The sequence below is a fragment of the Myotis daubentonii genome, chromosome Y (genome assembly GCF_963259705.1).
Source record: "Myotis daubentonii chromosome Y, mMyoDau2.1, whole genome shotgun sequence".
Classification (NCBI taxonomy): Eukaryota; Metazoa; Chordata; class Mammalia; order Chiroptera; family Vespertilionidae; genus Myotis; species Myotis daubentonii.
The window spans coordinates 5,072,440-5,143,366 of NC_081862.1; positions in this window are offsets into that span (position 1 = coordinate 5,072,440).

The window sequence follows — 70,927 nt, forward strand, 5'->3', positions numbered from 1 at the left end:
GCAGGTCCAGGGGTCACCAAAGGTGTGGATGTAGTCGTCCAAGAAGGAATGACACAGAGACAGCGTTCAGTTGATCAGCAGCCTAGCCAGGATCTCTAGACAGGATCTCCAGCCAAGTTCTGGTCTGGATCCCCAACCAAGTTCTGTTTCGGATCTCCAGCCAGGTTCTGTATCCATGTTATCTTGCTAGTTTCTCCAGGTTCTCCAGCCAGGTTCTGTAGCCATGGTTTCTCGCTAGGTTCTCCAGCCAAGTTCTGTCCAGGTTCTCCAGCCAGGTTCAGTCACCAGGTTCTAGTCAGGTTCTCCTGCCAATTTCTGTAGTCAGGTTCAGTCCAGGATCTTTTGCCATGTTCTCTCACTAGGTTCTGTCTCTAGGTTCTAAGGCCAGTTGCTGTCCAGGATCTTTGGCCATGTTCTGTCTCTAGGTTCTGTGTAGTTTCTGTGCCTCTTGGTTCTGTCTTCTAAGTTCTGTCTTGTTACATCTGTATTTATACCACTAGATTCCAATCCTAGCAATCTCTATGCCAAAGGTTAGGGCATTTCTTATCTCCATTCCAGGGAGTAAAGATTATGTAGCTTAAGCATGATTGTTCTTAGTTAAAGTGATTAATTACCTGCCTGGCACTTAGTTAAGAGGTTTTAGTCCCTCCCTAACTTCAGGGGAAAATCCCTACCTTGGGAAACAACCTTTCTCAGAGAGCTGACCTTGGTTAAAACACATAGTGGGAGGAAGGTGAGCAAACATATAAAGAACAGTATGCCATATATGGCAGGTCCCTTGAAAGAGCTTGCATGGATGCTCCTGGCAAATTCCCCCTTTTTAATTTTTTAAAGGCATGCATTAAAAAGAAAATCCCCAAGTGTTCTCTTGTATCCATTTTAAGAGTAGGACTGGCGCTTTCCGCTATTACCTGAGTCCTGATCTATCACCCCAAGGAGAGCTTGCCAATCCTGCATTTCCCGGAGTGGAAAGGCTACAGTGGGGTTAAGGATAAGGCTCCTTGTGCCTACCTCCTCCCATGCCTTACATTTACCTTTCCTTCCTCAAAAAAGCATGGACATACTTCTTGTATAAAATGTTCCATCTGAGTGGGACATGAACTCCTCTGCTTTCAAGCATATGTGTTAAAAGTTCAATAAGGAGTCTTTTTTCTTTGAACTCAGTATGGCACATCTTCTCAATCTAAGTTCTGTACTATGACCTCCCTACCCTACATATCCTCTATAGGGGGGTAAGCAGTACCCTGGAGGAGTCCTATCCGTCCCGAGTGTGGGGGTTCTTAATATGGAGGGGTCTTACCTAGGGGAATCCTGTTCCAGGGGATCCGAAAGGTGTGGACGGAGTCGGCGAAGACTATCCACCATCATCCTACAGTAGAGTCCTATCCGTTCCGAGAGTGGGGCTTACCTAGGGGTCTCGGTTCGGGAACCAGATGCTTGGGTCCAACCGCAGCAGGTCCAGGGGTTTCCAAAGGTGTGGAAGGAGTCGACGAAGACCATCCACAATCTTCCTACGGTGGAGTCCTATACATCCCGAGAGTGGAGCTTACCTAGGGGTCCCTGTTCGGGCACCAGATGCTGGGGTCCAATCCCAGCAGGTCCAGGGGTCACCAAAGGTGTGGATGTAGTCGTCCAAGAAGGAATGACACAGAGACAGCGTTCAGTTGATCAGCAGCCTAGCCAGGATCTCTAGACAGGATCTCCAGCCAAGTTCTGGTCTGGATCCCCAACCAAGTTCTGTTTCGGATCTCCAGCCAGGTTCTGTATCCATGTTATCTTGCTAGTTTCTCCAGGTTCTCCAGCCAGGTTCTGTAGCCATGGTTTCTCGCTAGGTTCTCCAGCCAAGTTCTGTCCAGGTTCTCCAGCCAGGTTCAGTCACCAGGTTCTAGTCAGGTTCTCCTGCCAATTTCTGTAGTCAGGTTCAGTCCAGGATCTTTTGCCATGTTCTCTCACTAGGTTCTGTCTCTAGGTTCTAAGGCCAGTTGCTGTCCAGGATCTTTGGCCATGTTCTGTCTCTAGGTTCTGTGTAGTTTCTGTGCCTCTTGGTTCTGTCTTCTAAGTTCTGTCTTGTTACATCTGTATTTATACCACTAGATTCCAATCCTAGCAATCTCTATGCCAAAGGTTAGGGCATTTCTTATCTCCATTCCAGGGAGTAAAGATTATGTAGCTTAAGCATGATTGTTCTTAGTTAAAGTGATTAATTACCCGCCTGGCACTTAGTTAAGAGGTTTTAGTCCCTCCCTAACTTCAGGGGAAAATCCATACCTGGGGAAACAACCTTTCTCAGAGAGCTGACCTTGGTTAAAACACATAGTGGGAGGAAGGTGAGCAAACATATAAAGAACAGTATGCCATATATGGCAGGTCCCTTGAAAGAGCTTGCATGGATGCTCCTGGCAAATTCCCCCTTTTTAATTTTTTAAAGGCATGCATTAAAAAGAAAATCCCCAAGTGTTCTCTTGTATCCATTTTAAGAGTAGGACTGGCGCTTTCCGCTATTACCTGAGTCCTGATCTATCACCCCAAGGAGAGCTTGCCAATCCTGCATTTCCCGGAGTGGAAAGGCTACAGTGGGGTTAAGGATAAGGCTCCTTGTGCCTACCTCCTCCCATGCCTTACATTTACCTTTCCTTCCTCAAAAAAGCATGGACATACTTCTTGTATAAAATGTTCCATCTGAGTGGAACATGAACTCCTCTGCTTTCAAGCATATGTGTTAACAGTTCAATAAGGAGTCTTTTTTCTTTGAACTCAGTATGGCACATCTTCTCAATCTAAGTTCTGTACTATGACCTCCCTACCCTACATATCCTCTATAGGGGGGTAAGCAGTACCCTGGAGGAGTCCTATCCGTCCCGAGTGTGGGGGTTCTTAATATGGAGGGGTCTTACCTAGGGGAATCCTGTTCCAGGGGATCCGAAAGGTGTGGACGGAGTCGGCGAAGACTATCCACCATCATCCTACAGTAGAGTCCTATCCGTTCCGAGAGTGGGGCTTACCTAGGGGTCTCGGTTCGGGAACCAGATGCTTGGGTCCAACCGCAGCAGGTCCAGGGGTTTCCAAAGGTGTGGAAGGAGTCGACGAAGACCATCCACAATCTTCCTACGGTGGAGTCCTATACATCCCGAGAGTGGAGCTTACCTAGGGGTCCCTGTTCGGGCACCAGATGCTGGGGTCCAATCCCAGCAGGTCCAGGGGTCACCAAAGGTGTGGATGTAGTCGTCCAAGAAGGAATGACACAGAGACAGCGTTCAGTTGATCAGCAGCCTAGCCAGGATCTCTAGACAGGATCTCCAGCCAAGTTCTGGTCTGGATCGCCAACCAAGTTCTGTTTCGGATCTCCAGCCAGGTTCTGTATCCATGTTATCTTGCTAGTTTCTCCAGGTTCTCCAGCCAGGTTCTGTAGCCATGGTTTCTCGCTAGGTTCTCCAGCCAAGTTCTGTCCAGGTTCTCCAGCCAGGTTCAGTCACCAGGTTCTAGTCAGGTTCTCCTGCCAATTTCTGTAGTCAGGTTCAGTCCAGGATCTTTTGCCATGTTCTCTCACTAGGTTCTGTCTCTAGGTTCTAAGGCCAGTTTCTGTCCAGGATCTTTGGCCATGTTCTGTCTCTAGGTTCTGTGTAGGTTCTGTGCCTCTTGGTTCTGTCTTCTAAGTTCTGTCTTGTTACATCTGTATTTATACCACTAGATTCCAATCTTAGCAATCTCTATGCCAAAGGTTAGGGCGTTTCTTATCTCCATTCCAGGGAGTAAAGATTATGTAGCTTAAGCATGATTGTTCTTAGTTAAAGTGATTAATTACCTGCCTGGCACTTAGTTAAGAGGTTTTAGTCCCTCCCTAACTTCAGGGGAAAATCCCTACCTTGGGAAACAACCTTTCTCAGAGAGCTGACCTTGGTTAAAACACATAGTGGGAGGAAGGTGAGCAAACATATAAAGAACAGTATGCCATATATGGCAGGTCCCTTGAAAGAGCTTGCATGGATGCTCCTGGCAAATTCCCCCTTTTTAATTTTTTAAAGGCATGCATTAAAAAGAAAATCCCCAAGTGTTCTCTTGTATCCATTTTAAGAGTAGGACTGGCGCTTTCCGCTATTACCTGAGTCCTGATCTATCACCCCAAGGAGAGCTTGCCAATCCTGCATTTCCCGGAGTGGAAAGGCTACAGTGGGGTTAAGGATAAGGCTCCTTGTGCCTACCTCCTCCCATGCCTTACATTTACCTTTCCTTCCTCAAAAAAGCATGGACATACTTCTTGTATAAAATGTTCCATCTGAGTGGAACATGAACTCCTCTGCTTTCAAGCATATGTGTTAACAGTTCAATAAGGAGTCTTTTTTCTTTGAACTCAGTATGGCACATCTTCTCAATCTAAGTTCTGTACTATGACCTCCCTACCCTACATATCCTCTATAGGGGGGTAAGCAGTACCCTGGAGGAGTCCTATCCGTCCCGAGTGTGGGGGTTCTTAATATGGAGGGGTCTTACCTAGGGGAATCCTGTTCCAGGGGATCCGAAAGGTGTGGACGGAGTCGGCGAAGACTATCCACCATCATCCTACAGTAGAGTCCTATCCGTTCCGAGAGTGGGGCTTACCTAGGGGTCTCGGTTCGGGAACCAGATGCTTGGGTCCAACCGCAGCAGGTCCAGGGGTTTCCAAAGGTGTGGAAGGAGTCGACGAAGACCATCCACAATCTTCCTACGGTGGAGTCCTATACATCCCGAGAGTGGAGCTTACCTAGGGGTCCCTGTTCGGGCACCAGATGCTGGGGTCCAATCCCAGCAGGTCCAGGGGTCACCAAAGGTGTGGATGTAGTCGTCCAAGAAGGAATGACACAGAGACAGCGTTCAGTTGATCAGCAGCCTAGCCAGGATCTCTAGACAGGATCTCCAGCCAAGTTCTGGTCTGGATCGCCAACCAAGTTCTGTTTCGGATCTCCAGCCAGGTTCTGTATCCATGTTATCTTGCTAGTTTCTCCAGGTTCTCCAGCCAGGTTCTGTAGCCATGGTTTCTCGCTAGGTTCTCCAGCCAAGTTCTGTCCAGGTTCTCCAGCCAGGTTCAGTCACCAGGTTCTAGTCAGGTTCTCCTGCCAATTTCTGTAGTCAGGTTCAGTCCAGGATCTTTTGCCATGTTCTCTCACTAGGTTCTGTCTCTAGGTTCTAAGGCCAGTTTCTGTCCAGGATCTTTGGCCATGTTCTGTCTCTAGGTTCTGTGTAGGTTCTGTGCCTCTTGGTTCTGTCTTCTAAGTTCTGTCTTGTTACATCTGTATTTATACCACTAGATTCCAATCTTAGCAATCTCTATGCCAAAGGTTAGGGCGTTTCTTATCTCCATTCCAGGGAGTAAAGATTATGTAGCTTAAGCATGATTGTTCTTAGTTAAAGTGATTAATTACCTGCCTGGCACTTAGTTAAGAGGTTTTAGTCCCTCCCTAACTTCAGGGGAAAATCCCTACCTTGGGAAACAACCTTTCTCAGAGAGCTGACCTTGGTTAAAACACATAGTGGGAGGAAGGTGAGCAAACATATAAAGAACAGTATGCCATATATGGCAGGTCCCTTGAAAGAGCTTGCATGGATGCTCCTGGCAAATTCCCCCTTTTTAATTTTTTAAAGGCATGCATTAAAAAGAAAATCCCCAAGTGTTCTCTTGTATCCATTTTAAGAGTAGGACTGGCGCTTTCCGCTATTACCTGAGTCCTGATCTATCACCCCAAGGAGAGCTTGCCAATCCTGCATTTCCCGGAGTGGAAAGGCTACAGTGGGGTTAAGGATAAGGCTCCTTGTGCCTACCTCCTCCCATGCCGTACATTTACCTTTCCTTCCTCAAAAAAGCATGGACATACTTCTTGTATAAAATGTTCCATCTGAGTGGAACATGAACTCCTCTGCTTTCAAGCATATGTGTTAAAAGTTCAATAAGGAGTCTTTTTTCTTTGAACTCAGTATGGCACATCTTCTCAATCTAAGTTCTGTACTATGACCTCCCTACCCTACATATCCTCTATAGGGGGGTAAGCAGTACCCTGGAGGAGTCCTATCTGTCCCGAGTGTGGGGGTTCTTAATATGGAGGGGTCTTACCTAGGGGAATCCTGTTCCAGGGGATCCGAAAGGTGTGGACGGAGTCGGCGAAGACTATCCACCATCATCCTACAGTAGAGTCCTATCCGTTCCGAGAGTGGGGCTTACCTAGGGGTCTCGGTTCGGGAACCAGATGCTTGGGTCCAACCGCAGCAGGTCCAGGGGTTTCCAAAGGTGTGGAAGGAGTCGACGAAGACCATCCACAATCTTCCTACGGTGGAGTCCTATACATCCCGAGAGTGGAGCTTACCTAGGGGTCCCTGTTCAGGCACCAGATGCTGGGGTCCAATCCCAGCAGGTCCAGGGGTCACCAAAGGTGTGGATGTAGTCGTCCAAGAAGGAATGACACAGAGACAGCGTTCAGTTGATCAGCAGCCTAGCCAGGATCTCTAGACAGGATCTCCAGCCAAGTTCTGGTCTGGATCCCCAACCAAGTTCTGTTTCGGATCTCCAGCCAGGTTCTGTATCCATGTTATCTTGCTAGTTTCTCCAGGTTCTCCAGCCAGGTTCTGTAGCCATGGTTTCTCGCTAGGTTCTCCAGCCAAGTTCTGTCCAGGTTCTCCAGCCAGGTTCAGTCACCAGGTTCTAGTCAGGTTCTCCTGCCAATTTCTGTAGTCAGGTTCAGTCCAGGATCTTTTGCCATGTTCTCTCACTAGGTTCTGTCTCTAGGTTCTAAGGCCAGTTTCTGTCCAGGATCTTTGGCCATGTTCTGTCTCTAGGTTCTGTGTAGGTTCTGTGCCTCTTGGTTCTGTCTTCTAAGTTCTGTCTTGTTACATCTGTATTTATACCACTAGATTCCAATCTTAGCAATCTCTATGCCAAAGGTTAGGGCGTTTCTTATCTCCATTCCAGGGAGTAAAGATTATGTAGCTTAAGCATGATTGTTCTTAGTTAAAGTGATTAATTACCTGCCTGGCACTTAGTTAAGAGGTTTTAGTCCCTCCCTAACTTCAGGGGAAAATCCCTACCTTGGGAAACAACCTTTCTCAGAGAGCTGACCTTGGTTAAAACACATAGTGGGAGGAAGGTGAGCAAACATATAAAGAACAGTATGCCATATATGGCAGGTCCCTTGAAAGAGCTTGCATGGATGCTCCTGGCAAATTCCCCCCTTTTAATTTTTTAAAGGCATGCATTAAAAAGAAAATCCCCAAGTGTTCTCTTGTATCCATTTTAAGAGTAGGACTGGCGCTTTCCGCTATTACCTGAGTCCTGATCTATCACCCCAAGGAGAGCTTGCCAATCCTGCATTTCCCGGAGTGGAAAGGCTACAGTGGGGTTAAGGATAAGGCTCCTTGTGCCTACCTCCTCCCATGCCTTACATTTACCTTTCCTTCCTCAAAAAAGCATGGACATAATTCTTGTATAAAATGTTCCATCTGAGTGGAACATGAACTCCTCTGCTTTCAAGCATATGTGTTAAAAGTTCAATAAGGAGTCTTTTTTCTTTGAACTCAGTATGGCACATCTTCTCAATCTAAGTTCTGTACTATGACCTCCCTACCCTACATATCCTCTATAGGGGGGTAAGCAGTACCCTGGAGGAGTCCTATCTGTCCCGAGTGTGGGGGTTCTTAATATGGAGGGGTCTTACCTAGGGGAATCCTGTTCCAGGGGATCCGAAAGGTGTGGACGGAGTCGGCGAAGACTATCCACCATCATCCTACAGTAGAGTCCTATCCGTTCCGAGAGTGGGGCTTACCTAGGGGTCTCGGTTCGGGAACCAGATGCTTGGGTCCAACCGCAGCAGGTCCAGGGGTTTCCAAAGGTGTGGAAGGAGTCGACGAAGACCATCCACAATCTTCCTACGGTGGAGTCCTATACATCCCGAGAGTGGAGCTTACCTAGGGGTCCCTGTTCGGGCACCAGATGCTGGGGTCCAATCCCAGCAGGTCCAGGGGTCACCAAAGGTGTGGATGTAGTCGTCCAAGAAGGAATGACACAGAGACAGCGTTCAGTTGATCAGCAGCCTAGCCAGGATCTCTAGACAGGATCTCCAGCCAAGTTCTGGTCTGGATCTCCAGCAATGTTCTGTTTCGGATCTCCAGCCAGGTTCTGTATACATTTTCTCTTGCTAGTTTCTCCAGGTTCTCCAGCAAGGTTCTATAGACATGTTCTCTCGCTAGGTTCTCCAGCCTGGTTCTGTCCAGGTTCTCCTGCCAGGTTCAGCCACCAGGTTCTAATCAGGTTCTCTTGCCAATTTCTGTAGTCAGGTTCAGTCCAGGATCTTTTGCCATGTTCTCTCACTAGGTTCTGTCTCTAGGTTCTAAGGCCAGTTTCTGTCCAGGATCTTTGGCCATGTTCTTTCTCTAGGTTCTTTGTAGGTTCTGTGCCTCTTGGTTCTGTCTTCTAAGTTCTGTCTTGTTACATCTGTATTTATACCAGTTGATTCCAATCCTAGCAATCTCTATGCCAAAGGTTATGGCGTTTCTTATCTCCATTCCAGGGAGTAAAGATTATGTAGCTTAAGCATGATTGTTCTTAGTTAAAGTGATTAATTACCTGCCTGGCACGTAGTTAAGAGGTTTTAGTCCCTCCCTAACTTCAGGGGAAAATCCCTACCTTGGGAAACAACCTTTCTCAGAGAGCTGACCTTGGTTAAAACACATAGTGGGAGGAAGGTGAGCAAACATATAAAGAACAGTATGCCATATATGGCAGGTCCCTTGAAAGAGCTTGCATGGATGCTCCTGGCAAATTCCCCCTTTTTAATTTTTTAAAGGCATGCATTAAAAAGAAAATCCCCAAGTGTTCTCTTGTATCCATTTTAAGAGTAGGACTGGCGCTTTCCGCTATTACCTGAGTCCTGATCTATCACCCCAAGGAGAGCTTGGCAATCCTGCATTTCCCGGAGTGGAAAGGCTACAGTGGGGTTAAGGATAAGGCTCCTTGTGCCTACCTCCTCCCATGCCTTACATTTACCTTTCCTTCCTCAAAAAAGCATGGACATACTTCTTGTATAAAATGTTCCATCTGAGTGGAACATGAACTCCTCTGCTTTCAAGCATATGTGTTAAAAGTTCAATAAGGAGTCTTTTTTCTTTGAACTCAGTATGGCACATCTTCTCAATCTAAGTTCTGTACTATGACCTCCCTACCCTACATATCCTCTATAGGGGGGTAAGCAGTACCCTGGAGGAGTCCTATCCGTCCCGAGTGTGGGGGTTCTTAATATGGAGGGGTCTTACCTAGGGGAATCCTGTTCCAGGGGATCCGAAAGGTGTGGACGGAGTCGGCGAAGACTATCCACCATCATCCTACAGTAGAGTCCTATCCGTTCTGAGAGTGGGGCTTACCTAGGGGTCTCGGTTCGGGAACCAGATGCTTGGGTCCAACCGCAGCAGGTCCAGGGGTTTCCAAAGGTGTGGAAGGAGTCGACGAAGACCATCCACAATCTTCCTACGGTGGAGTCCTATACATCCCGAGAGTGGAGCTTACCTAGGGGTCCCTGTTCGGGCACCAGATGCTGGGGTCCAATCCCAGCAGGTCCAGGGGTCACCAAAGGTGTGGATGTAGTCGTCCAAGAAGGAATGACACAGAGACAGCGTTCAGTTGATCAGCAGCCTAGCCAGGATCTCTAGACAGGATCTCCAGCCAAGTTCTGGTCTGGATCCCCAACCAAGTTCTGTTTCGGATCTCCAGCCAGGTTCTGTATCCATGTTATCTTGCTAGTTTCTCCAGGTTCTCCAGCCAGGTTCTGTAGCCATGGTTTCTCGCTAGGTTCTCCAGCCAAGTTCTGTCCAGGTTCTCCAGCCAGGTTCAGTCACCAGGTTCTAGTCAGGTTCTCCTGCCAATTTCTGTAGTCAGGTTCAGTCCAGGATCTTTTGCCATGTTCTCTCACTAGGTTCTGTCTCTAGGTTCTAAGGCCAGTTTCTGTCCAGGATCTTTGGCCATGTTCTGTCTCTAGGTTCTGTGTAGGTTCTGTGCCTCTTGGTTCTGTCTTCTAAGTTCTGTCTTGTTACATCTGTATTTATACCACTAGATTCCAATCTTAGCAATCTCTATGCCAAAGGTTAGGGCGTTTCTTATCTCCATTCCAGGGAGTAAAGATTATGTAGCTTAAGCATGATTGTTCTTAGTTAAAGTGATTAATTACCTGCCTGGCACTTAGTTAAGAGGTTTTAGTCCCTCCCTAACTTCAGGGGAAAATCCCTACCTTGGGAAACAACCTTTCTCAGAGAGCTGACCTTGGTTAAAACACATAGTGGGAGGAAGGTGAGCAAACATATAAAGAACAGTATGCCATATATGGCAGGTCCCTTGAAAGAGCTTGCATGGATGCTCCTGGCAAATTCCCCCCTTTTAATTTTTTAAAGGCATGCATTAAAAAGAAAATCCCCAAGTGTTCTCTTGTATCCATTTTAAGAGTAGGACTGGCGCTTTCCGCTATTACCTGAGTCCTGATCTATCACCCCAAGGAGAGCTTGCCAATCCTGCATTTCCTGGAGTGGAAAGGCTACAGTGGGGTTAAGGATAAGGCTCCTTGTGCCTACCTCCTCCCATGCCTTACATTTACCTTTCCTTCCTCAAAAAAGCATGGACATAATTCTTGTATAAAATGTTCCATCTGAGTGGAACATGAACTCCTCTGCTTTCAAGCATATGTGTTAAAAGTTCAATAAGGAGTCTTTTTTCTTTGAACTCAGTATGGCACATCTTCTCAATCTAAGTTCTGTACTATGACCTCCCTACCCTACATATCCTCTATAGGGGGGTAAGCAGTACCCTGGAGGAGTCCTATCCGTCCCGAGTGTGGGGGTTCTTAATATGGAGGGGTCTTACCTAGGGGAATCCTGTTCCAGGGGATCCGAAAGGTGTGGACGGAGTCGGCGAAGACTATCCACCATCATCCTACAGTAGAGTCCTATCCGTTCCGAGAGTGGGGCTTACCTAGGGGTCTCGGTTCGGGAACCAGATGCTTGGGTCCAACCGCAGCAGGTCCAGGGGTTTCCAAAGGTGTGGAAGGAGTCGACGAAGACCATCCACAATCTTCCTACGGTGGAGTCCTATACATCCCGAGAGTGGAGCTTACCTAGGGGTCCCTGTTCGGGCACCAGATGCTGGGGTCCAATCCCAGCAGGTCCAGGGGTCACCAAAGGTGTGGATGTAGTCGTCCAAGAAGGAATGACACAGAGACAGCGTTCAGTTGATCAGCAGCCTAGCCAGGATCTCTAGACAGGATCTCCAGCCAAGTTCTGGTCTGGATCTCCAGCAATGTTCTGTTTCGGATCTCCAGCCAGGTTCTGTATACATTTTCTCTTGCTAGTTTCTCCAGGTTCTCCAGCAAGGTTGTATAGACATGTTCTCTCGCTAGGTTCTCCAGCCTGGTTCTGTCCAGGTTCTCCTGCCAGGTTCAGCCACCAGGTTCTAGTCAGGTTCTCCTGCCAATTTCTGTAGTCAGGTTCAGTCCAGGATCTTTTGCCATGTTCTCTCACTAGGTTCTGTCTCTAGGTTCTAAGGCCAGTTTCTGTCCAGGATCTTTGGCCATGTTCTGTCTCTAGGTTCTGTGTAGGTTCTGTGCCTCTTGGTTCTGTCTTCTAAGTTCTGTCTTGTTACATCTGTATTTATACCACTAGATTCCAATCTTAGCAATCTCTATGCCAAAGGTTAGGGCGTTTCTTATCTCCATTCCAGGGAGTAAAGATTATGTAGCTTAAGCATGATTGTTCTTAGTTAAAGTGATTAATTACCTGCCTGGCACTTAGTTAAGAGGTTTTAGTCCCTCCCTAACTTCAGGGGAAAATCCCTACCTTGGGAAACAACCTTTCTCAGAGAGCTGACCTTGGTTAAAACACATAGTGGGAGGAAGGTGAGCAAACATATAAAGAACAGTATGCCATATATGGCAGGTCCCTTGAAAGAGCTTGCATGGATGCTCCTGGCAAATTCCCCCCTTTTAATTTTTTAAAGGCATGCATTAAAAAGAAAATCCCCAAGTGTTCTCTTGTATCCATTTTAAGAGTAGGACTGGCGCTTTCCGCTATTACCTGAGTCCTGATCTATCACCCCAAGGAGAGCTTGCCAATCCTGCATTTCCCGGAGTGGAAAGGCTACAGTGGGGTTAAGGATAAGGCTCCTTGTGCCTACCTCCTCCCATGCCTTACATTTACCTTTCCTTCCTCAAAAAAGCATGGACATAATTCTTGTATAAAATGTTCCATCTGAGTGGAACATGAACTCCTCTGCTTTCAAGCATATGTGTTAACAGTTCAATAAGGAGTCTTTTTTCTTTGAACTCAGTATGGCACATCTTCTCAATCTAAGTTCTGTACTATGACCTCCCTACCCTACATATCCTCTATAGGGGGGTAAGCAGTACCCTGGAGGAGTCCTATCCGTCCCGAGTGTGGGGGTTCTTAATATGGAGGGGTCTTACCTAGGGGAATCCTGTTCCAGGGGATCCGAAAGGTGTGGACGGAGTCGGCGAAGACTATCCACCATCATCCTACAGTAGAGTCCTATCCGTTCCGAGAGTGGGGCTTACCTAGGGGTCTCGGTTCGGGAACCAGATGCTTGGGTCCAACCGCAGCAGGTCCAGGGGTTTCCAAAGGTGTGGAAGGAGTCGACGAAGACCATCCACAATCTTCCTACGGTGGAGTCCTATACATCCCGAGAGTGGAGCTTACCTAGGGGTCCCTGTTCGGGCACCAGATGCTGGGGTCCAATCCCAGCAGGTCCAGGGGTCACCAAAGGTGTGGATGTAGTCGTCCAAGAAGGAATGACACAGAGACAGCGTTCAGTTGATCAGCAGCCTAGCCAGGATCTCTAGACAGGATCTCCAGCCAAGTTCTGGTCTGGATCTCCAGCAATGTTCTGTTTCGGATCTCCAGCCAGGTTCTGTATACATTTTCTCTTGCTAGTTTCTCCAGGTTCTCCAGCAAGGTTGTATAGACATGTTCTCTCGCTAGGTTCTCCAGCCTGGTTCTGTCCAGGTTCTCCTGCCAGGTTCAGCCACCAGGTTCTAGTCAGGTTCTCCTGCCAATTTCTGTAGTCAGGTTCAGTCCAGGATCTTTTGCCATGTTCTCTCACTAGGTTCTGTCTCTAGGTTCTAAGGCCAGTTTCTGTCCAGGATCTTTGGCCATGTTCTGTCTCTAGGTTCTGTGTAGGTTCTGTGCCTCTTGGTTCTGTCTTCTAAGTTCTGTCTTGTTACATCTGTATTTATACCACTAGATTCCAATCTTAGCAATCTCTATGCCAAAGGTTAGGGCGTTTCTTATCTCCATTCCAGGGAGTAAAGATTATGTAGCTTAAGCATGATTGTTCTTAGTTAAAGTGATTAATTACCTGCCTGGCACTTAGTTAAGAGGTTTTAGTCCCTCCCTAACTTCAGGGGAAAATCCCTACCTTGGGAAACAACCTTTCTCAGAGAGCTGACCTTGGTTAAAACACATAGTGGGAGGAAGGTGAGCAAACATATAAAGAACAGTATGCCATATATGGCAGGTCCCTTGAAAGAGCTTGCATGGATGCTCCTGGCAAATTCCCCCCTTTTAATTTTTTAAAGGCATGCATTAAAAAGAAAATCCCCAAGTGTTCTCTTGTATCCATTTTAAGAGTAGGACTGGCGCTTTCCGCTATTACCTGAGTCCTGATCTATCACCCCAAGGAGAGCTTGCCAATCCTGCATTTCCCGGAGTGGAAAGGCTACAGTGGGGTTAAGGATAAGGCTCCTTGTGCCTACCTCCTCCCATGCCTTACATTTACCTTTCCTTCCTCAAAAAAGCATGGACATAATTCTTGTATAAAATGTTCCATCTGAGTGGAACATGAACTCCTCTGCTTTCAAGCATATGTGTTAAAAGTTCAATAAGGAGTCTTTTTTCTTTGAACTCAGTATGGCACATCTTCTCAATCTAAGTTCTGTACTATGACCTCCCTACCCTACATATCCTCTATAGGGGGGTAAGCAGTACCCTGGAGGAGTCCTATCCGTCCCGAGTGTGGGGGTTCTTAATATGGAGGGGTCTTACCTAGGGGAATCCTGTTCCAGGGGATCCGAAAGGTGTGGACGGAGTCGGCGAAGACTATCCACCATCATCCTACAGTAGAGTCCTATCCGTTCCGAGAGTGGGGCTTACCTAGGGGTCTCGGTTCGGGAACCAGATGCTTGGGTCCAACCGCAGCAGGTCCAGGGGTTTCCAAAGGTGTGGAAGGAGTCGACGAAGACCATCCACAATCTTCCTACGGTGGAGTCCTATACATCCCGAGAGTGGAGCTTACCTAGGGGTCCCTGTTCGGGCACCAGATGCTGGGGTCCAATCCCAGCAGGTCCAGGGGTCACCAAAGGTGTGGATGTAGTCGTCCAAGAAGGAATGACACAGAGACAGCGTTCAGTTGATCAGCAGCCTAGCCAGGATCTCTAGACAGGATCTCCAGCCAAGTTCTGGTCTGGATCTCCAGCAATGATCTGTTTCGGATCTCCAGCCAGGTTCTGTATACATTTTCTCTTGCTAGTTTCTCCAGGTTCTCCAGCAAGGTTGTATAGACATGTTCTCTCGCTAGGTTCTCCAGCCTGGTTCTGTCCAGGTTCTCCTGCCAGGTTCAGCCACCAGGTTCTAGTCAGGTTCTCCTGCCAATTTCTGTAGTCAGGTTCAGTCCAGGATCTTTTGCCATGTTCTCTCACTAGGTTCTGTCTCTAGGTTCTAAGGCCAGTTGCTGTCCAGGATCTTTGGCCATGTTCTGTCTCTAGGTTCTGTGTAGGTTCTGTGCCTCTTGGTTCTGTCTTCTAAGTTCTGTCTTGTTACATCTGTATTTATACCACTAGATTCCAATCCTAGCAATCTCTATGCCAAAGGTTAGGGCGTTTCTTATCTCCATTCCAGGGAGTAAAGATTATGTAGCTTAAGCATGATTGTTCTTAGTTAAAGTGATTAATTACCTGCCTGGCACTTAGTTAAGAGGTTTTAGTCCCTCCCTAACTTCAGGGGAAAATCCCTACCTTGGGAAACAACCTTTCTCAGAGAGCTGACCTTGGTTAAAACACATAGTGGGAGGAAGGTGAGCAAACATATAAAGAACAGTATGCCATATATGGCAGGTCCCTTGAAAGAGCTTGCATGGATGCTCCTGGCAAATTCCCCCTTTTTAATTTTTTAAAGGCATGCATTAAAAAGAAAATCCCCAAGTGTTCTCTTGTATTCCTTTTAAGAGTAGGAGTGGCGCTTTCCGCTATTACCTGAGTCCTGATCTATCACCCCAAGGAGAGCTTGCCAATCCTGCATTTCCCGGAGTGGAAAGGCTACAGTGGGGTTAAGGATAAGGCTCCTTGTGCCTACCTCCTCCCATGCCTTACATTTACCTTTCCTTCCTCAAAAAAGCATGGACATACTTCTTGTATAAAATGTTCCATCTGAGTGGAACATGAACTCCTCTGCTTTCAAGCATATGTGTTAACAGTTCAATAAGGAGTCTTTTTTCTTTGAACTCAGTATGGCACATCTTCTCAATCTAAGTTCTGTACTATGACCTCCCTACCCTACATATCCTCTATAGGGGGGTAAGCAGTACCCTGGAGGAGTCCTATCCGTCCCGAGTGTGGGGGTTCTTAATATGGAGGGGTCTTACCTAGGGGAATCCTGTTCCAGGGGATCCGAAAGGTGTGGACGGAGTTGGCGAAGACTATCCACCATCATCCTACAGTAGAGTCCTATCCGTTCCGAGAGTGGGGCTTACCTAGGGGTCTCGGTTCGGGAACCAGATGCTTGGGTCCAACCGCAGCAGGTCCAGGGGTTTCCAAAGGTGTGGAAGGAGTCGACGAAGACCATCCACAATTTTCCTACGGTGGAGTCCTATACATCCCGAGAGTGGAGCTTACCTAGGGGTCCCTGTTCGGGCACCAGATGCTGGGGTCCAATCCCAGCAGGTCCAGGGGTCACCAAAGGTGTGGATGTAGTCGTCCAAGAAGGAATGACACAGAGACAGCGTTCAGTTGATCAGCAGCCTAGCCAGGATCTCTAGACAGGATCTCCAGCCAAGTTCTGGTCTGGATCCCCAACCAAGTTCTGTTTCGGATCTCCAGCCAGGTTCTGTATCCATGTTATCTTGCTAGTTTCTCCAGGTTCTCCAGCCAGGTTCTGTAGCCATGGTTTCTCGCTAGGTTCTCCAGCCAAGTTCTGTCCAGGTTCTCCAGCCAGGTTCAGTCACCAGGTTCTAGTCAGGTTCTCCTGCCAATTTCTGTAGTCAGGTTCAGTCCAGGATCTTTTGCCATGTTCTCTCACTAGGTTCTGTCTCTAGGTTCTAAGGCCAGTTGCTGTCCAGGATCTTTGGCCATGTTCTGTCTCTAGGTTCTGTGTAGGTTCTGTGCCTCTTGGTTCTGTCTTCTAAGTTCTGTCTTGTTACATCTGTATTTATACCACTAGATTCCAATCCTAGCAATCTCTATGCCAAAGGTTAGGGCGTTTCTTATCTCCATTCCAGGGAGTAAAGATTATGTAGCTTAAGCATGATTGTTCTTAGTTAAAGTGATTAATTACCTGCCTGGCACTTAGTTAAGAGGTTTTAGTCCCTCCCTAACTTCAGGGGAAAATCCCTACCTTGGGAAACAACCTTTCTCAGAGAGCTGACCTTGGTTAAAACACATAGTGGGAGGAAGGTGAGCAAACATATAAAGAACAGTATGCCATATATGGCAGGTCCCTTGAAAGAGCTGGCATGGATGCTCCTGGCAAATTCCCCCTTTTTAATTTTTTAAAGGCATGCATTAAAAAGAAAATCCCCAAGTGTTCTCTTGTATCCATTTTAAGAGTAGGAGTGGCGCTTTCCGCTATTACCTGAGTCCTGATCTATCACCCCAAGGAGAGCTTGCCAATCCTGCATTTCCCGGAGTGGAAAGGCTACAGTGGGGTTAAGGATAAGGCTCCTTGTGCCTACCTCCTCCCATGCCTTACATTTACCTTTCCTTCCTCAAAAAAGCATGGACATACTTCTTGTATAAAATGTTCCATCTGAGTGGAACATGAACTCCTCTGCTTTCAAGCATATGTGTTAACAGTTCAATAAGGAGTCTTTTTTCTTTGAACTCAGTATGGCACATCTTCTCAATCTAAGTTCTGTACTATGACCTCCCTACCCTACATATCCTCTATAGGGGGGTAAGCAGTACCCTGGAGGAGTCCTATCCGTCCCGAGTGTGGGGGTTCTTAATATGGAGGGGTCTTACCTAGGGGAATCCTGTTCCAGGGGATCCGAAAGGTGTGGACGGAGTTGGCGAAGACTATCCACCATCATCCTACAGTAGAGTCCTATCCGTTCCGAGAGTGGGGCTTACCTAGGGGTCTCGGTTCGGGAACCAGATGCTTGGGTCCAACCGCAGCAGGTCCAGGGGTTTCCAAAGGTGTGGAAGGAGTCGACGAAGACCATCCACAATCTTCCTACGGTGGAGTCCTATACATCCCGAGAGTGGAGCTTACCTAGGGGTCCCTGTTCGGGCACCAGATGCTGGGGTCCAATCCCAGCAGGTCCAGGGGTCACCAAAGGTGTGGATGTAGTCGTCCAAGAAGGAATGACACAGAGACAGCGTTCAGTTGATCAGCAGCCTAGCCAGGATCTCTAGACAGGATCTCCAGCCAAGTTCTGGTCTGGATCTCCAGCAATGTTCTGTTTCGGATCTCCAGCCAGGTTCTGTATACATTTTCTCTTGCTAGTTTCTCCAGGTTCTCCAGCAAGGTTGTATAGACATGTTCTCTCGCTAGGTTCTCCAGCGTGGTTCTGTCCAGGTTCTCCTGCCAGGTTCAGCCACCAGGTTCTAGTCAGGTTCTCCTGCCAATTTTTGTAGTCAGGTTCGGTCCAGGATCTTTTGCCATGTTGTCTCACTAGGTTCTGTCTCTAGGTTCTAAGGCCAGTTTCTGTCCAGGATCTTATGCCATGTTCTTTCTCTAGGTTCTTTGTAGGTTCTGTGCCTCTTGGTTCTGTCTTCTAAGTTCTGTCTTGTTACATCTGTATTTATACCAGTTGATTCCAATCCTAGCAATCTCTATGCCAAAGGTTATGGCGTTTCTTATCTCCATTCCAGGGAGTAAAAATTATGTAGCTTAAGCATGATTGTTTGTAGTTAAAGTGATTAATTACCCGCCTGGCACTTAGTTAAGAGGTTTTAGTCCCTCCCTAACTTCAGGGGAAAATCCCTACCTTGGGAAACAACCTTTCTCAGAGAGCTGACCTTGGTTAAAACACATAGTGGGAGGAAGGTGAGCAAACATATAAAGAACAGTATGCCATATATGGCAGGTCCCTTGAAAGAGCTTGCATGGATGCTCCTGGCAAATTCCCCCTTTTTAATTTTTTAAAGGCATGCATTAAAAAGAAAATCCCCAAGTGTTCTCTTGTATCCATTTTAAGAGTAGGAGTGGCGCTTTCCGCTATTACCTGAGTCCTGATCTATCACCCCAAGGAGAGCTTGCCAATCCTGCATTTCCCGGAGTGGAAAGGCTACAGTGGGGTTAAGGATAAGGCTCCTTGTGCCTACCTCCTCCCATGCCTTACATTTACCTTTCCTTCCTCAAAAAAGCATGGACATACTTCTTGTATAAAATGTTCCATCTGAGTGGAACATGAACTCCTCTGCTTTCAAGCATATGTGTTAACAGTTCAATAAGGAGTCTTTTTTCTTTGAACTCAGTATGGCACATCTTCTCAATCTAAGTTCTGTACTATGACCTCCCTACCCTACATATCCTCTATAGGGGGGTAAGCAGTACCCTGGAGGAGTCCTATCCATCCCGAGTGTGGGGGTTCTTAATATGGAGGGGTCTTACCTAGGGGAATCCTGTTCCAGGGGATCCGAAAGGTGTGGACGGAGTCTGCGAAGACTATCCACCATCATCCTACAGTAGAGTCCTATCCGTTCCGAGAGTGGGGCTTACCTAGGGGTCTCGGTTCTGGAACCAGATGCTTGGTTCCAACCGCAACAGGTCCAGGGGTCTCCAAAGGTGTGGAAGGAGTCGACGAAGACCATCCACAATCTTCCTACGGTGGAGTCCTATACATCCCGAGAGTGGAGCTTACCTAGGGGTCCCTGTTCGGGCACCAGATGCTGGGGTCCAATCCCAGCAGGTCCAGGGGTCACCAAAGGTGTGGATGTAGTCGTCCAAGAAGGAATGACACAGAGACAGCGTTCAGTTGATCAGCAGCCTAGCCTGGATCTCTAGACAGGATCTCCAGCCAAGTTCTGGTCTGGATCTCCAGCAATGTTCTGTTTCGGATCTCCAGCCAGGTTCTGTATACATTTTCTCTTGCTAGTTTCTCCAGGTTCTCCAGCAAGGTTCTATAGACATGTTCTCTCTCTAGGTTCTCCAGCCTGGTTCTGTCGAGGTTCTCCTGCCAGGTTCAGCCACCAGGTTCTAGTCAGGTTCTCTTGCCAATTTCTGTAGTCAGGTTCAGTCCAGGATCTTTTGCCATGTTCTCTCACTAGGTTCTGTCTCTAGGTTCTAAGGCCAGTTTCTGTCCAGGATCTTTGGCCATGTTCTTTCTCTAGGTTCTTTGTAGGTTCTGTGCCTCTTGGTTCTGTCTTCTAAGTTCTGTCTTGTTACATCTGTATTTATACCAGTTGATTCCAATCCTAGCAATCTCTATGCCAAAGGTTATGGCGTTTCTTATCTCCATTCCAGGGAGTAAAGATTATGTAGCTTTAGCATGATTGTTTGTAGTTAAAGTGATTAATTACCCGCCTGGCACTTAGTTAAGAGGTTTTAGTCCCTCCCTAACTTCAGGGGAAAATCCCTACCTTGGGAAACAACCTTTCTCAGAGAGCTGACCTTGGTTAAAACACATAGTGGGAGCAAGGTGAGCAAACATATAAAGAACAGTATGCCATATATGGCAGGTCCCTTGAAAGAGCTTGCATGGATGCTCCTGGCAAATTCCCCCTTTTTAATTTTTTAAAGGCATGCATTAAAAAGAAAATCCCCAAGTGTTCTCTTGTATCCATTTTAAGAGTAGGAGTGGCGCTTTCCGCTATTACCTGAGTCCTGATCTATCACCCCAAGGAGAGCTTGCCAATCCTGCATTTCCCGGAGTGGAAAGGCTACAGTGGGGTTAAGGATAAGGCTCCTTGTGCCTACCTCCTCCCATGCCTTACATTTACCTTTCCTTCCTCAAAAAAGCATGGACATACTTCTTGTATAAAATGTTCCATCTGAGTGGAACATGAACTCCTCTGCTTTCAAGCATATGTGTTAACAGTTCAATAAGGAGTCTTTTTTCTTTGAACTCAGTATGGCACATCTTCTCAATCTAAGTTCTGTACTATGACCTCCCTACCCTACATATCCTCTATAGGGGGGTAAGCAGTACCCTGGAGGAGTCCTATCCGTCCCGAGTGTGGGGGTTCTTAATATGGAGGGGTCTTACCTAGGGGAATCCTGTTCCAGGGGATCTGAAAGGTGTGGACGGAGTCGGCGAAGACTATCCACTATCATCCTACAGTAGAGTCCTATCCGTTCCGAGAGTGGGGCTTACCTAGGGGTCTCGGTTCGGGAACCAGATGCTTGGGTCCAACCGCAGCAGGTCCAGGGGTTTACAAAGGTGTGGAAGGAGTCGACGAAGACCATCCACAATCTTCCTACGGTGGAGTCCTATACATCCCGAGAGTGGAGCTTACCTAGGGGTCCCTGTTCGGGCACCAGATGCTGGGGTCCAATCCCAGCAGGTCCAGGGGTCACCAAAGGTGTGGATGTAGTCGTCCAAGAAGGAATGACACAGAGACAGCGTTCAGTTGATCAGCAGCCTAGCCAGGATCTCTAGACAGGATCTCCAGCCAAGTTCTGGTCTGGATCTCCAGCAATGTTCTGTTTCGGATCTCCAGCCAGGTTCTGTATACATTTTCTCTTGCTAGTTTCTCCAGGTTCTCCAGCAAGGTTCTATAGACATGTTCTCTCTCTAGGTTCTCCAGCCAAGTTCTGTCCAGGTTCTCCTGCCAGGTTCAGCCACCAGGTTCTAGTCAGGTTCTCTTGCCAATTTCTGTAGTCAGGTTCAGTCCAGGATCTTTTGCCATGTTCTCTCACTAGGTTCTGTCTCTAGGTTCTAAGGCCAGTTTCTGTCCAGGATCTTTTGCCATGTTCTTTCTCTAGGTTCTTTGTAGGTTCTGTGCCTCTTGGTTCTGTCTTCTAAGTTCTGTCTTGTTACATCTGTATTTATACCAGTTGATTCCAATCCTAGCAATCTCTATGCCAAAGGTTAGGGCGTTTCTTATCTCCATTCCAGGGAGTAAAGATTATGTAGCTTAAGCATGATTGTTCTTAGTTAAAGTGATTAATTACCTGCCTGGCACTTAGTTAAGAGGTTTTAGTCCCTCCCTAACTTCAGGGGAAAATCCCTACCTTGGGAAACAACCTTTCTCAGAGAGCTGACCTTGGTTAAAACACATAGTGGGAGGAAGGTGAGCAAACATATAAAGAACAGTATGCCATATATGGCAGGTCCCTTGAAAGAGCTTGCATGGATGCTCCTGGCAAATTCCCCCTTTTTAATTTTTTAAAGGCATGCATTAAAAAGAAAATTCCCAAGTGTTCTCTTGTATCCATTTTAAGAGTAGGAGTGGCGCTTTCCGCTATTACCTGAGTCCTGATCTATCACCCCAAGGAGAGCTTGCCAATCCTGCATTTCCCGGAGTGGAAAGGCTACAGTGGGGTTAAGGATAAGGCTCCTTGTGCCTACCTCCTCCCATGCCTTACATTTACCTTTCCTTCCTCAAAAAAGCATGGACATACTTCTTGTATAAAATGTTCCATCTGAGTGGAACATGAACTCCTCTGCTTTCAAGCATATGTGTTAACAGTTCAGTAAGGAGTCTTTTTTCTTTGAACTCAGTATGGCACATCTTCTCAATCTAAGTTCTGTACTATGACCTCCCTACCCTACATATCCTCTATAGGGGGGTAAGCAGTACCCTGGAGGAGTCCTATCCGTCCCGAGTGTGGGGGTTCTTAATATGGAGGGGTCTTACCTAGGGGAATCCTGTTCCAGGGGATCCGAAAGGTGTGGACGGAGTCAGCGAAGACTATCCACCATCATCCTACAGTAGAGTCCTATCCGTTCCGAGAGTGGGGCTTACCTAGGGGTCTCGGTTCGGGAACCAGATGCTTGGGTCCAACCGCAGCAGGTCCAGGGGTTTCCAAAGGTGTGGAAGGAGTCGACGAAGACCATCCACAATCTTCCTACGGTGGAGTCCTATACATCCCGAGAGTGGAGCTTACCTAGGTGTCCCTGTTCGGGCACCAGATGCTGGGGTCCAATCCCAGCAGGTCCAGGGGTCACCAAAGGTGTGGATGTAGTCGTCCAAGAAGGAATGACACAGAGACAGCGTTCAGTTGATCAGCAGCCTAGCCAGGATCTCTAGACAGGATCTCCAGCCAAGTTCTGGTCTGGATCTCCAGCAATGTTCTGTTTCGGATCTCCAGCCAGGTTCTGTATACATTTTCTCTTGCTAGTTTCTCCAGGTTCTCCAGCAAGGTTCTATAGACATGTTCTCTCGCTAGGTTCTCCAGCCTGGTTCTGTCCAGTTTCTCCTGCCAGGTTCAGCCACCAGGTTCTAGTCAGGTTCTCTTGCCAATTTCTGTAGTCAGGTTCAGTCCAGGATCTTTTGCCATGTTCTCTCACTAGGTTCTGTCTCTAGGTTCTAAGGCCAGTTTCTGTCCAGGATCTTTTGCCATGTTCTTTCTCTAGGTTCTTTGTAGGTTCTGTGCCTCTTGGTTCTGTCTTCTAAGTTCTGTCTTGTTACATCTTATTTATACCAGTTGATTCCAATCCTAGCAATCTCTATGCCAAAGGTTAGGGCGTTTCTTATCTCCATTCCAGGGAGTAAAGATTATGTAGCTTAAGCATGATTGTTCTTAGTTAAAGTGATTAATTACCTGCCTGGCACTTAGTTAAGAGGTTTTAGTCCCTCCCTAACTTCAGGGGAAAATCCCTACCTTGGGAAACAACCTTTCTCAGAGAGCTGACCTTGGTTAAAACACATAGTGGGAGGAAGGTGAGCAAACATATAAAGAACAGTATGCCATATATGGCAGGTCCCTTGAAAGAGCTTGCATGGATGCTCCTGGCAAATTCCCCCTTTTTAATTTTTTAAAGGCATGCATTAAAAAGAAAATCCCCAAGTGTTCTCTTGTATCCATTTTAAGAGTAGGAGTGGCGCTTTCCGCTATTACCTGAGTCCTGATCTATCACCCCAAGGAGAGCTTGCCAATCCTGCATTTCCCGGAGTGGAAAGGCTACAGTGGGGTTAAGGATAAGGCTCCTTGTGCCTACCTCCTCCCATGCCTTACATTTACCTTTCCTTCCTCAAAAAAGCATGGACATACTTCTTGTATAAAATGTTCCATCTGAGTGGAACATGAACTCCTCTGCTTTCAAGCATATGTGTTAACAGTTCAATAAGGAGTCTTTTTTCTTTGAACTCAGTATGGCACATCTTCTCAATCTAAGTTCTGTACTATGAATTCCCTACCCTACATATCCTCTATAGGGGGGTAAGCAGTACCCTGGAGGAGTCCTATCCGTCCCGAGTGTGGGGGTTCTTAATATGGAGGGGTCTTACCTAGGGGAATCCTGTTCCAGGGGATCCGAAAGGTGTGGACGGAGTCAGCGAAGACTATCCACCATCATCCTACAGTAGAGTCCTATCCGTTCCGAGAGTGGGGCTTACCTAGGGGTCTCGGTTCGGGAACCAGATGCTTGGGTCCAACCGCAGCAGGTCCAGGGGTTTCCAAAGGTGTGGAAGGAGTCGACGAAGACCATCCACAATCTTCCTACGGTGGAGTCCTATACATCCCGAGAGTGGAGCTTACCTAGGGGTCCCTGTTCGGGCACCAGATGCTGGGGTCCAATCCCAGCAGGTCCAGGGGTCACCAAAGGTGTGGATGTAGTCGTCCAAGAAGGAATGACACAGAGACAGCGTTCAGTTGATCAGCAGCCTAGCCAGGATCTCTAGACAGGATCTCCAGCCAAGTTCTGGTCTGGATCTCCAGCAATGTTCTGTTTCGGATCTCCAGCCAGGTTCTGTATACATTTTCTCTTGCTAGTTTAACCAGGTTCTCCAGCAAGGTTGTATAGACATGTTCTCTCGCTAGGTTCTCCAGCCTGGTTCTGTCCAGGTTCTCCTGCCAGGTTCAGCCACCAGGTTCTAGTCAGGTTCTCCTGCCAATTTCTGTAGTCAGGTTCAGTCCAGGATCTTTTGCCATGTTGTCTCACTAGGTTCTGTCTCTAGGTTCTAAGGCCAGTTTCTGTCCAGGATCTTATGCCATGTTCTTTCTCTAGGTTCTTTGTAGGTTCTGTGCCTCTTGGTTCTGTCTTCTAAGTTCTGTCTTGTTACATCTGTATTTATACCAGTTGATTCCAATCCTAGCAATCTCTATGCCAAAGGTTATGGCGTTTCTTATCTCCATTCCAGGGAGTAAAAATTATGTAGCTTAAGCATGATTGTTTGTAGTTAAAGTGATTAATTACCCGCCTGGCACTTAGTTAAGAGGTTTTAGTCCCTCCCTAACTTCAGGGGAAAATCCCTACCTTGGGAAACAACCTTTCTCAGAGAGCTGACCTTGGTTAAAACACATAGTGGGAGGAAGGTGAGCAAACATATAAAGAACAGTATGCCATATATGGCAGGTCCCTTGAAAGAGCTTGCATGGATGCTCCTGGCAAATTCCCCCTTTTTAATTTTTTAAAGGCATGCATTAAAAAGAAAATCCCCAAGTGTTCTCTTGTATCCATTTTAAGAGTAGGACTGGCGCTTTCCGCTATTACCTGAGTCCTGATCTATCACCCCAAGGAGAGCTTGCCAATCCTGCATTTCCCGGAGTGGAAAGGCTACAGTGGGGTTAAGGATAAGGCTCCTTGTGCCTACCTCCTCCCATGCCTTACATTTACCTTTCCTTCCTCAAAAAAGCATGGACATACTTCTTGTATAAAATGTTCCATCTGAGTGGAACATGAACTCCTCTGCTTTCAAGCATATGTGTTAACAGTTCAATAAGGAGTCTTTTTTCTTTGAACTCAGTATGGCACATCTTCTCAATCTAAGTTCTGTACTATGACCTCCCTACCCTACATATCCTCTATAGGGGGGTAAGCAGTACCCTGGAGGAGTCCTATCCATCCCGAGTGTGGGGGTTCTTAATATGGAGGGGTCTTACCTAGGGGAATCCTGTTCCAGGGGATCCGAAAGGTGTGGACGGAGTCTGCGAAGACTATCCACCATCATCCTACAGTAGAGTCCTATCCGTTCCGAGAGTGGGGCTTACCTAGGGGTCTCGGTTCGGGAACCAGATGCTTGGGTCCAACCGCAACAGGTCCAGGGGTTTCCAAAGGTGTGGAAGGAGTCGACGAAGACCATCCACAATCTTCCTACGGTGGAGTCCTATACATCCCGAGAGTGGAGCTTACCTAGGGGTCCCTGTTCGGGCACCAGATGCTGGGGTCCAATCCCAGCAGGTCCAGGGGTCACCAAAGGTGTGGATGTAGTCGTCCAAGAAGGAATGACACAGAGACAGCGTTCAGTTGATCAGCAGCCTAGCCAGGATCTCTAGACAGGATCTCCAGCCAAGTTCTGGTCTGGATCTCCAGCAATGTTCGGTTTCGGATCTCCAGCCAGGTTCTGTATACATTTTCTCTTGCTAGTTTCTCCAGTTTCTCCAGCAAGGTTGTATAGACATGTTCTCTCGCTAGGTTCTCCAGCCTGGTTCTGTCCAGGTTCTCCTGCCAGGTTCAGCCACCAGGTTCTAGTCAGGTTCTCCTGCCAATTTCTGTAGTCAGGTTCAGTCCAGGATCTTTTGCCATGTTCTCTCACTAGGTTCTGTCTCTAGGTTCTAAGGCCAGTTTCTGTCCAGGATCTTTGGCCATGTTCTTTCTCTAGGTTCTTTGTAGGTTCTGTGCCTCTTGGTTCTGTCTTCTAAGTTCTGTCTTGTTACATCTGTATTTATACCAGTTGATTCCAATCCTAGCAATCTCTATGCCAAAGGTTATGGCGTTTCTTATCTCCATTCCAGGGAGTAAAGATTATGTAGCTTAAGCATGATTGTTTGTAGTTAAAGTGATTAATTACCCGCCTGGCACTTAGTTAAGAGGTTTTAGTCCCTCCCTAACTTCAGGGGAAAATCCCTACCTTGGGAAACAACCTTTCTCAGAGAGCTGACCTTGGTTAAAACACATAGTGGGAGGAAGGTGAGCAAACATATAAAGAACAGTATGCCATATATGGCAGGTCCCTTGAAAGAGCTTGCATGGATGCTCCTGGCAAATTCCCCCTTTTTAATTTTTTAAAGGCATGCATTAAAAAGAAAATCCCCAAGTGTTCTCTTGTATCCATTTTAAGAGTAGGACTGGCGCTTTCCGCTATTACCTGAGTCCTGATCTATCACCCCAAGGAGAGCTTGCCAATCCTGCATTTCCCGGAGTGGAAAGGCTACAGTGGGGTTAAGGATAAGGCTCCTTGTGCCTACCTCCTCCCATGCCTTACATTTACCTTTCCTTCCTCAAAAAAGCATGGACATACTTCTTGTATAAAATGTTCCATCTGAGTGGAACATGAACTCCTCTGCTTTCAAGCATATGTGTTAACAGTTCAATAAGGAGTCTTTTTTCTTTGAACTCAGTATGGCACATCTTCTCAATCTAAGTTCTGTACTATGACCTCCCTACCCTACATATCCTCTATAGGGGGGTAAGCAGTACCCTGGAGGAGTCCTATCCGTCCCGAGTGTGGGGGTTCTTAATATGGAGGGGTCTTACCTAGGGGAATCCTGTTCCAGGGGATCCGAAAGGTGTGGACGGAGTCGGCGAAGACTATCCACCATCATCCTACAGTAGAGTCCTATCCGTTCCGAGAGTGGGGCTTACCTAGGGGTCTCGGTTCGGGAACCAGATGCTTGGGTCCAACCGCAGCAGGTCCAGGGGTTTCCAAAGGTGTGGAAGGAGTCGACGAAGACCATCCACAATCTTCCTACGGTGGAGTCCTATACATCCCGAGAGTGGAGCTTCCCTAGGGGTCCCTGTTCGGGCACCAGATGCTGGGGTCCAATCCCAGCAGGTCCAGGGGTCACCAAAGGTGTGGATGTAGTCGTCCAAGAAGGAATGACACAGAGACAGCGTTCAGTTGATCAGCAGCCTAGCCAGGATCTCTAGACAGGATCTCCAGCCAAGTTCTGGTCTGGATCCCCAACCAAGTTCTGTTTCGGATCTCCAGCCAGGTTCTGTATCCATGTTATCTTGCTAGTTTCTCCAGGTTCTCCAGCCAGGTTCTGTAGCCATGGTTTCTCGCTAGGTTCTCCAGCCAAGTTCTGTCCAGGTTCTCCAGCCAGGTTCAGTCACCAGGTTCTAGTCAGGTTCTCTTGCCAATTTCTGTAGTCAGGTTCAGTCCAGGATCTTTTGCCATGTTCTCTCACTAGGTTCTGTCTCCAGGTTCTAAGGCCAGTTGCTGTCCAGGATCTTTGGCCATGTTCTGTCTCTAGGTTCTGTGTAGGTTCTGTGCCTCTTGGTTCTGTCTTCTAAGTTCTGTCTTGTTACATCTGTATTTATACCAGTTGATTCCAATCCTAGCAATCTCTATGCCAACGGTTATGGCGTTTCTTATCTCCATTCCAGGGAGTAAAGATTATGTAGCTTTAGCATGATTGTTTGTAGTTAAAGTGATTAATTACCCGCCTGGCACTTAGTTAAGAGGTTTTAGTCCCTCCCTAACTTCAGGGGAAAATCCCTACCTTGGGAAACAACCTTTCTCAGAGAGCTGACCTTGGTTAAAACACATAGTGGGAGGAAGGTGAGCAAACATATAAAGAACAGTATGCCATATATGGCAGGTCCCTTGAAAGAGCTTGCATGGATGCTCCTGGCAAATTCCCCCTTTTTAATTTTTTAAAGGCATGCATTAAAAAGAAAATCCACAAGTGTTCTCTTGTATCCATTTTAAGAGTAGGACTGGCGCTTTCCGCTATTACCTGAGTCCTGATCTATCACCCCAAGGAGAGCTTGCCAATCCTGCATTTCCCGGAGTGGAAAGGCTACAGTGGGGTTAAGGATAAGGCTCCTTGTGCCTACCTCCTCCCATGCCTTACATTTACCTTTCCTTCCTCAAAAAAGCATGGACATACTTCTTGTATAAAATGTTCCATCTGAGTGGAACATGAACTCCTCTGCTTTCAAGCATATGTGTTAACAGTTCAATAAGGAGTCTTTTTTCTTTGAACTCAGTATGGCACATCTTCTCAATCTAAGTTCTGTACTATGACCTCCCTACCCTACATATCCTCTATAGGGGGGTAAGCAGTACCCTGGAGGAGTCCTATCCGTCCCGAGTGTGGGGGTTCTTAATATGGAGGGGCCTTACCTAGGGGAATCCTGTTCCAGGGGATCCGAAAGGTGTGGACAGAGTCGGCGAAGACTATCCACCATCATCCTACAGTAGAGTCCTATCCGTTCCGAGAGTGGGGCTTACCTAGGGGTCTCGGTTCGGGAACCAGATGCTTGGGTCCAACCGCAGCAGGTCCAGGGGTTTCCAAAGGTGTGGAAGGAGTCGACGAAGACCATCCACAATCTTCCTACGGTGGAGTCCTATACATCCCGAGAGTGGAGCTTACCTAGGGGTCCCTGTTCGGGCACCAGATGCTGGGGTCCAATCCCAGCAGGTCCAGGGGTCACCAAAGGTGTGGATGTAGTCGTCCAAGAAGAAATGACACAGAGACAGCGTTCAGTTGATCAGCAGCCTAGCCAGGATCTCTAGACAGGATCTCCAGCCAAGTTCTGGTCTGGATCTCCAGCAATGTTCTGTTTCGGATCTCCAGCCAGGTTCTGTATACATTTTCTCTTGCTAGTTTCTCCAGGATCTCCAGCAAGGTTGTATAGACATGTTCTCTCGCTAGGTTCTCCAGCCTGGTTCTGTCCAGGTTCTCCTGCCAGGTTCAGCCACCAGGTTCTAGTCAGGTTCTCCTGCCAATTTCTGTAGTCAGGTTCAGTCCAGGATCTTTTGCCATGTTCTCTCACTAGGTTCTGTCTCTAGGTTCTAAGGCCAGTTTCTGTCCAGGATCTTTGGCCATGTTCTTTCTCTAGGTTCTGTGTAGGTTCTGTGCCTCTTGGTTCTGTCTTCTAAGTTCTGTCTTGTTACATCTGTATTTATACCAGTTGATTCCAATCCTAGCAATCTCTATGCCAAAGGTTATGGCGTTTCTTATCTCCATTCCAGGGAGTAAAGATTATGTATCTTAAGCATGATTGTTTGTAGTTACAGTGATTAATTACCCGCCTGGCACTTAGTTAAGAGGTTTTAGTCCCTCCCTAACTTCAGGGGAAAATCCCTACCTTGGGAAACAACCTTTCTCAGAGAGCTGACCTTGGTTAAAACACATAGTGGGAGGAAGGTGAGCAAACATATAAAGAACAGTATGCCATATATGGCAGGTCCCTTGAAAGAGCTTGCATGGATGCTCCTGGCAAATTCCCCCTTTTTAATTTTTTAAAGGCATGCATTAAAAAGAAAATCCCTAAGTGTTCTCTTGTATCCATTTTAAGAGTAGGACTGGCGCTTTCCGCTATTACCTGAGTCCTGATCTATCACCCCAAGGAGAGCTTGCCAATCCTGCATTTCCCGGAGTGGAAAGGCTACAGTGGGGTTAAGGATAAGGCTCCTTGTGCCTACCTCCTCCCATGCCTTACATTTACCTTTCCTTCCTCAAAAAAGCATGGACATACTTCTTGTATAAAATGTTCCATCTGAGTGGAACATGAACTCCTCTGCTTTCAAGCATATGTGTTAACAGTTCAATAAGGAGTCTTTTTTCTTTGAACTCAGTATGGCACATCTTCTCAATCTAAGTTCTGTACTGTGACCTCCCTACCCTACATATCCTCTATAGGGGGGTAAGCAGTACCCTGGAGGAGTCCTATCCGTCCCGAGTGTGGGGGTTCTTAATATGGAGGGGTCTTACCTAGGGGAATCCTGTTCCAGGGGATCCGAAAGGTGTGGACGGAGTCGGCGAAGACTATCCACCATCATCCTACAGTAGAGTCCTATCCGTTCCGAGAGTGGGGCTTACCTAGGGGTCTCGGTTCGGGAACCAGATGCTTGGGTCCAACCGCAGCAGGTCCAGGGGTTTCCAAAGGTGTGGAAGGAGTCGACGAAGACCATCCACAATCTTCCTACGGTGGAGTCCTATACATCCCGAGAGTGGAGCTTCCCTAGGGGTCCCTGTTCGGGCACCAGATGCTGGGGTCCAATCCCAGCAGGTCCAGGGGTCACCAAAGGTGTGGATGTAGTCGTCCAAGAAGGAATGACACAGAGACAGCGTTCAGTTGATCAGCAGCCTAGCCAGGATCTCTAGACAGGATCTCCAGCCAAGTTCTGGTCTGGATCTCCAGCAATGTTCTGTTTCGGATCTCCAGCCAGGTTCTGTATACATTTTCTCTTGCTAGTTTCTCCAGGTTCTCCAGCAAGGTTGTATAGACATGTTCTCTCGCTAGGTTCTCCAGCCTGGTTCTGTCCAGGTTCTCCTGCCAGGTTCAGCCACCAGGTTCTAGTCAGGTTCTCCTGCCAATTTCTGTAGTCAGGTTCAGTCCAGGATCTTTTGCCATGTTCTCTCACTAGGTTCTGTCTCTAGGTTCTAAGGCCAGTTTCTGTCCAGGATCTTTGGCCATGTTCTGTCTCTAGGTTCTGTGTAGGTTCTGTGCCTCTTGGTTCTGTCTTCTAAGTTCTGTCTTGTTACATCTGTATTTATACCACTAGATTCCAATCTTAGCAATCTCTATGCCAAAGGTTAGGGCGTTTCTTATCTCCATTCCAGGGAGTAAAGATTATGTAGCTTAAGCATGATTGTTCTTAGTTAAAGTGATTAATTACCTGCCTGGCACTTAGTTAAGAGGTTTTAGTCCCTCCCTAACTTCAGGGGAAAATCCCTACCTTGGGAAACAACCTTTCTCAGAGAGCTGACCTTGGTTAAAACACATAGTGGGAGGAAGGTGAGCAAACATATAAAGAACAGTATGCCATATATGGCAGGTCCCTTGAAAGAGCTTGCATGGATGCTCCTGGCAAATTCCCCCCTTTTAATTTTTTAAAGGCATGCATTAAAAAGAAAATCCCCAAGTGTTCTCTTGTATCCATTTTAAGAGTAGGACTGGCGCTTTCCGCTATTACCTGAGTCCTGATCTATCACCCCAAGGAGAGCTTGCCAATCCTGCATTTCCCGGAGTGGAAAGGCTACAGTGGGGTTAAGGATAAGGCTCCTTGTGCCTACCTCCTCCCATGCCTTACATTTACCTTTCCTTCCTCAAAAAAGCATGGACATAATTCTTGTATAAAATGTTCCATCTGAGTGGAACATGAACTCCTCTGCTTTCAAGCATATGTGTTAAAAGTTCAATAAGGAGTCTTTTTTCTTTGAACTCAGTATGGCACATCTTCTCAATCTAAGTTCTGTACTATGACCTCCCTACCCTACATATCCTCTATAGGGGGGTAAGCAGTACCCTGGAGGAGTCCTATCCGTCCCGAGTGTGGGGGTTCTTAATATGGAGGGGTCTTACCTAGGGGAATCCTGTTCCAGGGGATCCGAAAGGTGTGGACGGAGTCGGCGAAGACTATCCACCATCATCCTACAGTAGAGTCCTATCCGTTCCGAGAGTGGGGCTTACCTAGGGGTCTCGGTTCGGGAACCAGATGCTTGGGTCCAACCGCAGCAGGTCCAGGGGTTTCCAAAGGTGTGGAAGGAGTCGACGAAGACCATCCACAATCTTCCTACGGTGGAGTCCTATACATCCCGAGAGTGGAGCTTACCTAGGGGTCCCTGTTCGGGCACCAGATGCTGGGGTCCAATCCCAGCAGGTCCAGGGGTCACCAAAGGTGTGGATGTAGTCGTCCAAGAAGGAATGACACAGAGACAGCGTTCAGTTGATCAGCAGCCTAGCCAGGATCTCTAGACAGGATCTCCAGCCAAGTTCTGGTCTGGATCTCCAGCAATGATCTGTTTCGGATCTCCAGCCAGGTTCTGTATACATTTTCTCTTGCTAGTTTCTCCAGGTTCTCCAGCAAGGTTGTATAGACATGTTCTCTCGCTAGGTTCTCCAGCCTGGTTCTGTCCAGGTTCTCCTGCCAGGTTCAGCCACCAGGTTCTAGTCAGGTTCTCCTGCCAATTTCTGTAGTCAGGTTCAGTCCAGGATCTTTTGCCATGTTCTCTCACTAGGTTCTGTCTCTAGGTTCTAAGGCCAGTTGCTGTCCAGGATCTTTGGCCATGTTCTGTCTCTAGGTTCTGTGTAGGTTCTGTGCCTCTTGGTTCTGTCTTCTAAGTTCTGTCTTGTTACATCTGTATTTATACCACTAGATTCCAATCCTAGCAATCTCTATGCCAAAGGTTAGGGCGTTTCTTATCTCCATTCCAGGGAGTAAAGATTATGTAGCTTAAGCATGATTGTTCTTAGTTAAAGTGATTAATTACCTGCCTGGCACTTAGTTAAGAGGTTTTAGTCCCTCCCTAACTTCAGGGGAAAATCCCTACCTTGGGAAACAACCTTTCTCAGAGAGCTGACCTTGGTTAAAACACATAGTGGGAGGAAGGTGAGCAAACATATAAAGAACAGTATGCCATATATGGCAGGTCCCTTGAAAGAGCTTGCATGGATGCTCCTGGCAAATTCCCCCTTTTTAATTTTTTAAAGGCATGCATTAAAAAGAAAATCCCCAAGTGTTCTCTTGTATTCCTTTTAAGAGTAGGAGTGGCGCTTTCCGCTATTACCTGAGTCCTGATCTATCACCCCAAGGAGAGCTTGCCAATCCTGCATTTCCCGGAGTGGAAAGGCTACAGTGGGGTTAAGGATAAGGCTCCTTGTGCCTACCTCCTCCCATGCCTTACATTTACCTTTCCTTCCTCAAAAAAGCATGGACATACTTCTTGTATAAAATGTTCCATCTGAGTGGAACATGAACTCCTCTGCTTTCAAGCATATGTGTTAACAGTTCAATAAGGAGTCTTTTTTCTTTGAACTCAGTATGGCACATCTTCTCAATCTAAGTTCTGTACTATGACCTCCCTACCCTACATATCCTCTATAGGGGGGTAAGCAGTACCCTGGAGGAGTCCTATCCGTCCCGAGTGTGGGGGTTCTTAATATGGAGGGGTCTTACCTAGGGGAATCCTGTTCCAGGGGATCCGAAAGGTGTGGACGGAGTCGGCGAAGACTATCCACCATCATCCTACAGTAGAGTCCTATCCGTTCCGAGAGTGGGGCTTACCTAGGGGTCTCGGTTCGGGAACCAGATGCTTGGGTCCAACCGCAGCAGGTCCAGGGGTTTCCAAAGGTGTGGAAGGAGTCGACGAAGACCATCCACAATCTTCCTACGGTGGAGTCCTATACATCCCGAGAGTGGAGCTTACCTAGGGGTCCCTGTTCGGGCACCAGATGCTGGGGTCCAATCCCAGCAGGTCCAGGGGTCACCAAAGGTGTGGATGTAGTCGTCCAAGAAGGAATGACACAGAGACAGCGTTCAGTTGATCAGCAGCCTAGCCAGGATCTCTAGACAGGATCTCCAGCCAAGTTCTGGTCTGGATCGCCAACCAAGTTCTGTTTCGGATCTCCAGCCAGGTTCTGTATCCATGTTATCTTGCTAGTTTCTCCAGGTTCTCCAGCCAGGTTCTGTAGCCATGGTTTCTCGCTAGGTTCTCCAGCCAAGTTCTGTCCAGGTTCTCCAGCCAGGTTCAGTCACCAGGTTCTAGTCAGGTTCTCCTGCCAATTTCTGTAGTCAGGTTCAGTCCAGGATCTTTTGCCATGTTCTCTCACTAGGTTCTGTCTCTAGGTTCTAAGGCCAGTTTCTGTCCAGGATCTTTGGCCATGTTCTGTCTCTAGGTTCTGTGTAGGTTCTGTGCCTCTTGGTTCTGTCTTCTAAGTTCTGTCTTGTTACATCTGTATTTATACCACTAGATTCCAATCTTAGCAATCTCTATGCCAAAGGTTAGGGCGTTTCTTATCTCCATTCCAGGGAGTAAAGATTATGTAGCTTAAGCATGATTGTTCTTAGTTAAAGTGATTAATTACCTGCCTGGCACTTAGTTAAGAGGTTTTAGTCCCTCCCTAACTTCAGGGGAAAATCCCTACCTTGGGAAACAACCTTTCTCAGAGAGCTGACCTTGGTTAAAACACATAGTGGGAGGAAGGTGAGCAAACATATAAAGAACAGTATGCCATATATGGCAGGTCCCTTGAAAGAGCTTGCATGGATGCTCCTGGCAAATTCCCCCTTTTTAATTTTTTAAAGGCATGCATTAAAAAGAAAATCCCCAAGTGTTCTCTTGTATCCATTTTAAGAGTAGGACTGGCGCTTTCCGCTATTACCTGAGTCCTGATCTATCACCCCAAGGAGAGCTTGCCAATCCTGCATTTCCCGGAGTGGAAAGGCTACAGTGGGGTTAAGGATAAGGCTCCTTGTGCCTACCTCCTCCCATGCCTTACATTTACCTTTCCTTCCTCAAAAAAGCATGGACATACTTCTTGTATAAAATGTTCCATCTGAGTGGAACATGAACTCCTCTGCTTTCAAGCATATGTGTTAACAGTTCAATAAGGAGTCTTTTTTCTTTGAACTCAGTATGGCACATCTTCTCAATCTAAGTTCTGTACTATGACCTCCCTACCCTACATATCCTCTATAGGGGGGTAAGCAGTACCCTGGAGGAGTCCTATCCGTCCCGAGTGTGGGGGTTCTTAATATGGAGGGGTCTTACCTAGGGGAATCCTGTTCCAGGGGATCCGAAAGGTGTGGACGGAGTCGGCGAAGACTATCCACCATCATCCTACAGTAGAGTCCTATCCGTTCCGAGAGTGGGGCTTACCTAGGGGTCTCGGTTCGGGAACCAGATGCTTGGGTCCAACCGCAGCAGGTCCAGGGGTTTCCAAAGGTGTGGAAGGAGTCGACGAAGACCATCCACAATCTTCCTACGGTGGAGTCCTATACATCCCGAGAGTGGAGCTTACCTAGGGGTCCCTGTTCGGGCACCAGATGCTGGGGTCCAATCCCAGCAGGTCCAGGGGTCACCAAAGGTGTGGATGTAGTCGTCCAAGAAGGAATGACACAGAGACAGCGTTCAGTTGATCAGCAGCCTAGCCAGGATCTCTAGACAGGATCTCCAGCCAAGTTCTGGTCTGGATCGCCAACCAAGTTCTGTTTCGGATCTCCAGCCAGGTTCTGTATCCATGTTATCTTGCTAGTTTCTCCAGGTTCTCCAGCCAGGTTCTGTAGCCATGGTTTCTCGCTAGGTTCTCCAGCCAAGTTCTGTCCAGGTTCTCCAGCCAGGTTCAGTCACCAGGTTCTAGTCAGGTTCTCCTGCCAATTTCTGTAGTCAGGTTCAGTCCAGGATCTTTTGCCATGTTCTCTCACTAGGTTCTGTCTCTAGGTTCTAAGGCCAGTTTCTGTCCAGGATCTTTGGCCATGTTCTGTCTCTAGGTTCTGTGTAGGTTCTGTGCCTCTTGGTTCTGTCTTCTAAGTTCTGTCTTGTTACATCTGTATTTATACCACTAGATTCCAATCTTAGCAATCTCTATGCCAAAGGTTAGGGCGTTTCTTATCTCCATTCCAGGGAGTAAAGATTATGTAGCTTAAGCATGATTGTTCTTAGTTAAAGTGATTAATTACCTGCCTGGCACTTAGTTAAGAGGTTTTAGTCCCTCCCTAACTTCAGGGGAAAATCCCTACCTTGGGAAACAACCTTTCTCAGAGAGCTGACCTTGGTTAAAACACATAGTGGGAGGAAGGTGAGCAAACATATAAAGAACAGTATGCCATATATGGCAGGTCCCTTGAAAGAGCTTGCATGGATGCTCCTGGCAAATTCCCCCTTTTTAATTTTTTAAAGGCATGCATTAAAAAGAAAATCCCCAAGTGTTCTCTTGTATCCATTTTAAGAGTAGGACTGGCGCTTTCCGCTATTACCTGAGTCCTGATCTATCACCCCAAGGAGAGCTTGCCAATCCTGCATTTCCCGGAGTGGAAAGGCTACAGTGGGGTTAAGGATAAGGCTCCTTGTGCCTACCTCCTCCCATGCCGTACATTTACCTTTCCTTCCTCAAAAAAGCATGGACATACTTCTTGTATAAAATGTTCCATCTGAGTGGAACATGAACTCCTCTGCTTTCAAGCATATGTGTTAAAAGTTCAATAAGGAGTCTTTTTTCTTTGAACTCAGTATGGCACATCTTCTCAATCTAAGTTCTGTACTATGACCTCCCTACCCTACATATCCTCTATAGGGGGGTAAGCAGTACCCTGGAGGAGTCCTATCTGTCCCGAGTGTGGGGGTTCTTAATATGGAGGGGTCTTACCTAGGGGAATCCTGTTCCAGGGGATCCGAAAGGTGTGGACGGAGTCGGCGAAGACTATCCACCATCATCCTACAGTAGAGTCCTATCCGTTCCGAGAGTGGGGCTTACCTAGGGGTCTCGGTTCGGGAACCAGATGCTTGGGTCCAACCGCAGCAGGTCCAGGGGTTTCCAAAGGTGTGGAAGGAGTCGACGAAGACCATCCACAATCTTCCTACGGTGGAGTCCTATACATCCCGAGAGTGGAGCTTACCTAGGGGTCCCTGTTCAGGCACCAGATGCTGGGGTCCAATCCCAGCAGGTCCAGGGGTCACCAAAGGTGTGGATGTAGTCGTCCAAGAAGGAATGACACAGAGACAGCGTTCAGTTGATCAGCAGCCTAGCCAGGATCTCTAGACAGGATCTCCAGCCAAGTTCTGGTCTGGATCCCCAACCAAGTTCTGTTTCGGATCTCCAGCCAGGTTCTGTATCCATGTTATCTTGCTAGTTTCTCCAGGTTCTCCAGCCAGGTTCTGTAGCCATGGTTTCTCGCTAGGTTCTCCAGCCAAGTTCTGTCCAGGTTCTCCAGCCAGGTTCAGTCACCAGGTTCTAGTCAGGTTCTCCTGCCAATTTCTGTAGTCAGGTTCAGTCCAGGATCTTTTGCCATGTTCTCTCACTAGGTTCTGTCTCTAGGTTCTAAGGCCAGTTTCTGTCCAGGATCTTTGGCCATGTTCTGTCTCTAGGTTCTGTGTAGGTTCTGTGCCTCTTGGTTCTGTCTTCTAAGTTCTGTCTTGTTACATCTGTATTTATACCACTAGATTCCAATCTTAGCAATCTCTATGCCAAAGGTTAGGGCGTTTCTTATCTCCATTCCAGGGAGTAAAGATTATGTAGCTTAAGCATGATTGTTCTTAGTTAAAGTGATTAATTACCTGCCTGGCACTTAGTTAAGAGGTTTTAGTCCCTCCCTAACTTCAGGGGAAAATCCCTACCTTGGGAAACAACCTTTCTCAGAGAGCTGACCTTGGTTAAAACACATAGTGGGAGGAAGGTGAGCAAACATATAAAGAACAGTATGCCATATATGGCAGGTCCCTTGAAAGAGCTTGCATGGATGCTCCTGGCAAATTCCCCCCTTTTAATTTTTTAAAGGCATGCATTAAAAAGAAAATCCCCAAGTGTTCTCTTGTATCCATTTTAAGAGTAGGACTGGCGCTTTCCGCTATTACCTGAGTCCTGATCTATCACCCCAAGGAGAGCTTGCCAATCCTGCATTTCCTGGAGTGGAAAGGCTACAGTGGGGTTAAGGATAAGGCTCCTTGTGCCTACCTCCTCCCATGCCTTACATTTACCTTTCCTTCCTCAAAAAAGCATGGACATAATTCTTGTATAAAATGTTCCATCTGAGTGGAACATGAACTCCTCTGCTTTCAAGCATATGTGTTAAAAGTTCAATAAGGAGTCTTTTTTCTTTGAACTCAGTATGGCACATCTTCTCAATCTAAGTTCTGTACTATGACCTCCCTACCCTACATATCCTCTATAGGGGGGTAAGCAGTACCCTGGAGGAGTCCTATCCGTCCCGAGTGTGGGGGTTCTTAATATGGAGGGGTCTTACCTAGGGGAATCCTGTTCCAGGGGATCCGAAAGGTGTGGACGGAGTCGGCGAAGACTATCCACCATCATCCTACAGTAGAGTCCTATCCGTTCCGAGAGTGGGGCTTACCTAGGGGTCTCGGTTCGGGAACCAGATGCTTGGGTCCAACCGCAGCAGGTCCAGGGGTTTCCAAAGGTGTGGAAGGAGTCGACGAAGACCATCCACAATCTTCCTACGGTGGAGTCCTATACATCCCGAGAGTGGAGCTTACCTAGGGGTCCCTGTTCGGGCACCAGATGCTGGGGTCCAATCCCAGCAGGTCCAGGGGTCACCAAAGGTGTGGATGTAGTCGTCCAAGAAGGAATGACACAGAGACAGCGTTCAGTTGATCAGCAGCCTAGCCAGGATCTCTAGACAGGATCTCCAGCCAAGTTCTGGTCTGGATCTCCAGCAATGTTCTGTTTCGGATCTCCAGCCAGGTTCTGTATACATTTTCTCTTGCTAGTTTCTCCAGGTTCTCCAGCAAGGTTGTATAGACATGTTCTCTCGCTAGGTTCTCCAGCCTGGTTCTGTCCAGGTTCTCCTGCCAGGTTCAGCCACCAGGTTCTAGTCAGGTTCTCCTGCCAATTTCTGTAGTCAGGTTCAGTCCAGGATCTTTTGCCATGTTCTCTCACTAGGTTCTGTCTCTAGGTTCTAAGGCCAGTTTCTGTCCAGGATCTTTGGCCATGTTCTGTCTCTAGGTTCTGTGTAGGTTCTGTGCCTCTTGGTTCTGTCTTCTAAGTTCTGTCTTGTTACATCTGTATTTATACCACTAGATTCCAATCTTAGCAATCTCTATGCCAAAGGTTAGGGCGTTTCTTATCTCCATTCCAGGGAGTAAAGATTATGTAGCTTAAGCATGATTGTTCTTAGTTAAAGTGATTAATTACCTGCCTGGCACTTAGTTAAGAGGTTTTAGTCCCTCCCTAACTTCAGGGGAAAATCCCTACCTTGGGAAACAACCTTTCTCAGAGAGCTGACCTTGGTTAAAACACATAGTGGGAGGAAGGTGAGCAAACATATAAAGAACAGTATGCCATATATGGCAGGTCCCTTGAAAGAGCTTGCATGGATGCTCCTGGCAAATTCCCCCCTTTTAATTTTTTAAAGGCATGCATTAAAAAGAAAATCCCCAAGTGTTCTCTTGTATCCATTTTAAGAGTAGGACTGGCGCTTTCCGCTATTACCTGAGTCCTGATCTATCACCCCAAGGAGAGCTTGCCAATCCTGCATTTCCCGGAGTGGAAAGGCTACAGTGGGGTTAAGGATAAGGCTCCTTGTGCCTACCTCCTCCCATGCCTTACATTTACCTTTCCTTCCTCAAAAAAGCATGGACATAATTCTTGTATAAAATGTTCCATCTGAGTGGAACATGAACTCCTCTGCTTTCAAGCATATGTGTTAACAGTTCAATAAGGAGTCTTTTTTCTTTGAACTCAGTATGGCACATCTTCTCAATCTAAGTTCTGTACTATGACCTCCCTACCCTACATATCCTCTATAGGGGGGTAAGCAGTACCCTGGAGGAGTCCTATCCGTCCCGAGTGTGGGGGTTCTTAATATGGAGGGGTCTTACCTAGGGGAATCCTGTTCCAGGGGATCCGAAAGGTGTGGACGGAGTCGGCGAAGACTATCCACCATCATCCTACAGTAGAGTCCTATCCGTTCCGAGAGTGGGGCTTACCTAGGGGTCTCGGTTCGGGAACCAGATGCTTGGGTCCAACCGCAGCAGGTCCAGGGGTTTCCAAAGGTGTGGAAGGAGTCGACGAAGACCATCCACAATCTTCCTACGGTGGAGTCCTATACATCCCGAGAGTGGAGCTTACCTAGGGGTCCCTGTTCGGGCACCAGATGCTGGGGTCCAATCCCAGCAGGTCCAGGGGTCACCAAAGGTGTGGATGTAGTCGTCCAAGAAGGAATGACACAGAGACAGCGTTCAGTTGATCAGCAGCCTAGCCAGGATCTCTAGACAGGATCTCCAGCCAAGTTCTGGTCTGGATCTCCAGCAATGTTCTGTTTCGGATCTCCAGCCAGGTTCTGTATACATTTTCTCTTGCTAGTTTCTCCAGGTTCTCCAGCAAGGTTGTATAGACATGTTCTCTCGCTAGGTTCTCCAGCCTGGTTCTGTCCAGGTTCTCCTGCCAGGTTCAGCCACCAGGTTCTAGTCAGGTTCTCCTGCCAATTTCTGTAGTCAGGTTCAGTCCAGGATCTTTTGCCATGTTCTCTCACTAGGTTCTGTCTCTAGGTTCTAAGGCCAGTTTCTGTCCAGGATCTTTGGCCATGTTCTGTCTCTAGGTTCTGTGTAGGTTCTGTGCCTCTTGGTTCTGTCTTCTAAGTTCTGTCTTGTTACATCTGTATTTATACCACTAGATTCCAATCTTAGCAATCTCTATGCCAAAGGTTAGGGCGTTTCTTATCTCCATTCCAGGGAGTAAAGATTATGTAGCTTAAGCATGATTGTTCTTAGTTAAAGTGATTAATTACCTGCCTGGCACTTAGTTAAGAGGTTTTAGTCCCTCCCTAACTTCAGGGGAAAATCCCTACCTTGGGAAACAACCTTTCTCAGAGAGCTGACCTTGGTTAAAACACATAGTGGGAGGAAGGTGAGCAAACATATAAAGAACAGTATGCCATATATGGCAGGTCCCTTGAAAGAGCTTGCATGGATGCTCCTGGCAAATTCCCCCCTTTTAATTTTTTAAAGGCATGCATTAAAAAGAAAATCCCCAAGTGTTCTCTTGTATCCATTTTAAGAGTAGGACTGGCGCTTTCCGCTATTACCTGAGTCCTGATCTATCACCCCAAGGAGAGCTTGCCAATCCTGCATTTCCCGGAGTGGAAAGGCTACAGTGGGGTTAAGGATAAGGCTCCTTGTGCCTACCTCCTCCCATGCCTTACATTTACCTTTCCTTCCTCAAAAAAGCATGGACATAATTCTTGTATAAAATGTTCCATCTGAGTGGAACATGAACTCCTCTGCTTTCAAGCATATGTGTTAAAAGTTCAATAAGGAGTCTTTTTTCTTTGAACTCAGTATGGCACATCTTCTCAATCTAAGTTCTGTACTATGACCTCCCTACCCTACATATCCTCTATAGGGGGGTAAGCAGTACCCTGGAGGAGTCCTATCCGTCCCGAGTGTGGGGGTTCTTAATATGGAGGGGTCTTACCTAGGGGAATCCTGTTCCAGGGGATCCGAAAGGTGTGGACGGAGTCGGCGAAGACTATCCACCATCATCCTACAGTAGAGTCCTATCCGTTCCGAGAGTGGGGCTTACCTAGGGGTCTCGGTTCGGGAACCAGATGCTTGGGTCCAACCGCAGCAGGTCCAGGGGTTTCCAAAGGTGTGGAAGGAGTCGACGAAGACCATCCACAATCTTCCTACGGTGGAGTCCTATACATCCCGAGAGTGGAGCTTACCTAGGGGTCCCTGTTCGGGCACCAGATGCTGGGGTCCAATCCCAGCAGGTCCAGGGGTCACCAAAGGTGTGGATGTAGTCGTCCAAGAAGGAATGACACAGAGACAGCGTTCAGTTGATCAGCAGCCTAGCCAGGATCTCTAGACAGGATCTCCAGCCAAGTTCTGGTCTGGATCTCCAGCAATGATCTGTTTCGGATCTCCAGCCAGGTTCTGTATACATTTTCTCTTGCTAGTTTCTCCAGGTTCTCCAGCAAGGTTGTATAGACATGTTCTCTCGCTAGGTTCTCCAGCCTGGTTCTGTCCAGGTTCTCCTGCCAGGTTCAGCCACCAGGTTCTAGTCAGGTTCTCCTGCCAATTTCTGTAGTCAGGTTCAGTCCAGGATCTTTTGCCATGTTCTCTCACTAGGTTCTGTCTCTAGGTTCTAAGGCCAGTTGCTGTCCAGGATCTTTGGCCATGTTCTGTCTCTAGGTTCTGTGTAGGTTCTGTGCCTCTTGGTTCTGTCTTCTAAGTTCTGTCTTGTTACATCTGTATTTATACCACTAGATTCCAATCCTAGCAATCTCTATGCCAAAGGTTAGGGCGTTTCTTATCTCCATTCCAGGGAGTAAAGATTATGTAGCTTAAGCATGATTGTTCTTAGTTAAAGTGATTAATTACCTGCCTGGCACTTAGTTAAGAGGTTTTAGTCCCTCCCTAACTTCAGGGGAAAATCCCTACCTTGGGAAACAACCTTTCTCAGAGAGCTGACCTTGGTTAAAACACATAGTGGGAGGAAGGTGAGCAAACATATAAAGAACAGTATGCCATATATGGCAGGTCCCTTGAAAGAGCTTGCATGGATGCTCCTGGCAAATTCCCCCTTTTTAATTTTTTAAAGGCATGCATTAAAAAGAAAATCCCCAAGTGTTCTCTTGTATTCCTTTTAAGAGTAGGAGTGGCGCTTTCCGCTATTACCTGAGTCCTGATCTATCACCCCAAGGAGAGCTTGCCAATCCTGCATTTCCCGGAGTGGAAAGGCTACAGTGGGGTTAAGGATAAGGCTCCTTGTGCCTACCTCCTCCCATGCCTTACATTTACCTTTCCTTCCTCAAAAAAGCATGGACATACTTCTTGTATAAAATGTTCCATCTGAGTGGAACATGAACTCCTCTGCTTTCAAGCATATGTGTTAACAGTTCAATAAGGAGTCTTTTTTCTTTGAACTCAGTATGGCACATCTTCTCAATCTAAGTTCTGTACTATGACCTCCCTACCCTACATATCCTCTATAGGGGGGTAAGCAGTACCCTGGAGGAGTCCTATCCGTCCCGAGTGTGGGGGTTCTTAATATGGAGGGGTCTTACCTAGGGGAATCCTGTTCCAGGGGATCCGAAAGGTGTGGACGGAGTTGGCGAAGACTATCCACCATCATCCTACAGTAGAGTCCTATCCGTTCCGAGAGTGGGGCTTACCTAGGGGTCTCGGTTCGGGAACCAGATGCTTGGGTCCAACCGCAGCAGGTCCAGGGGTTTCCAAAGGTGTGGAAGGAGTCGACGAAGACCATCCACAATTTTCCTACGGTGGAGTCCTATACATCCCGAGAGTGGAGCTTACCTAGGGGTCCCTGTTCGGGCACCAGATGCTGGGGTCCAATCCCAGCAGGTCCAGGGGTCACCAAAGGTGTGGATGTAGTCGTCCAAGAAGGAATGACACAGAGACAGCGTTCAGTTGATCAGCAGCCTAGCCAGGATCTCTAGACAGGATCTCCAGCCAAGTTCTGGTCTGGATCCCCAACCAAGTTCTGTTTCGGATCTCCAGCCAGGTTCTGTATCCATGTTATCTTGCTAGTTTCTCCAGGTTCTCCAGCCAGGTTCTGTAGCCATGGTTTCTCGCTAGGTTCTCCAGCCAAGTTCTGTCCAGGTTCTCCAGCCAGGTTCAGTCACCAGGTTCTAGTCAGGTTCTCCTGCCAATTTCTGTAGTCAGGTTCAGTCCAGGATCTTTTGCCATGTTCTCTCACTAGGTTCTGTCTCTAGGTTCTAAGGCCAGTTGCTGTCCAGGATCTTTGGCCATGTTCTGTCTCTAGGTTCTGTGTAGGTTCTGTGCCTCTTGGTTCTGTCTTCTAAGTTCTGTCTTGTTACATCTGTATTTATACCACTAGATTCCAATCCTAGCAATCTCTATGCCAAAGGTTAGGGCGTTTCTTATCTCCATTCCAGGGAGTAAAGATTATGTAGCTTAAGCATGATTGTTCTTAGTTAAAGTGATTAATTACCTGCCTGGCACTTAGTTAAGAGGTTTTAGTCCCTCCCTAACTTCAGGGGAAAATCCCTACCTTGGGAAACAACCTTTCTCAGAGAGCTGACCTTGGTTAAAACACATAGTGGGAGGAAGGTGAGCAAACATATAAAGAACAGTATGCCATATATGGCAGGTCCCTTGAAAGAGCTGGCATGGATGCTCCTGGCAAATTCCCCCTTTTTAATTTTTTAAAGGCATGCATTAAAAAGAAAATCCCCAAGTGTTCTCTTGTATCCATTTTAAGAGTAGGAGTGGCGCTTTCCGCTATTACCTGAGTCCTGATCTATCACCCCAAGGAGAGCTTGCCAATCCTGCATTTCCCGGAGTGGAAAGGCTACAGTGGGGTTAAGGATAAGGCTCCTTGTGCCTACCTCCTCCCATGCCTTACATTTACCTTTCCTTCCTCAAAAAAGCATGGACATACTTCTTGTATAAAATGTTCCATCTGAGTGGAACATGAACTCCTCTGCTTTCAAGCATATGTGTTAACAGTTCAATAAGGAGTCTTTTTTCTTTGAACTCAGTATGGCACATCTTCTCAATCTAAGTTCTGTACTATGACCTCCCTACCCTACATATCCTCTATAGGGGGGTAAGCAGTACCCTGGAGGAGTCCTATCCGTCCCGAGTGTGGGGGTTCTTAATATGGAGGGGTCTTACCTAGGGGAATCCTGTTCCAGGGGATCCGAAAGGTGTGGACGGAGTTGGCGAAGACTATCCACCATCATCCTACAGTAGAGTCCTATCCGTTCCGAGAGTGGGGCTTACCTAGGGGTCTCGGTTCGGGAACCAGATGCTTGGGTCCAACCGCAGCAGGTCCAGGGGTTTCCAAAGGTGTGGAAGGAGTCGACGAAGACCATCCACAATCTTCCTACGGTGGAGTCCTATACATCCCGAGAGTGGAGCTTACCTAGGGGTCCCTGTTCGGGCACCAGATGCTGGGGTCCAATCCCAGCAGGTCCAGGGGTCACCAAAGGTGTGGATGTAGTCGTCCAAGAAGGAATGACACAGAGACAGCGTTCAGTTGATCAGCAGCCTAGCCAGGATCTCTAGACAGGATCTCCAGCCAAGTTCTGGTCTGGATCTCCAGCAATGTTCTGTTTCGGATCTCCAGCCAGGTTCTGTATACATTTTCTCTTGCTAGTTTCTCCAGGTTCTCCAGCAAGGTTGTATAGACATGTTCTCTCGCTAGGTTCTCCAGCGTGGTTCTGTCCAGGTTCTCCTGCCAGGTTCAGCCACCAGGTTCTAGTCAGGTTCTCCTGCCAATTTTTGTAGTCAGGTTCGGTCCAGGATCTTTTGCCATGTTGTCTCACTAGGTTCTGTCTCTAGGTTCTAAGGCCAGTTTCTGTCCAGGATCTTATGCCATGTTCTTTCTCTAGGTTCTTTGTAGGTTCTGTGCCTCTTGGTTCTGTCTTCTAAGTTCTGTCTTGTTACATCTGTATTTATACCAGTTGATTCCAATCCTAGCAATCTCTATGCCAAAGGTTATGGCGTTTCTTATCTCCATTCCAGGGAGTAAAAATTATGTAGCTTAAGCATGATTGTTTGTAGTTAAAGTGATTAATTACCCGCCTGGCACTTAGTTAAGAGGTTTTAGTCCCTCCCTAACTTCAGGGGAAAATCCCTACCTTGGGAAACAACCTTTCTCAGAGAGCTGACCTTGGTTAAAACACATAGTGGGAGGAAGGTGAGCAAACATATAAAGAACAGTATGCCATATATGGCAGGTCCCTTGAAAGAGCTTGCATGGATGCTCCTGGCAAATTCCCCCTTTTTAATTTTTTAAAGGCATGCATTAAAAAGAAAATCCCCAAGTGTTCTCTTGTATCCATTTTAAGAGTAGGAGTGGCGCTTTCCGCTATTACCTGAGTCCTGATCTATCACCCCAAGGAGAGCTTGCCAATCCTGCATTTCCCGGAGTGGAAAGGCTACAGTGGGGTTAAGGATAAGGCTCCTTGTGCCTACCTCCTCCCATGCCTTACATTTACCTTTCCTTCCTCAAAAAAGCATGGACATACTTCTTGTATAAAATGTTCCATCTGAGTGGAACATGAACTCCTCTGCTTTCAAGCATATGTGTTAACAGTTCAATAAGGAGTCTTTTTTCTTTGAACTCAGTATGGCACATCTTCTCAATCTAAGTTCTGTACTATGACCTCCCTACCCTACATATCCTCTATAGGGGGGTAAGCAGTACCCTGGAGGAGTCCTATCCATCCCGAGTGTGGGGGTTCTTAATATGGAGGGGTCTTACCTAGGGGAATCCTGTTCCAGGGGATCCGAAAGGTGTGGACGGAGTCTGCGAAGACTATCCACCATCATCCTACAGTAGAGTCCTATCCGTTCCGAGAGTGGGGCTTACCTAGGGGTCTCGGTTCTGGAACCAGATGCTTGGTTCCAACCGCAACAGGTCCAGGGGTCTCCAAAGGTGTGGAAGGAGTCGACGAAGACCATCCACAATCTTCCTACGGTGGAGTCCTATACATCCCGAGAGTGGAGCTTACCTAGGGGTCCCTGTTCGGGCACCAGATGCTGGGGTCCAATCCCAGCAGGTCCAGGGGTCACCAAAGGTGTGGATGTAGTCGTCCAAGAAGGAATGACACAGAGACAGCGTTCAGTTGATCAGCAGCCTAGCCTGGATCTCTAGACAGGATCTCCAGCCAAGTTCTGGTCTGGATCTCCAGCAATGTTCTGTTTCGGATCTCCAGCCAGGTTCTGTATACATTTTCTCTTGCTAGTTTCTCCAGGTTCTCCAGCAAGGTTCTATAGACATGTTCTCTCTCTAGGTTCTCCAGCCTGGTTCTGTCGAGGTTCTCCTGCCAGGTTCAGCCACCAGGTTCTAGTCAGGTTCTCTTGCCAATTTCTGTAGTCAGGTTCAGTCCAGGATCTTTTGCCATGTTCTCTCACTAGGTTCTGTCTCTAGGTTCTAAGGCCAGTTTCTGTCCAGGATCTTTGGCCATGTTCTTTCTCTAGGTTCTTTGTAGGTTCTGTGCCTCTTGGTTCTGTCTTCTAAGTTCTGTCTTGTTACATCTGTATTTATACCAGTTGATTCCAATCCTAGCAATCTCTATGCCAAAGGTTATGGCGTTTCTTATCTCCATTCCAGGGAGTAAAGATTATGTAGCTTTAGCATGATTGTTTGTAGTTAAAGTGATTAATTACCCGCCTGGCACTTAGTTAAGAGGTTTTAGTCCCTCCCTAACTTCAGGGGAAAATCCCTACCTTGGGAAACAACCTTTCTCAGAGAGCTGACCTTGGTTAAAACACATAGTGGGAGCAAGGTGAGCAAACATATAAAGAACAGTATGCCATATATGGCAGGTCCCTTGAAAGAGCTTGCATGGATGCTCCTGGCAAATTCCCCCTTTTTAATTTTTTAAAGGCATGCATTAAAAAGAAAATCCCCAAGTGTTCTCTTGTATCCATTTTAAGAGTAGGAGTGGCGCTTTCCGCTATTACCTGAGTCCTGATCTATCACCCCAAGGAGAGCTTGCCAATCCTGCATTTCCCGGAGTGGAAAGGCTACAGTGGGGTTAAGGATAAGGCTCCTTGTGCCTACCTCCTCCCATGCCTTACATTTACCTTTCCTTCCTCAAAAAAGCATGGACATACTTCTTGTATAAAATGTTCCATCTGAGTGGAACATGAACTCCTCTGCTTTCAAGCATATGTGTTAACAGTTCAATAAGGAGTCTTTTTTCTTTGAACTCAGTATGGCACATCTTCTCAATCTAAGTTCTGTACTATGACCTCCCTACCCTACATATCCTCTATAGGGGGGTAAGCAGTACCCTGGAGGAGTCCTATCCGTCCCGAGTGTGGGGGTTCTTAATATGGAGGGGTCTTACCTAGGGGAATCCTGTTCCAGGGGATCTGAAAGGTGTGGACGGAGTCGGCGAAGACTATCCACTATCATCCTACAGTAGAGTCCTATCCGTTCCGAGAGTGGGGCTTACCTAGGGGTCTCGGTTCGGGAACCAGATGCTTGGGTCCAACCGCAGCAGGTCCAGGGGTTTACAAAGGTGTGGAAGGAGTCGACGAAGACCATCCACAATCTTCCTACGGTGGAGTCCTATACATCCCGAGAGTGGAGCTTACCTAGGGGTCCCTGTTCGGGCACCAGATGCTGGGGTCCAATCCCAGCAGGTCCAGGGGTCACCAAAGGTGTGGATGTAGTCGTCCAAGAAGGAATGACACAGAGACAGCGTTCAGTTGATCAGCAGCCTAGCCAGGATCTCTAGACAGGATCTCCAGCCAAGTTCTGGTCTGGATCTCCAGCAATGTTCTGTTTCGGATCTCCAGCCAGGTTCTGTATACATTTTCTCTTGCTAGTTTCTCCAGGTTCTCCAGCAAGGTTCTATAGACATGTTCTCTCTCTAGGTTCTCCAGCCAAGTTCTGTCCAGGTTCTCCTGCCAGGTTCAGCCACCAGGTTCTAGTCAGGTTCTCTTGCCAATTTCTGTAGTCAGGTTCAGTCCAGGATCTTTTGCCATGTTCTCTCACTAGGTTCTGTCTCTAGGTTCTAAGGCCAGTTTCTGTCCAGGATCTTTTGCCATGTTCTTTCTCTAGGTTCTTTGTAGGTTCTGTGCCTCTTGGTTCTGTCTTCTAAGTTCTGTCTTGTTACATCTGTATTTATACCAGTTGATTCCAATCCTAGCAATCTCTATGCCAAAGGTTAGGGCGTTTCTTATCTCCATTCCAGGGAGTAAAGATTATGTAGCTTAAGCATGATTGTTCTTAGTTAAAGTGATTAATTACCTGCCTGGCACTTAGTTAAGAGGTTTTAGTCCCTCCCTAACTTCAGGGGAAAATCCCTACCTTGGGAAACAACCTTTCTCAGAGAGCTGACCTTGGTTAAAACACATAGTGGGAGGAAGGTGAGCAAACATATAAAGAACAGTATGCCATATATGGCAGGTCCCTTGAAAGAGCTTGCATGGATGCTCCTGGCAAATTCCCCCTTTTTAATTTTTTAAAGGCATGCATTAAAAAGAAAATTCCCAAGTGTTCTCTTGTATCCATTTTAAGAGTAGGAGTGGCGCTTTCCGCTATTACCTGAGTCCTGATCTATCACCCCAAGGAGAGCTTGCCAATCCTGCATTTCCCGGAGTGGAAAGGCTACAGTGGGGTTAAGGATAAGGCTCCTTGTGCCTACCTCCTCCCATGCCTTACATTTACCTTTCCTTCCTCAAAAAAGCATGGACATACTTCTTGTATAAAATGTTCCATCTGAGTGGAACATGAACTCCTCTGCTTTCAAGCATATGTGTTAACAGTTCAGTAAGGAGTCTTTTTTCTTTGAACTCAGTATGGCACATCTTCTCAATCTAAGTTCTGTACTATGACCTCCCTACCCTACATATCCTCTATAGGGGGGTAAGCAGTACCCTGGAGGAGTCCTATCCGTCCCGAGTGTGGGGGTTCTTAATATGGAGGGGTCTTACCTAGGGGAATCCTGTTCCAGGGGATCCGAAAGGTGTGGACGGAGTCAGCGAAGACTATCCACCATCATCCTACAGTAGAGTCCTATCCGTTCCGAGAGTGGGGCTTACCTAGGGGTCTCGGTTCGGGAACCAGATGCTTGGGTCCAACCGCAGCAGGTCCAGGGGTTTCCAAAGGTGTGGAAGGAGTCGACGAAGACCATCCACAATCTTCCTACGGTGGAGTCCTATACATCCCGAGAGTGGAGCTTACCTAGGTGTCCCTGTTCGGGCACCAGATGCTGGGGTCCAATCCCAGCAGGTCCAGGGGTCACCAAAGGTGTGGATGTAGTCGTCCAAGAAGGAATGACACAGAGACAGCGTTCAGTTGATCAGCAGCCTAGCCAGGATCTCTAGACAGGATCTCCAGCCAAGTTCTGGTCTGGATCTCCAGCAATGTTCTGTTTCGGATCTCCAGCCAGGTTCTGTATACATTTTCTCTTGCTAGTTTCTCCAGGTTCTCCAGCAAGGTTCTATAGACATGTTCTCTCGCTAGGTTCTCCAGCCTGGTTCTGTCCAGTTTCTCCTGCCAGGTTCAGCCACCAGGTTCTAGTCAGGTTCTCTTGCCAATTTCTGTAGTCAGGTTCAGTCCAGGATCTTTTGCCATGTTCTCTCACTAGGTTCTGTCTCTAGGTTCTAAGGCCAGTTTCTGTCCAGGATCTTTTGCCATGTTCTTTCTCTAGGTTCTTTGTAGGTTCTGTGCCTCTTGGTTCTGTCTTCTAAGTTCTGTCTTGTTACATCTTATTTATACCAGTTGATTCCAATCCTAGCAATCTCTATGCCAAAGGTTAGGGCGTTTCTTATCTCCATTCCAGGGAGTAAAGATTATGTAGCTTAAGCATGATTGTTCTTAGTTAAAGTGATTAATTACCTGCCTGGCACTTAGTTAAGAGGTTTTAGTCCCTCCCTAACTTCAGGGGAAAATCCCTACCTTGGGAAACAACCTTTCTCAGAGAGCTGACCTTGGTTAAAACACATAGTGGGAGGAAGGTGAGCAAACATATAAAGAACAGTATGCCATATATGGCAGGTCCCTTGAAAGAGCTTGCATGGATGCTCCTGGCAAATTCCCCCTTTTTAATTTTTTAAAGGCATGCATTAAAAAGAAAATCCCCAAGTGTTCTCTTGTATCCATTTTAAGAGTAGGAGTGGCGCTTTCCGCTATTACCTGAGTCCTGATCTATCACCCCAAGGAGAGCTTGCCAATCCTGCATTTCCCGGAGTGGAAAGGCTACAGTGGGGTTAAGGATAAGGCTCCTTGTGCCTACCTCCTCCCATGCCTTACATTTACCTTTCCTTCCTCAAAAAAGCATGGACATACTTCTTGTATAAAATGTTCCATCTGAGTGGAACATGAACTCCTCTGCTTTCAAGCATATGTGTTAACAGTTCAATAAGGAGTCTTTTTTCTTTGAACTCAGTATGGCACATCTTCTCAATCTAAGTTCTGTACTATGAATTCCCTACCCTACATATCCTCTATAGGGGGGTAAGCAGTACCCTGGAGGAGTCCTATCCGTCCCGAGTGTGGGGGTTCTTAATATGGAGGGGTCTTACCTAGGGGAATCCTGTTCCAGGGGATCCGAAAGGTGTGGACGGAGTCAGCGAAGACTATCCACCATCATCCTACAGTAGAGTCCTATCCGTTCCGAGAGTGGGGCTTACCTAGGGGTCTCGGTTCGGGAACCAGATGCTTGGGTCCAACCGCAGCAGGTCCAGGGGTTTCCAAAGGTGTGGAAGGAGTCGACGAAGACCATCCACAATCTTCCTACGGTGGAGTCCTATACATCCCGAGAGTGGAGCTTACCTAGGGGTCCCTGTTCGGGCACCAGATGCTGGGGTCCAATCCCAGCAGGTCCAGGGGTCACCAAAGGTGTGGATGTAGTCGTCCAAGAAGGAATGACACAGAGACAGCGTTCAGTTGATCAGCAGCCTAGCCAGGATCTCTAGACAGGATCTCCAGCCAAGTTCTGGTCTGGATCTCCAGCAATGTTCTGTTTCGGATCTCCAGCCAGGTTCTGTATACATTTTCTCTTGCTAGTTTAACCAGGTTCTCCAGCAAGGTTGTATAGACATGTTCTCTCGCTAGGTTCTCCAGCCTGGTTCTGTCCAGGTTCTCCTGCCAGGTTCAGCCACCAGGTTCTAGTCAGGTTCTCCTGCCAATTTCTGTAGTCAGGTTCAGTCCAGGATCTTTTGCCATGTTGTCTCACTAGGTTCTGTCTCTAGGTTCTAAGGCCAGTTTCTGTCCAGGATCTTATGCCATGTTCTTTCTCTAGGTTCTTTGTAGGTTCTGTGCCTCTTGGTTCTGTCTTCTAAGTTCTGTCTTGTTACATCTGTATTTATACCAGTTGATTCCAATCCTAGCAATCTCTATGCCAAAGGTTATGGCGTTTCTTATCTCCATTCCAGGGAGTAAAAATTATGTAGCTTAAGCATGATTGTTTGTAGTTAAAGTGATTAATTACCCGCCTGGCACTTAGTTAAGAGGTTTTAGTCCCTCCCTAACTTCAGGGGAAAATCCCTACCTTGGGAAACAACCTTTCTCAGAGAGCTGACCTTGGTTAAAACACATAGTGGGAGGAAGGTGAGCAAACATATAAAGAACAGTATGCCATATATGGCAGGTCCCTTGAAAGAGCTTGCATGGATGCTCCTGGCAAATTCCCCCTTTTTAATTTTTTAAAGGCATGCATTAAAAAGAAAATCCCCAAGTGTTCTCTTGTATCCATTTTAAGAGTAGGACTGGCGCTTTCCGCTATTACCTGAGTCCTGATCTATCACCCCAAGGAGAGCTTGCCAATCCTGCATTTCCCGGAGTGGAAAGGCTACAGTGGGGTTAAGGATAAGGCTCCTTGTGCCTACCTCCTCCCATGCCTTACATTTACCTTTCCTTCCTCAAAAAAGCATGGACATACTTCTTGTATAAAATGTTCCATCTGAGTGGAACATGAACTCCTCTGCTTTCAAGCATATGTGTTAACAGTTCAATAAGGAGTCTTTTTTCTTTGAACTCAGTATGGCACATCTTCTCAATCTAAGTTCTGTACTATGACCTCCCTACCCTACATATCCTCTATAGGGGGGTAAGCAGTACCCTGGAGGAGTCCTATCCATCCCGAGTGTGGGGGTTCTTAATATGGAGGGGTCTTACCTAGGGGAATCCTGTTCCAGGGGATCCGAAAGGTGTGGACGGAGTCTGCGAAGACTATCCACCATCATCCTACAGTAGAGTCCTATCCGTTCCGAGAGTGGGGCTTACCTAGGGGTCTCGGTTCGGGAACCAGATGCTTGGGTCCAACCGCAACAGGTCCAGGGGTTTCCAAAGGTGTGGAAGGAGTCGACGAAGACCATCCACAATCTTCCTACGGTGGAGTCCTATACATCCCGAGAGTGGAGCTTACCTAGGGGTCCCTGTTCGGGCACCAGATGCTGGGGTCCAATCCCAGCAGGTCCAGGGGTCACCAAAGGTGTGGATGTAGTCGTCCAAGAAGGAATGACACAGAGACAGCGTTCAGTTGATCAGCAGCCTAGCCAGGATCTCTAGACAGGATCTCCAGCCAAGTTCTGGTCTGGATCTCCAGCAATGTTCGGTTTCGGATCTCCAGCCAGGTTCTGTATACATTTTCTCTTGCTAGTTTCTCCAGTTTCTCCAGCAAGGTTGTATAGACATGTTCTCTCGCTAGGTTCTCCAGCCTGGTTCTGTCCAGGTTCTCCTGCCAGGTTCAGCCACCAGGTTCTAGTCAGGTTCTCCTGCCAATTTCTGTAGTCAGGTTCAGTCCAGGATCTTTTGCCATGTTCTCTCACTAGGTTCTGTCTCTAGGTTCTAAGGCCAGTTTCTGTCCAGGATCTTTGGCCATGTTCTTTCTCTAGGTTCTTTGTAGGTTCTGTGCCTCTTGGTTCTGTCTTCTAAGTTCTGTCTTGTTACATCTGTATTTATACCAGTTGATTCCAATCCTAGCAATCTCTATGCCAAAGGTTATGGCGTTTCTTATCTCCATTCCAGGGAGTAAAGATTATGTAGCTTAAGCATGATTGTTTGTAGTTAAAGTGATTAATTACCCGCCTGGCACTTAGTTAAGAGGTTTTAGTCCCTCCCTAACTTCAGGGGAAAATCCCTACCTTGGGAAACAACCTTTCTCAGAGAGCTGACCTTGGTTAAAACACATAGTGGGAGGAAGGTGAGCAAACATATAAAGAACAGTATGCCATATATGGCAGGTCCCTTGAAAGAGCTTGCATGGATGCTCCTGGCAAATTCCCCCTTTTTAATTTTTTAAAGGCATGCATTAAAAAGAAAATCCCCAAGTGTTCTCTTGTATCCATTTTAAGAGTAGGACTGGCGCTTTCCGCTATTACCTGAGTCCTGATCTATCACCCCAAGGAGAGCTTGCCAATCCTGCATTTCCCGGAGTGGAAAGGCTACAGTGGGGTTAAGGATAAGGCTCCTTGTGCCTACCTCCTCCCATGCCTTACATTTACCTTTCCTTCCTCAAAAAAGCATGGACATACTTCTTGTATAAAATGTTCCATCTGAGTGGAACATGAACTCCTCTGCTTTCAAGCATATGTGTTAACAGTTCAATAAGGAGTCTTTTTTCTTTGAACTCAGTATGGCACATCTTCTCAATCTAAGTTCTGTACTATGACCTCCCTACCCTACATATCCTCTATAGGGGGGTAAGCAGTACCCTGGAGGAGTCCTATCCGTCCCGAGTGTGGGGGTTCTTAATATGGAGGGGTCTTACCTAGGGGAATCCTGTTCCAGGGGATCCGAAAGGTGTGGACGGAGTCGGCGAAGACTATCCACCATCATCCTACAGTAGAGTCCTATCCGTTCCGAGAGTGGGGCTTACCTAGGGGTCTCGGTTCGGGAACCAGATGCTTGGGTCCAACCGCAGCAGGTCCAGGGGTTTCCAAAGGTGTGGAAGGAGTCGACGAAGACCATCCACAATCTTCCTACGGTGGAGTCCTATACATCCCGAGAGTGGAGCTTACCTAGGGGTCCCTGTTCGGGCACCAGATGCTGGGGTCCAATCCCAGCAGGTCCAGGGGTCACCAAAGGTGTGGATGTAGTCGTCCAAGAAGGAATGACACAGAGACAGCGTTCAGTTGATCAGCAGCCTAGCCAGGATCTCTAGACAGGATCTCCAGCCAAGTTCTGGTCTGGATCTCCAGCAATGTTCTGTTTCGGATCTCCAGCCAGGTTCTGTATCCATGTTATCTTGCTAGTTTCTCCAGGTTCTCCAGCAAGGTTGTATAGACCTGTTCTCTCGCTAGGTTCTCCAGCCTGGTTCTGTCCAGGTTCTCCTGCCAGGTTCAGCCACCAGGTTCTAGTCAGGTTCTCCTGCCAATTTCTGTAGTCAGGTTCAGTCCAGGATCTTTTGCCATGTTCTCTCACTAGGTTCTGTCTCTAGGTTCTAAGGCCAGTTTCTGTCCAGGATCTTTGGCCATGTTCTTTCTCTAGGTTCTTTGTAGGTTCTGTGCCTCTTGGTTCTGTCTTCTAAGTTCTGTCTTGTTACATCTGTATTTATACCAGTTGATTCCAATCCTAGCAATCTCTATGCCAAAGGTTATGGGGTTTCTTATCTCCATTCCAGGGAGTAAAGATTATGTAGCTTAAGCATGATTGTTTGTAGTTAAAGTGATTAATTACCCGCCTGGCACTTAGTTAAGAGGTTTTAGTCCCTCCCTAACTTCAGGGGAAAATCCCTACCTTGGGAAACAACCTTTCTCAGAGAGCTGACCTTGGTTAAAACACATAGTGGGAGGAAGGTGAGCAAACATATAAAGAACAGTATGCCATATATGGCAGGTCCCTTGAAAGAGCTTGCATGGATGCTCCTGGCAAATTCCCCCTTTTTAATTTTTTAAAGGCATGCATTAAAAAGAAAATCCCCAAGTGTTCTCTTGTATCCATTTTAAGAGTAGGACTGGCGCTTTCCGCTATTACCTGAGTCCTGATCTATCACCCCAAGGAGAGCTTGCCAATCCTGCATTTCCCGGAGTGGAAAGGCTACAGTGGGGTTAAGGATAAGGCTCCTTGTGCCTACCTCCTCCCATGCCTTACATTTACCTTTCCTTCCTCAAAAAAGCATGGACATACTTCTTGTATAAAATGTTCCATCTGAGTGGAACATGAACTCCTCTGCTTTCAAGCATATGTGTTAACAGTTCAATAAGGAGTCTTTTTTCTTTGAACTCAGTATGGCACATCTTCTCAATCTAAGTTCTGTACTATGACCTCCCTACCCTACATATCCTCTATAGGGGGGTAAGCAGTACCCTGGAGGAGTCCTATCCGTCCCGAGTATGGGGGTTCTTAATATGGAGGGGTCTTACCTAGGGGAATCCTGTTCCAGGGGATCCGAAAGGTGTGGACGGAGTCGGCGAAGACTATCCACCATCATCCTACAGTAGAGTCCTATCCGTTCCGAGAGTGGGGCTTACCTAGGGGTCTCGGTTCGGGAACCAGATGCTTGGGTCCAACCGCAGCAGGTCCAGGGGTTTCCAAAGGTGTGGAAGGAGTCGACGAAGACCATCCACAATCTTCCTACGGTGGAGTCCTATACATCCCGAGAGTGGAGCTTACCTAGGGGTCCCGGTTCGGGCACCAGATGCTGGGGTCCAATCCCAGCAGGTCCAGGGGTCACCAAAGGTGTGGATGTAGTCGTCCAAGAAGGAATGACACAGAGACAGCGTTCAGTTGATCAGCAGCCTAGCCAGGATCTCTAGACAGGATCTCCAGCCAAGTTCTGGTCTGGATCCCCAACCAAGTTCTGTTTCGGATCTCCAGCCAGGTTCTGTATCCATGTTATCTTGCTAGTTTCTCCAGGTTCTCCAGCCAGGTTCTGTAGCCATGGTTTCTCGCTAGGTTCTCCAGCCTGGTTCTGTCCAGGTTCTACTGCCAGGTTCAGCCACCAGGTTCTAGTCAGGTTCTCCTGCCAATTTCTGTAGTCAGGTTCAGTCCAGGATCTTTTGCCATGTTCTCTCACTAGGTTCTGTCTCTAGGTTCTAAGGCCAGTTGCTGTCCAGGATCTTTGGCCATGTTCTGTCTCTAGGTTCTTTGTAGGTTCTGTGCCTCTTGGTTCTGTCTTCTAAGTTCTGTCTTGTTACATCTGTATTTATACCAGTTGATTCCAATCCTAGCAATCTCTATGCCAAAGGTTAGGGCGTTTCTTATCTCCATTCCAGGGAGTAAAGATTATGTAGCTTAAGCATGATTGTTCTTAGTTAAAGTGATTAATTACCCGCCTGGCACTTAGTTAAGAGGTTTTAGTCCCTCCCTAACTTCAGGGGAAAATCCCTACCTTGGGAAACAACCTTTCTCAGAGAGCTGACCTTGGTTAAAACACATAGTGGGAGGAAGGTGAGCAAACATATAAAGAACAGTATGCCATATATGGCAGGTCCCTTGAAAGAGCTTGCATGGATGCTCCTGGCAAATTCCCCCTTTTTAATTTTTTAAAGGCATGCATTAAAAAGAAAATCCCCAAGTGTTCTCTTGTATCCATTTTAAGAGTAGGAGTGGCGCTTTCCGCTATTACCTGAGTCCTGATCTATCACCCCAAGGAGAGCTTGCCAATCCTGCATTTCCCGGAGTGGAAAGGCTACAGTGGGGTTAAGGATAAGGCTCCTTGTGCCTACCTCCTCCCATGCCTTACATTTACCTTTCCTTCCTCAAAAAAGCATGGACATACTTCTTGTATAAAATGTTCCATCTGAGTGGAACATGAACTCCTCTGCTTTCAAGCATATGTGTTAACAGTTCAATAAGGAGTCTTTTTTCTTTGAACTCAGTATGGCACATCTTCTCAATCTAAGTTCTGTACTATGACCTCCCTACCCTACATATCCTCTATAGGGGGGTAAGCAGTACCCTGGAGGAGTCCTATCCGTCCCGAGTGTGGGGGTTCTTAATATGGAGGGGTCTTACCTAGGGGAATCCTGTTCCAGGGGATCCGAAAGGTGTGGACGGAGTCGGCGAAGACTATCCACCATCATCCTACAGTAGAGTCCTATCCGTTCCGAGAGTGGGGCTTACCTAGGGGTCTCGGTTCGGGAACCAGATGCTTGGGTCCAACCGCAGCAGGTCCAGGGGTTTCCAAAGGTGTGGAAGGAGTCGACGAAGACCATCCACAATCTTCCTACGGTGGAGTCCTATACATCCCGAGAGTGGAGCTTACCTAGGGGTCCCTGTTCGGGCACCAGATGCTGGGGTCCAATCCCAGCAGGTCCAGGGGTCACCAAAGGTGTGGATGTAGTCGTCCAAGAAGGAATGACACAGAGACAGCGTTCAGTTGATCAGCAGCCTAGCCAGGATCTCTAGACAGGATCTCCAGCCAAGTTCTGGTCTGGATCTCCAGCAATGTTCTGTTTCGGATCTCCAGCCAGGTTCTGTATACATTTTCTCTTGCTAGTTTCTCCAGGTTCTCCAGCAAGGTTGTATAGACATGTTCTCTCGCTAGGTTCTCCAGCCTGGTTCTGTCCAGGTTCTCCTGCCAGGTTCAGCCACCAGGTTCTAGTCAGGTTCTCCTGCCAATTTCTGTAGTCAGGTTCAGTCCAGGATCTTTTGCCATGTTCTCTCACTAGGTTCTGTCTCTAGGTTCTAAGGCCAGTTTCTGTCCAGGATCTTTGGCCATGTTCTTTCTCTAGGTTCTTTGTAGGTTCTGTGCCTCTTGGTTCTGTCTTCTAAGTTCTGTCTTGTTACATCTGTATTTATACCAGTTGATTCCAATCCTAGCAATCTCTATGCCAAAGGTTATGGGGTTTCTTATCTCCATTCCAGGGAGTAAAGATTATGTAGCTTAAGCATGATTGTTTGTAGTTAAAGTGATTAATTACCCGCCTGGCACTTAGTTAAGAGGTTTTAGTCCCTCCCTAACTTCAGGGGAAAATCCCTACCTTGGGAAACAACCTTTCTCAGAGAGCTGACCTTGGTTAAAACACATAGTGGGAGGAAGGTGAGCAAACATATAAAGAACAGTATGCCATATATGGCAGGTCCCTTGAAAGAGCTTGCATGGATGCTCCTGGCAAATTCCCCCTTTTTAATTTTTTAAAGGCATGCATTAAAAAGAAAATCCCCAAGTGTTCTCTTGTATCCATTTTAAGAGTAGGACTGGCGCTTTCCGCTATTACCTGAGTCCTGATCTATCACCCCAAGGAGAGCTTGCCAATCCTGCATTTCCCGGAGTGGAAAGGCTACAGTGGGGTTAAGGATAAGGCTCCTTGTGCCTACCTCCTCCCATGCCTTACATTTACCTTTCCTTCCTCAAAAAAGCATGGACATACTTCTTGTATAAAATGTTCCATCTGAGTGGAACATGAACTCCTCTGCTTTCAAGCATATGTGTTAACAGTTCAATAAGGAGTCTTTTTTCTTTGAACTCAGTATGGCACATCTTCTCAATCTAAGTTCTGTACTATGACCTCCCTACCCTACATATCCTCTATAGGGGGGTAAGCAGTACCCTGGAGGAGTCCTATCCGTCCCGAGTGTGGGGGTTCTTAATATGGAGGGGTCTTACCTAGGGGAATCCTGTTCCAGGGGATCCGAAAGGTGTGGACGGAGTCGGCGAAGACTATCCACCATCATCCTACAGTAGAGTCCTATCCGTTCCGAGAGTGGGGCTTACCTAGGGGTCTCGGTTCGGGAACCAGATGCTTGGGTCCAACCGCAGCAGGTCCAGGGGTTTCCAAAGGTGTGGAAGGAGTCGACGAAGACCATCCACAATCTTCCTACGGTGGAGTCCTATACATCCCGAGAGTGGAGCTTACCTAGGGGTCCCTGTTCGGGCACCAGATGCTGGGGTCCAATCCCAGCAGGTCCAGGGGTCACCAAAGGTGTGGATGTAGTCGTCCAAGAAGGAATGACACAGAGACAGCGTTCAGTTGATCAGCAGCCTAGCCAGGATCTCTAGACAGGATCTCCAGCCAAGTTCTGGTCTGGATCTCCAGCAATGTTCTGTTTCGGATCTCCAGCCAGGTTCTGTATACATTTTCTCTTGCTAGTTTCTCCAGGTTCTCCAGCAAGGTTGTATAGACATGTTCTCTCGCTAGGTTCTCCAGCCTGGTTCTGTCCAGGTTCTCCTGCCAGGTTCAGCCACCAGGTTCTAGTCAGGTTCTCCTGCCAATTTCTGTAGTCAGGTTCAGTCCAGGATCTTTTGCCATGTTCTCTCACTAGGTTCTGTCTCTAGGTTCTAAGGCCAGTTTCTGTCCAGGATCTTTGGCCATGTTCTTTCTCTAGGTTCTTTGTAGGTTCTGTGCCTCTTGGTTCTGTCTTCTAAGTTCTGTCTTGTTACATCTGTATTTATACCAGTTGATTCCAATCCTAGCAATCTCTATGCCAAAGGTTATGGGGTTTCTTATCTCCATTCCAGGGAGTAAAGATTATGTAGCTTAAGCATGATTGTTTGTAGTTAAAGTGATTAATTACCCGCCTGGCACTTAGTTAAGAGGTTTTAGTCCCTCCCTAACTTCAGGGGAAAATCCCTACCTTGGGAAACAACCTTTCTCAGAGAGCTGACCTTGGTTAAAACACATAGTGGGAGGAAGGTGAGCAAACATATAAAGAACAGTATGCCATATATGGCAGGTCCCTTGAAAGAGCTTGCATGGATGCTCCTGGCAAATTCCCCCTTTTTAATTTTTTAAAGGCATGCATTAAAAAGAAAATCCCCAAGTGTTCTCTTGTATCCATTTTAAGAGTAGGACTGGCGCTTTCCGCTATTACCTGAGTCCTGATCTATCACCCCAAGGAGAGCTTGCCAATCCTGCATTTCCCGGAGTGGAAAGGCTACAGTGGGGTTAAGGATAAGGCTCCTTGTGCCTACCTCCTCCCATGCCTTACATTTACCTTTCCTTCCTCAAAAAAGCATGGACATACTTCTTGTATAAAATGTTCCATCTGAGTGGAACATGAACTCCTCTGCTTTCAAGCATATGTGTTAACAGTTCAATAAGGAGTCTTTTTTCTTTGAACTCAGTATGGCACATCTTCTCAATCTAAGTTCTGTACTATGACCTCCCTACCCTACATATCCTCTATAGGGGGGTAAGCAGTACCCTGGAGGAGTCCTATCCGTCCCGAGTGTGGGGGTTCTTAATATGGAGGGGTCTTACCTAGGGGAATCCTGTTCCAGGGGATCCGAATGGTGTGGATGGAGTCGGCGAAGACTATCCACCATCATCCTACAGTAGAGTCCTATCCGTTCCGAGAGTGGGGCTTACCTAGGGGTCTCGGTTCGGGAACCAGATGCTTGGGTCCAACCGCAGCAGGTCCAGGGGTTTCCAAAGGTGTGGAAGGAGTCGACGAAGACCATCCACAATCTTCCTACGGTGGAGTCCTATACATCCCGAGAGTGGAGCTTACCTAGGGGTCCCTGTTCGGGCACCAGATGCTGGGGTCCAATCCCAGCAGGTCCAGGGGTCACCAAAGGTGTGGATGTAGTCGTCCAAGAAGGAATGACACAGAGACAGCGTTCAGTTGATCAGCAGCCTAGCCAGGATCTCTAGACAGGATCTCCAGCCAAGTTCTGGTCTGGATCCCCAACCAAGTTCTGTTTCGGATCTCCAGCCAGGTTCTGTATCCATGTTATCTTGCTAGTTTCTCCAGGTTCTCCAGCCAGGTTCTGTAGCCATGGTTTCTCGCTAGGTTCTCCAGCCTGGTTCTGTCCAGGTTCTACTGCCAGGTTCAGCCACCAGGTTCTAGTCAGGTTCTCCTGCCAATTTCTGTAGTCAGGTTCAGTCCAGGATCTTTTGCCATGTTCTCTCACTAGGTTCTGTCTCTAGGTTCTAAGGCCAGTTTCTGTCCAGGATCTTTGGCCATGTTCTTTCTCCAGGTTCTTTGTAGGTTCTGTGCCTCTTGGTTCTGTCTTCTAAGTTCTGTCTTGTTACATCTGTATTTATACCAGTTGATTCCAATCCTAGCAATCTCTATGCCAAAGGTTATGGCGTTTCTTATCTCCATTCCAGGGAGTAAAGATTATGTAGCTTAAGCATGATTGTTTGTAGTTAAAGTGATTAATTACCCGCCTGGCACTTAGTTAAGAGGTTTTAGTCCCTCCCTAACTTCAGGGGAAAATCCCTACCTTGGGAAACAACCTTTCTCAGAGAGCTGACCTTGGTTAAAACACATAGTGGGAGGAAGGTGAGCAAACATATAAAGAACAGTATGCCATATATGGCAGGTCCCTTGAAAGAGCTTGCATGGATGCTCCTGGCAAATTCCCCCTTTTTAATTTTTTAAAGGCATGCATTAAAAAGAAAATCCCCAAGTGTTCTCTTGTATCCATTTTAAGAGTAGGACTGGCGCTTTCCACTATTACCTGAGTCCTGATCTATCACCCGAAGGAGAGCTTGCCAATCCTGCATTTCCCGGAGTGGAAAGGCTACAGTGGGGTTAAGGATAAGGCTCCTTGTGCCTACCTCCTCCCATGCCTTACATTTACCTTTCCTTCCTCAAAAAAGCATGGACATACTTCTTGTATAAAATGTTCCATCTGAGTGGAACATGAACTCCTCTGCTTTCAAGCATATGTGTTAACAGTTCAATAAGGAGTCTTTTTTCTTTGAACTCAGTATGGCACATCTTCTCAATCTAAGTTCTGTACTATGACCTCCCTACCCTACATATCCTCTATAGGGGGGTAAGCAGTACCCTGGAGGAGTCCTATCCGTCCCGAGTGTGGGGGTTCTTAATATGGAGGGGTCTTACCTAGGGGAATCCTGTTCCAGGGGATCCGAAAGGTGTGGACGGAGTCGGCGAAGACTATCCACCATCATCCTACAGTAGAGTCCTATCCGTTCCGAGAGTGGGGCTTACCTAGGGGTCTCGGTTCGGGAACCAGATGCTTGGGTCCAACCGCAGCAGGTCCAGGGGTTTCCAAAGGTGTGGAAGGAGTCGACGAAGACCATCCACAATCTTCCTACGGTGGAGTCCTATACATCCCGAGAGTGGAGCTTACCTAGGGGTCCCTGTTCGGGCACCAGATGCTGGGGTCCAATCCCAGCAGGTCCAGGGGTCACCAAAGGTGTGGATGTAGTCGTCCAAGAAGGAATGACACAGAGACAGCGTTCAGTTGATCAGCAGCCTAGCCAGGATCTCTAGACAGGATCTCCAGCCAAGTTCTGGTCTGGATCTCCAGCAATGTTCTGTTTCGGATCTCCAGCCAGGTTCTGTATCCATGTTATCTTGCTAGTTTCTCCAGGTTCTCCAGCAAGGTTGTATAGACCTGTTCTCTCGCTAGGTTCTCCAGCCTGGTTCTGTCCAGGTTCTCCTGCCAGGTTCAGCCACCAGGTTCTAGTCAGGTTCTCCTGCCAATTTCTGTAGTCAGGTTCAGTCCAGGATCTTTTGCCATGTTCTCTCACTAGGTTCTGTCTCTAGGTTCTAAGGCCAGTTTCTGTCCAGGATCTTTGGCCATGTTCTTTCTCTAGGTTCTTTGTAGGTTCTGTGCCTCTTGGTTCTGTCTTCTAAGTTCTGTCTTGTTACATCTGTATTTATACCAGTTGATTCCAATCCTAGCAATCTCTATGCCAAAGGTTATGGCGTTTCTTATCTCCATTCCAGGGAGTAAAGATTATGTAGCTTAAGCATGATTGTTTGTAGTTAAAGTGATTAATTACCCGCCTGGCACTTAGTTAAGAGGTTTTAGTCCCTCCCTAACTTCAGGGGAAAATCCCTACCTTGGGAAACAACCTTTCTCAGAGAGCTGACCTTGGTTAAAACACATAGTGGGAGGAAGGTGAGCAAACATATAAAGAACAGTATGCCATATATGGCAGGTCCCTTGAAAGAGCTTGCATGGATGCTCCTGGCAAATTCCCCCTTTTTAATTTTTTAAAGGCATGCATTAAAAAGAAAATCCCCAAGTGTTCTCTTGTATCCATTTTAAGAGTAGGACTGGCGCTTTCCACTATTACCTGAGTCCTGATCTATCACCCGAAGGAGAGCTTGCCAATCCTGCATTTCCCGGAGTGGAAAGGCTACAGTGGGGTTAAGGATAAGGCTCCTTGTGCCTACCTCCTCCCATGCCTTACATTTACCTTTCCTTCCTCAAAAAAGCATGGACATACTTCTTGTATAAAATGTTCCATCTGAGTGGAACATGAACTCCTCTGCTTTCAAGCATATGTGTTAACAGTTCAATAAGGAGTCTTTTTTCTTTGAACTCAGTATGGCACATCTTCTCAATCTAAGTTCTGTACTATGACCTCCCTACCCTACATATCCTCTATAGGGGGGTAAGCAGTACCCTGGAGGAGTCCTATCCGTCCCGAGTGTGGGGGTTCTTAATATGGAGGGGTCTTACCTAGGGGAATCCTGTTCCAGGGGATCCGAAAGGTGTGGACGGAGTCGGCGAAGACTATCCACCATCATCCTACAGTAGAGTCCTATCCGTTCCGAGAGTGGGGCTTACCTAGGGGTCTCGGTTCGGGAACCAGATGCTTGGGTCCAACCGCAGCAGGTCCAGGGGTTTCCAAAGGTGTGGAAGGAGTCGACGAAGACCATCCACAATCTTCCTACGGTGGAGTCCTATACATCCCGAGAGTGGAGCTTCCCTAGGGGTCCCTGTTCGGGCACCAGATGCTGGGGTCCAATCCCAGCAGGTCCAGGGGTCACCAAAGGTGTGGATGTAGTCGTCCAAGAAGGAATGACACAGAGACAGCGTTCAGTTGATCAGCAGCCTAGCCAGGATCTCTAGACAGGATCTCCAGCCAAGTTCTGGTCTGGATCTCCAGCAATGTTCTGTTTCGGATCTCCAGCCAGGTTCTGTATCCATGTTATCTTGCTAGTTTCTCCAGGTTCTCCAGCAAGGTTGTATAGACCTGTTCTCTCGCTAGGTTCTCCAGCCTGGTTCTGTCCAGGTTCTCCTGCCAGGTTCAGCCACCAGGTTCTAGTCAGGTTCTCCTGCCAATTTCTGTAGTCAGGTTCAGTCCAGGATCTTTTGCCATGTTCTCTCACTAGGTTCTGTCTCTAGGTTCTAAGGCCAGTTTCTGTCCAGGATCTTTGGCCATGTTCTTTCTCTAGGTTCTTTGTAGGTTCTGTGCCTCTTGGTTCTGTCTTCTAAGTTCTGTCTTGTTACATCTGTATTTATACCAGTTGATTCCAATCCTAGCAATCTCTATGCCAAAGGTTATGGCGTTTCTTATCTCCATTCCAGGGAGTAAAGATTATGTAGCTTAAGCATGATTGTTTGTAGTTAAAGTGATTAATTACCCGCCTGGCACTTAGTTAAGAGGTTTTAGTCCCTCCCTAACTTCAGGGGAAAATCCCTACCTTGGGAAACAACCTTTCTCAGAGAGCTGACCTTGGTTAAAACACATAGTGGGAGGAAGGTGAGCAAACATATAAAGAACAGTATGCCATATATGGCAGGTCCCTTGAAAGAGCTTGCATGGATGCTCCTGGCAAATTCCCCCTTTTTAATTTTTTAAAGGCATGCATTAAAAAGAAAATCCCCAAGTGTTCTCTTGTATCCATTTTAAGAGTAGGACTGGCGCTTTCCGCTATTACCTGAGTCCTGATCTATCACCCGAAGGAGAGCTTGCCAATCCTGCATTTCCCGGAGTGGAAAGGCTACAGTGGGGTTAAGGATAAGGCTCCTTGTGCCTACCTCCTCCCATGCCTTACATTTACCTTTCCTTCCTCAAAAAAGCATGGACATACTTCTTGTATAAAATGTTCCATCTGAGTGGAACATGAACTCCTCTGCTTTCAAGCATATGTGTTAACAGTTCAATAAGGAGTCTTTTTTCTTTGAACTCAGTATGGCACATCTTCTCAATCTAAGTTCTGTACTATGACCTCCCTACCCTACATATCCTCTATAGGGGGGTAAGCAGTACCCTGGAGGAGTCCTATCCGTCCCGAGTGTGGGGGTTCTTAATATGGAGGGGTCTTACCTAGGGGAATCCTGTTCCAGGGGATCCGAAAGGTGTGGACGGAGTCGGCGAAGACTATCCACCATCATCCTACAGTAGAGTCCTATCCGTTCCGAGAGTGGGGCTTACCTAGGGGTCTCGGTTCGGGAACCAGATGCTTGGGTCCAACCGCAGCAGGTCCAGGGGTTTCCAAAGGTGTGGAAGGAGTCGACGAAGACCATCCACAATCTTCCTACGGTGGAGTCCTATACATCCCGAGAGTGGAGCTTACCTAGGGGTCCCTGTTCGGGCACCAGATGCTGGGGTCCAATCCCAGCAGGTCCAGGGGTCACCAAAGGTGTGGATGTAGTCGTCCAAGAAGGAATGACACAGAGACAGCGTTCAGTTGATCAGCAGCCTAGCCAGGATCTCTAGACAGGATCTCCAGCCAAGTTCTGGTCTGGATCTCCAGCAATGTTCTGTTTCGGATCTCCAGCCAGGTTCTGTATCCATGTTATCTTGCTAGTTTCTCCAGGTTCTCCAGCAAGGTTGTATAGACCTGTTCTCTCGCTAGGTTCTCCAGCCTGGTTCTGTCCAGGTTCTCCTGCCAGGTTCAGCCACCAGGTTCTAGTCAGGTTCTCCTGCCAATTTCTGTAGTCAGGTTCAGTCCAGGATCTTTTGCCATGTTCTCTCACTAGGTTCTGTCTCTAGGTTCTAAGGCCAGTTTCTGTCCAGGATCTTTGGCCATGTTCTTTCTCTAGGTTCTTTGTAGGTTCTGTGCCTCTTGGTTCTGTCTTCTAAGTTCTGTCTTGTTACATCTGTATTTATACCAGTTGATTCCAATCCTAGCAATCTCTATGCCAAAGGTTATGGCGTTTCTTATCTCCATTCCAGGGAGTAAAGATTATGTAGCTTAAGCATGATTGTTTGTAGTTAAAGTGATTAATTACCCGCCTGGCACTTAGTTAAGAGGTTTTAGTCCCTCCCTAACTTCAGGGGAAAATCCCTACCTTGGGAAACAACCTTTCTCAGAGAGCTGACCTTGGTTAAAACACATAGTGGGAGGAAGGTGAGCAAACATATAAAGAACAGTATGCCATATATGGCAGGTCCCTTGAAAGAGCTTGCATGGATGCTCCTGGCAAATTCCCCCTTTTTAATTTTTTAAAGGCATGCATTAAAAAGAAAATCCCCAAGTGTTCTCTTGTATCCATTTTAAGAGTAGGACTGGCGCTTTCCGCTATTACCTGAGTCCTGATCTATCACCCGAAGGAGAGCTTGCCAATCCTGCATTTCCCGGAGTGGAAAGGCTACAGTGGGGTTAAGGATAAGGCTCCTTGTGCCTACCTCCTCCCATGCCTTACATTTACCTTTCCTTCCTCAAAAAAGCATGGACATACTTCTTGTATAAAATGTTCCATCTGAGTGGAACATGAACTCCTCTGCTTTCAAGCATATGTGTTAACAGTTCAATAAGGAGTCTTTTTTCTTTGAACTCAGTATGGCACATCTTCTCAATCTAAGTTCTGTACTATGACCTCCCTACCCTACATATCCTCTATAGGGGGGTAAGCAGTACCCTGGAGGAGTCCTATCCGTCCCGAGTGTGGGGGTTCTTAATATGGAGGGGTCTTACCTAGGGGAATCCTGTTCCAGGGGATCCGAAAGGTGTGGACGGAGTCGGCGAAGACTATCCACCATCATCCTACAGTAGAGTCCTATCCGTTCCGAGAGTGGGGCTTACCTAGGGGTCTCGGTTCGGGAACCAGATGCTTGGGTCCAACCGCAGCAGGTCCAGGGGTTTCCAAAGGTGTGGAAGGAGTCGACGAAGACCATCCACAATCTTCCTACGGTGGAGTCCTATACATCCCGAGAGTGGAGCTTACCTAGGGGTCCCTGTTCGGGCACCAGATGCTGGGGTCCAATCCCAGTAGGTCCAGGGGTCACCAAAGGTGTGGATGTAGTCGTCCAAGAAGGAATGACACAGAGACAGCGTTCAGTTGATCAGCAGCCTAGCCAGGATCTCTAGACAGGATCTCCAGCCAAGTTCTGGTCTGGATCTCCAGCAATGTTCTGTTTCGGATCTCCAGCCAGGTTCTGTATCCATGTTATCTTGCTAGTTTCTCCAGGTTCTCCAGCAAGGTTGTATAGACCTGTTCTCTCGCTAGGTTCTCCAGCCTGGTTCTGTCCAGGTTCTCCTGCCAGGTTCAGCCACCAGGTTCTAGTCAGGTTCTCCTGCCAATTTCTGTAGTCAGGTTCAGTCCAGGATCTTTTGCCATGTTCTCTCACTAGGTTCTGTCTCTAGGTTCTAAGGCCAGTTTCTGTCCAGGATCTTTGGCCATGTTCTTTCTCTAGGTTCTTTGTAGGTTCTGTGCCTCTTGGTTCTGTCTTCTAAGTTCTGTCTTGTTACATCTGTATTTATACCAGTTGATTCCAATCCTAGCAATCTCTATGCCAAAGGTTATGGCGTTTCTTATCTCCATTCCAGGGAGTAAAGATTATGTAGCTTAAGCATGATTGTTTGTAGTTAAAGTGATTAATTACCCGCCTGGCACTTAGTTAAGAGGTTTTAGTCCCTCCCTAACTTCAGGGGAAAATCCCTACCTTGGGAAACAACCTTTCTCAGAGAGCTGACCTTGGTTAAAACACATAGTGGGAGGAAGGTGAGCAAACATATAAAGAACAGTATGCCATATATGGCAGGTCCCTTGAAAGAGCTTGCATGGATGCTCCTGGCAAATTCCCCCTTTTTAATTTTTTAAAGGCATGCATTAAAAAGAAAATCCCCAAGTGTTCTCTTGTATCCATTTTAAGAGTAGGACTGGCGCTTTCCGCTATTACCTGAGTCCTGATCTATCACCCGAAGGAGAGCTTGCCAATCCTGCATTTCCCGGAGTGGAAAGGCTACAGTGGGGTTAAGGATAAGGCTCCTTGTGCCTACCTCCTCCCATGCCTTACATTTACCTTTCCTTCCTCAAAAAAGCATGGACATACTTCTTGTATAAAATGTTCCATCTGAGTGGAACATGAACTCCTCTGCTTTCAAGCATATGTGTTAACAGTTCAATAAGGAGTCTTTTTTCTTTGAACTCAGTATGGCACATCTTCTCAATCTAAGTTCTGTACTATGACCTCCCTACCCTACATATCCTCTATAGGGGGGTAAGCAGTACCCTGGAGGAGTCCTATCCGTCCCGAGTGTGGGGGTTCTTAATATGGAGGGGTCTTACCTAGGGGAATCCTGTTCCAGGGGATCCGAAAGGTGTGGACGGAGTCGGCGAAGACTATCCACCATCATCCTACAGTAGAGTCCTATCCGTTCCGAGAGTGGGGCTTACCTAGGGGTCTCGGTTCGGGAACCAGATGCTTGGGTCCAACCGCAGCAGGTCCAGGGGTTTCCAAAGGTGTGGAAGGAGTCGACGAAGACCATCCACAATCTTCCTACGGTGGAGTCCTATACATCCCGAGAGTGGAGCTTACCTAGGGGTCCCTGTTCGGGCACCAGATGCTGGGGTCCAATCCCAGCAGGTCCAGGGGTCACCAAAGGTGTGGATGTAGTCGTCCAAGAAGGAATGACACAGAGACAGCGTTCAGTTGATCAGCAGCCTAGCCAGGATCTCTAGACAGGATCTCCAGCCAAGTTCTGGTCTGGATCTCCAGCAATGTTCTGTTTCGGATCTCCAGCCAGGTTCTGTATCCATGTTATCTTGCTAGTTTCTCCAGGTTCTCCAGCAAGGTTGTATAGACCTGTTCTCTCGCTAGGTTCTCCAGCCTGGTTCTGTCCAGGTTCTCCTGCCAGGTTCAGCCACCAGGTTCTAGTCAGGTTCTCCTGCCAATTTCTGTAGTCAGGTTCAGTCCAGGATCTTTTGCCATGTTCTCTCACTAGGTTCTGTCTCTAGGTTCTAAGGCCAGTTTCTGTCCAGGATCTTTGGCCATGTTCTTTCTCTAGGTTCTTTGTAGGTTCTGTGCCTCTTGGTTCTGTCTTCTAAGTTCTGTCTTGTTACATCTGTATTTATACCAGTTGATTCCAATCCTAGCAATCTCTATGCCAAAGGTTATGGCGTTTCTTATCTCCATTCCAGGGAGTAAAGATTATGTAGCTTAAGCATGATTGTTTGTAGTTAAAGTGATTAATTACCCGCCTGGCACTTAGTTAAGAGGTTTTAGTCCCTCCCTAACTTCAGGGGAAAATCCCTACCTTGGGAAACAACCTTTCTCAGAGAGCTGACCTTGGTTAAAACACATAGTGGGAGGAAGGTGAGCAAACATATAAAGAACAGTATGCCATATATGGCAGGTCCCTTGAAAGAGCTTGCATGGATGCTCCTGGCAAATTCCCCCTTTTTAATTTTTTAAAGGCATGCATTAAAAAGAAAATCCCCAAGTGTTCTCTTGTATCCATTTTAAGAGTAGGACTGGCGCTTTCCGCTATTACCTGAGTCCTGATCTATCACCCGAAGGAGAGCTTGCCAATCCTGCATTTCCCGGAGTGGAAAGGCTACAGTGGGGTTAAGGATAAGGCTCCTTGTGCCTACCTCCTCCCATGCCTTACATTTACCTTTCCTTCCTCAAAAAAGCATGGACATACTTCTTGTATAAAATGTTCCATCTGAGTGGAACATGAACTCCTCTGCTTTCAAGCATATGTGTTAACAGTTCAATAAGGAGTCTTTTTTCTTTGAACTCAGTATGGCACATCTTCTCAATCTAAGTTCTGTACTATGACCTCCCTACCCTACATATCCTCTATAGGGGGGTAAGCAGTACCCTGGAGGAGTCCTATCCGTCCCGAGTGTGGGGGTTCTTAATATGGAGGGGTCTTACCTAGGGGAATCCTGTTCCAGGGGATCCGAAAGGTGTGGACGGAGTCGGCGAAGACTATCCACCATCATCCTACAGTAGAGTCCTATCCGTTCCGAGAGTGGGGCTTACCTAGGGGTCTCGGTTCGGGAACCAGATGCTTGGGTCCAACCGCAGCAGGTCCAGGGGTTTCCAAAGGTGTGGAAGGAGTCGACGAAGACCATCCACAATCTTCCTACGGTGGAGTCCTATACATCCCGAGAGTGGAGCTTACCTAGGGGTCCCTGTTCGGGCACCAGATGCTGGGGTCCAATCCCAGCAGGTCCAGGGGTCACCAAAGGTGTGGATGTAGTCGTCCAAGAAGGAATGACACAGAGACAGCGTTCAGTTGATCAGCAGCCTAGCCAGGATCTCTAGACAGGATCTCCAGCCAAGTTCTGGTCTGGATCTCCAGCAATGTTCTGTTTCAGATCTCCAGCCAGGTTCTGTATCCATGTTATCTTGCTAGTTTCTCCAGGTTCTCCAGCAAGGTTGTATAGACCTGTTCTCTCGCTAGGTTCTCCAGCCTGGTTCTGTCCAGGTTCTCCTGCCAGGTTCAGCCACCAGGTTCTAGTCAGGTTCTCCTGCCAATTTCTGTAGTCAGGTTCAGTCCAGGATCTTTTGCCATGTTCTCTCACTAGGTTCTGTCTCTAGGTTCTAAGGCCAGTTTCTGTCCAGGATCTTTTGCCATGTTCTTTCTCTAGGTTCTTTGTAGGTTCTGTGCCTCTTGGTTCTGTCTTCTAAGTTCTGTCTTGTTACATCTGTATTTATACCAGTTGATTCCAATCCTAGCAATCTCTATGCCAAAGGTTATGGCGTTTCTTATCTCCATTCCAGGGAGTAAAGATTATGTAGCTTAAGCATGATTGTTTGTAGTTACAGTGATTAATTACCCGCCTGGCACTTAGTTAAGAGGTTTTAGTCCCTCCCTAACTTCAGGGGAAAATCCCTACCTTGGGAAACAACCTTTCTCAGAGAGCTGACCTTGGTTAAAACACATAGTGGGAGGAAGGTGAGCAAACATATAAAGAACAGTATGCCATATATGGCAGGTCCCTTGAAAGAGCTTGCA